Source organism: Triticum urartu, chromosome 1, assembly GCF_003073215.2.
Source record: "Triticum urartu cultivar G1812 chromosome 1, Tu2.1, whole genome shotgun sequence".
NCBI lineage: Eukaryota > Viridiplantae > Streptophyta > Magnoliopsida > Poales > Poaceae > Triticum > Triticum urartu.
In genome coordinates this window covers 153515475-153587563 of record NC_053022.1, presented here as the reverse complement: position 1 = coordinate 153587563, position 72089 = coordinate 153515475, and the positions used below count along the sequence as shown (strand labels likewise).

The window sequence follows — 72089 nt, the reverse complement described above, 5'->3', positions numbered from 1 at the left end:
TCGTCCCGTGTTGACTTTGGATCATGTGATCTCTATGTGTACTTGGATCTAGCATATGTGTGATCATTCTTGTTGGTTTGCGTGATTGTCTCGTGTTTTCCCTCGTGTTTCCTCTCATGTTTCCCCTTGTGTTCTTCGTGTTCTTCGCGGGATCCGCTCCTTTCGTGAAAGATCGGCCGTATAGGGTTCCACCCTACATCACACCTCCTATAGCCATTAAAACCAAGACATGTGGCGCCACGTGGATGGTTAACAGAACGCACACGATTTGAATTATACAAATGTTTGAGATATTAAAGTGGCAGCTATTTTTTCAAAATGCCTTTGTTGGATGTTATTCGAGTGCACCTTCTCTCAAAATGGACACAAAAAATACCACAGCATGTCGGGTGCCATTCCATGATAGCATGCCAAGTTTCATGAATTTCAGACAAGTTTTGGATTTACTAGAATTTAAAAATAAAGTATCTCAATGTTTTGCCGGCAATCAACAGTGCCCTCATGTTTGAAATTCATTCCCATTTCTTGCATGGGACCTAAGCATGCACCCAAGGACACATATTTGATTTTTCAACCAATTTATATGCACTGGAGCATGTGCATGTAGTTCAAATTTGAATTATGCACATAAAATGCCTAAAAACCCAGTTAATGTATAAAAATATCCAAAGAACCCTGAAAAATTCCAAAATATAACACAACACTCATGTTGTTCTATGTTGACACTAGAAAACTTTTGAAAGCAATAAGAGACAACGGATATCGTTTCATCCCCAAAGGTGGCATGTTCCCTACCGAAACCATCAGGCTTGTTGTGAGAAGCTCTAGTTTGTGAGAAGCTTATGCCCAAACCTGCCCCAAATGGTACAAAAAAATTACCACGACATGTTGATGCCGCTCCATGATAGCATGCCAAGTTTCATGAATTTCAGACGAGTTTTGGATTTACAAGAATTTAAAAACAAAGTATGTGAATGTTTGCAGCCGAGTGACGGTGGCAGGGTGTTTGACATTCATTCCCATTTCTTGCATGGGACCTAAGCATGCAACCAAGGACACATATTTGAATTTTCAACCAATTTATATGCATTAGCATGTGCATGTAGTTAAAATTTGAATTATGCACATAAATGCATAGAAAACTCAGTTTATGTATAAAAATGTCCAAACAAGCCTCGAAAAATTCCTAAAATTAACACAACACTCGTGTTGTTCTATGTTGACACTAGAAAAAAAATGAAATCAAGAAGAGGCAACAGATATTGTTTCGTCTAGAAAGGTGAAACGTTCCCTACTATAACCATGAGGCTTGTTGTGACAAGCTCTAGTTTGTGAGAAGCTTATATACCCCAACCTGCCCCAAAGGGGACAATATTGTTACCACTCCATGTTGGTGTTGTTCCATGCTAGCATGTCAAGTTTCATAAATTTCAGACGCGTTTTCGATTTACTAGAATTTCAAAACCATGTATCTCAATGTTAGCGGCCGAGCGACAGTGGCATGGTGCTTGACATTCATTCTCATTTCTTGCATGGGACTTAAGCATGTAACCAAGGACACACATTCCAATTTTGAACAAATATATATGCATTGGAGCATGTGCATGTAGTTCAAATTTGAATTATGCACATGAACGCATAGAAAAGTCTGTTAATGTATAAAAATGTCCAAACGATCATTGAAATTCATCCCCATTTCTTGCAGGGGACATAAGCATAAACCCATGGACACATATATGATTTTACAACCCATATTGTTGCACCAAAGCATGTGCATGTAGTTTAATTTTGAATTGTACACCTGAGATGGCTAGAAAACCAATTTAATGTATAAAATGTCCAAACGAACCCTGAATAATTCCAATTCTTTTACGACACACATATAGTTGCATGTTCACTACAGATAAAAGTTCTAGCAATTTAAACACTGTCCATTGCTGCTGTGACCCCATTATGTAATTCAAATCAAGATGAAAAATCATGTAGATTCCACACAGTTTATTATCACCAACCGTGTGAGATGCACTAAAAAATATCTTGGAGCACCGTCTAATGACACTTTGCGCACCAGTTTTTTCGCTGAAGCGATTCAAAATTTTCGGCTTCCGCAGAAATATCTACCTCCCCACCCCCTCCCCCTTACCAAAGGCCACATTTCCCCTGTTTCTGCCTTCCTTTCCAAGTTGAAACCTTCACTCCTTGCTTGCAGCGCCGCCTCCTCGCAGTCGACCCTCCTTCACGCTGCTCGGCCTCGCCTATCCAGGTAAGTAATCCACACCTGACCCTCATCCTCCTCCTCCTTCCACATCCCACATGCCCCGACCGTCGGCGCGACACCTTCCACCCAAATCACTAACCCCTCCACCAAATAAGCGCCGCCCTAAGCCATGGTGCACACAGTATAGCCAGGATCTCAAGGAGCATTTGGCAGCGGAGAAGCAAATCACAGCCGCACGTGCGGATGAGGTCGTGATGGCCGCCATTCGTGCCGACCCCCAGATCTTGGAGGAGCACCTCGCCTCGAGGCCACTATCGACACCTCATGTGCCGACGCCGCGACGCGGTTGGATGCTTTAAACGATAGTTCATGGCGTTTTCTCAAGGCCACCCCCGGTGCCCTCGACAAAGACTATGAGGTGTTTTCTCAGCATGCACGTGCTTACCTCATCTCGAGAGCCAGCAGGTTGGTGCCTGGAGCGGCTCGGGAAACTCACCACTATGACGAGGGCACCCACGATGCGGAGGCCTTGCCCTCTTCCATGTCCAAGGAGCCAATCGTCATCGATATCTCCGACAATGAGGAGTAGCTTGTGTTATTAGCTCACTATAAGGACCCATGTTCAGTTTGCTAGCTACTGCCTTCCCTTAACAAATTCTAGTGAATTGTGCTATCTACTTTTACCATGCAATCTGTTGCTCTAGTGTATATGGTCTATATGTCGTGCAATGTGGTGCTCACTTATTAACTGTTGGTTAATTAGTTGTCGTGTTTAGTTAAATGTTTGGTTCAATTCTGCAAATGTGATGTTCAATTCTTCAGGGTGCAATTTTGTATTGTCTTCCATGTGAGAAATAAATCGATTTTTTCTTTACAAAATACATGAGAAACAAAAACAATTGTTATATTTCCAAGTTGTCAAGCATGCTTGATCTGGTTAACTGACTGATCTTCTAGTATGTTATACATTGTGCAATGTGGTGCTCAATTAACGTTTGGTTCATTTGTTGTGGTGTTTAGTTAACTGTTTGGTTCAATTCTGCAATGCGATGTTCAATTGTTGTGGGTGCATTCTGTTATGGTATACCATGTGAGAAATAAATCGAATTTGCATGTACTAAATACATGAGAAACAAATACAATTGCTATATTTCCAAGTTGTTAAGCATGCTTGGTTTGGTTAACTGTCTGATCTTCTATTAGGAGTATGTTATATTGTGCAATGAGGTGCTCACTTAACGTTTGGTTCATTTGTGTGGTGTTTAGTTAACTGCTTGGTTCAATTCTGCAATGCGATGTTCAATTTTTGTGGGTGCATTCTGTTATTGTATACCATGTGAGAGATAAATCAAATTTGGCTGTACTAAATACATGAGAAACAAATACAATTGCTATATTTCGAGTTGTTAAGCATGCTTGGTTTGGTTAACTGTCTGATCTTCTATTAGGAGTATGTTATATTGTGCAATGTGGTGCTCAGTTAATGTTTGGTTCATTTGTTGTGGTGTTTAGTTAACTGCTTGGTTCAATTCTGCAATGCGATGTCCAATTGTCATGGGTAGAATTTTGTTTTGTTGTGCATGTGAGGAATAAATCGAATTTGGCTACACTTAATACATGAGAAACATATACAAGTGCTATATTTCCTAGTTCTTAATCATGCTTGGTTTGGATAAATGGTTTTTCCATGTGGCTTGAATTAATCTGATGAATCTGCAATGTGCTTATTTTTCATCAACATATTTTACTGATAGCATGCGAACCCTTACTTAACCTGATGACTAACTACCTTATATGTGTTGCAGGGAAACAATGAGAAGCACTGAGGTTTACAATTGGTGTTAGCACGTGCATGGTTCGTTGTCTAATAGCACATTATTGTGCCATTGCAGGAACCATTCTAATATTTAGGTTTTTAACAATTTGGTCTTGCACATGTAGGTCCTGCTATCAGAGGTTTTGACCCACTGTTCGACCCTTTTAGCATATGGGGAAATGACTTGTCCATGAATATCAATCAAATCAAGAAACTCAGAAAGATTGTTAGGATAAAGAAATTAGCGACAAAAAACAACAAGATCTTTGTCTGCACAGTGAAGAAGACATCAATTAACTACAAGATGGTACTAAATATTATACCTTGCCTTTTTCTATTCCTTTGCCCCATTTCCAATATGGAGAAGATATTTATGCACATCCTTGTTTTCAGGCCTTTCCAAAGCAGTTCACTGATGATTACCTCTCAAACCTCCTCTATGGTCAGGAGGCGAGGAAGCTTTTCATACAACACCCATGGTTCAATATTGAAATGTTCCTGAAGAGGACAAAGGATGGACGGTCAATCATCCATAGGCATTGGCCTAAAGTTGCAAAGACCTTCAACATGAATGAAGGCTCAATATTCGCCTTCCGCTTTAGTAGTTTTCCAGATGAGATGCATCTTTCTATGTACCTTCTATGATGCTAATTTAGAAAGGTTCTAGATGTTGCATGTCAAACTTGGTGTTGGTGCAGTTGTGTAATGGGTAGCTGAGTGTTGAAGCTATATCATGTTCTACTTTGATGTATTTCAATTATGAAATCCTGCTTCCTTAATATGGAAATGAAATATATTATGTGCTTAATATGAATGCAATTAGATTAATAAACGTATTATTAATAATAGGGAAATTAGCCTGCTAATTGGGTTTTTCTATTGCAAACGGTTATTCAGAAAACACCGTGGGCGACGACCTCAGGCAACACACACAGTTTCTAGGAATAAACCGTGTTGGATCAATGAACAACATTCTCTTGAAAACTGTTTGCGTTAGGCCACCTTGCGCAAAGGTTTACCACATAAAAACTATGTGTGATGGACAGCCTTTGCCACACAGTTTCTTCTATGTACCGTGTGTGATGCATTCCATAACACACATGATAAAATTGTTAATATCGTGTGCAATGGCAACGCTATCACAAATGATTTAACGGGGAAAATTGTGTGTGATGTACATGCGAAGGGAAACGTTTTCCTTGGAGCGACTGTGTGGGATGTTCATACGAATGAAAACGTTTAGTGTGGACTGACTATGTGAGATGTACTTATGACCGAAAACAATTTCGCATGTATAATTGTATTTTTTTAGCATTACTGTACGTATAACCATATTTGAGTGCTTGTCGGTCGCACACGACCTCATTTTGCCGAGCGTGTGTGCCAGGAGGGCATATCCCCGACAGTTTCTGGGTCATGTGGGAAGGACCCCCCCTATCGCCCACACTCACTTGGCGACGGTTGCAAATGCCGTCGCGGAAAGGGGTTAAAACCCATTTTGTATAGCACCTCGCTGTACCAGTGCAAGATCCAAGAACAACATTCTTTCTTGAGGAAATGTTGCTCGCGAAAATTTGATAAATATGAATTTGTTACCTCTTTTGGAGCTTCAGGAGGTATCATCATAATTTGGTGCAGTAGCCAATTCTCGGCTCAGGTTATTGATAAGTTACAATATGCTCTCACTATTAAAATGACCTCGGTTCACACTAACCAATCATGTAATCTTACAAATGTATATGGGCCATGTGATGGGCCAGAAAGGATAGAATTCACACAGTGGTTTGACTCCATAGACATAGAAGTGGAGGATCTCTGGCTTTTCATGGGGGATTTTAATTTCATGAGATCCCTGGATAATAGAAACCGAGGAGGAGGCAATATTGATGATATTATAAAATTCAATGAGATCATAAGTGCTTTAGCCTTGTTGGAAATCTTGATCAAGGACAGAAGATACACGTGGATCAACATGGAACAGACTCCATTACTGGAACAACTCAACTAGTTTTTCTCATCAACGGTGTGGATCTCGGTTATCCCAAATACTATGGTAAAACCTTTGTCAAGACAAATATCATATCATATACCATGTGTACTCTCAGTGGAAACATCAATCCCTAAAAGCAAATTGTTTCGCTTTGGATGTTTTTGGCCATCTCACCCAGGTTTTCTACAAGTAGTTCAAGATTCTTGGACTAAACCAATCAAAGCTACCTCAAGTGTAACAAGATTATTTGCAAAGCTTAAGAGATTAAGATACGCACTAAAGAGATGGAGTAAAAGTTTCTCTAAGTTAAGTTTGCTCATTGATAATAGTAATAAGATCTTGCTACAACTTGACATTCTGAAGGAGCTTAGGCACTTAACCACACCAGAAAATAACTTCAGGCCAATTCTCAAAAAGCATTTGCTTCGACTGCTCAAATACCAAAGTGATTATTGGAAAAAGAGGTGCACTTTCATATGGGCAGTACAAGGGGAAGAGAACACAAAGTACTTTCAGGCACGAGCGATGGAAAGGTACAGAAGAAACTCCATATCACCTATCATTTTACCTGACGATAGCTCAATTGAAAATCATGATGAAAAAGCTATTCCATTCCTGGACTGTTTCAAACAGAGGATGGGAATGTCTAAAGAAACACAGTTTGACTTTGACATCTCAAAATTAATACAACAATATCCAGATCTAGCTGAGGTATCACAACCTTTTTTGAAAGATGAAATTGACCATGTAATCAAGATCATCTCGATTGGTCGAGCTCCAGACCAGATGGATTTAATGTCCAACTTTTAAAAGTTTGTTGGGATATAATCAAGGAAGATTTCTACAAACTTTGTGAGGATTTTTTGGAAGGTAATATAAACCTCAGTTGCTTGAATACTTCCCTGATTAAGCTCATCCTTAAAAAGCTACAACCAAAGACTGTGAATGATTATCGACCAATTTCACTTTAAAACTGTGTACTCAAGGTTTTAACAAAAATCCTTGCGGAAAGGTTACAAAAATGGATTTTGAAATAGTGCACCGAAACCAATATGGGTTTATTAAAACATGCACAATCTAGGACTTGTTAGGATTGGCATTTGAATACATACACCAATGCAAGTAGTCCAGAAGAGAAATAGTCATTTTGAAGTTGGATTTTGAGAAGGCGTTTGGCACCATGGAACATGATTTCATCTTGAAAGTTATGGAATGGATTAAAATGGAACATGGCTTTGATGAACGTTGGTGCCAATGGATTAAAATGATCCTTCATTCTAGAACATCATTAGTCATCCTTAATGGGGTCCCGGGGGTGGAGTTCAAATGCAAACGAGGAGTGCGCCAAGGTGACCCGATGTTGCCACTACTTTTTGTTATTGCAGCTGACCTGTTGCAGTCTCTAGTTAATAAAGCTTGGTCAGAAGGACATTTAAAACTTCCAATTAAACAGCCAGCATCGGAACAATACCCAGTCATCCAATACACTGACGATACAATAATTGTTCTGCCGGCAGAAAGTGAACAACTTCAAACAATAAAGGCCATTCTTGATTCCTATGCAAAGGCAACTGGATTGGAAATCAACTATGGCAAATCCCAATTAATGCCCATCAATGTAAGTGAAGACAAAGCGCAACAGCTTGCGTTGGAAATTGGCTGCCAGGTGGGCAATATGCCCTTCACATACTTAGGACTGACACTTGGCAACACTAGACATACGGTCAGAGATTTGATGTCGTTGGTTGACAGAATTGGACAAAGATTGGTTGGCACTGCAATCTGGTTATCCCATGGAGAACTGATGCAGCTAATTAACTCGACCCTATCATCATTGCTTTCTTTTGCTATGTGTGTACTCAAACTTCCATTGAAACTAATTGACATATTTGATTAGGTAAGAAGACACTGCCTCTGGAGGAAAATAATGGGCAGATATGCAAAAACTCACTCCCTAGCAGCTTGCGATTTGGTTTGTCGACTGAAGCAAAAAGGTGGTCTGGGTGTCATTGACCTCAAAGCACAAAACAAGGCATTGCTTCTGAAATACATACACAAATTCATACATAAGGTAGTACTCCTTGGGTAATGCTAATTTGGAATGCATATTATGATCAAGACCCACCCTATGCCAAGCAAAGTTGTGGTTCATTTTGGTGGACAGATGTTTTCTCTTTAATCGACATCTACACAGGTATTACTATGTGTGTGCCAAGAGCAGGGGATATGTTGTAGGGTGGAACCCTAAGTGGAGATCCTTCACGAATTGGAGGGGAAATCCCCAAGAACAAGATGAACACAAATGGGAATCACAAGAGAAACACTCAAGAACGAGCCCAAATCACACAGCCACTAGACTCACATCCACACAAGATCCACAAAGGTACAGGAACAACAAAAGGAAATATACAAGGTAGAGTTCATCTCAAATCCAAAGGAGGTGAGGTCTTGATGATCTAATAGATCCTTCCCACAAGGAGATCTTGAATCCCTAGGGATCTTCTCCAAAGGAAGCCTTGAACTCCGTTGGAGTGTCTCTCTCTAAAGAGGAGGAATCCCACTAGGGGAGGTACATGAGCTAAGCTCTAATGTCTAGATCTATTCTTAGCTTAGTCTAAATGGAGGAGGAGTATATATATAGGTCCAAGACATGAAGGGGTAAGTAGGGACTAAATGGGGATACATGGGTCAAAGCCCGTAGCTACACATAGGGGGGGCGTGTGCACGGGGTAAGTGGAGCCTGTGTGCACGGGGCCTCCAGAGACCTGATGCATTAGCCCATGCGCACGGGGTCCCATAGGCACGGTACAGCTCGGTGATGTCCCTCGAACTCTTGATCCAGTTGAGGCTGAGGGAGAGTTACGTAAGCACGACGGCGTGGCGACGGTGATGATGAAGTTTACCGGCACAGGGATTCGCCTAAGAACTACGACAATATGACCGAGGTGTGTAACTGTGGAGGGGGCACCACACACGGCTAAGAGAAACTTTGGTGTGTCTTTTGGGTGCCCCCCTCCCACGTATATAAAGGAGGGGGGAAGAGGAGGCCGGCCAAGGTGTGGCACGCCAAGGGGGGAGTCCTACTTGGACTCCCGGTCTAAGTAGGATTCGCCCCTCCCCCCCCCCCTTTCCTATTCCAAGAAGGAGAAGGGGGAAAGAGAGGGAGGAGAAGAAGGAAAGGGGGCCGCCCCCAACCCTAGTCCAATTCGGATTGGGCTTGGGGGCGCGCCTCCACCTGGCTGCCGCCTCCTCTCTTCCACTAGGGCCCATGAAGGCCCTTTAATCCCCCGGGGGGTCCAATAACCCCCCGGTACTCCAGAAAATGCCTGAACCTATCCGAAACCATTTTGGTGTCCAAACATAACCTTCCAATATATCAATCTTTATGTCTCGACCATTTCGAGACTCCTCGTCATGTCCGTGATCTCACCCAGGACTCCGAACAAACTTCGGTACATCAAATCACATAACTCATAATACAAATCATCATCAAACGTTAAGCGTGGGGTCCCTACGAGTTCGAGAACTATGTAGACATGACTGAGACACATCTCTGGTCAATAACCAATAGCGGAACCTGGATGCTCATATTGGTCCCCACATATTCTACGAAAATATTTATCAGTCAAACCGCACAACAACATACGTTGTTCCCTTTGTCATCGGTATGTTACTTGCCCGAGATTCGATCATCGGTATCATCATACCTAGTTCAATCTCGTTAACAGCAAGTCTCTTTACTCGTTCCTTAATGCATCATCCCATGGCTAACTCATTATACACATTGCTTGCAAGGCTCATAGTGATGTGCATTACCGAGAGGGCCCAGAGATACCTCTCCGATACACGGAGTGACAAATCCTAATCTCGATCTATGCCAACTCAACAAACACCATCGGAGACACCTGTAGAGCATCTTTATAATCACCTAGTTACGTTGTGACGTTTGATAGCACACAAGGTGTTCCTCCGGTATTTGGGAGTTGCATAATCTCATAGTTTGAGGAACATGTATAAGTCATGAACAAAGCAATAGCAGAAAAACTAAACGATCATTATGCTAAGCTAACGAATGGGTCTTGTCCATATCCCGTTCATCAAATGACAACACATGTCTATGGCTAGGAAACTTAACCATCTTTGATTAACGAGCTAGTCAAGTAAAGAGGCATACTAGGGACACTCTGTTTGTCTATGTATCCACACATGTACTAAGTTTCCAGTTAATACAATTCTAGCATGAATAATAAACATTTATCATGATATAAGGAAATATAAATAACAACTTTATTATTGCCTCTAGGGCATATTTCCTTCACTATCTCTAACATGTGTGCAATCAAATAGTCCAAGATGACTAATAAGTCTCATGGTGGAAGCAACACAAGTAGTGTGATCCACAATATCCATGCTCATGGTTTTGTGTTTCTCGAAAGAGAAGGATATCACCACGAAAGCATGTGTGTGTGCGTCCTTCACAATGTCGAAGTACAAGGAAGTGCAATGTAGACTCGTCGTGGTAGAAGGTGGTTCACTTTCAAGAGCTCGAATTGTCAACTCACATGAAGTGGAAGTCGACAAGAAGTCCAAGTATCCTACACATGCACACAACAAAACAAAGAGCATATGCGCATGGTAGATAAACACATCATCCATCATGATGGTTCTCTTCTCTTGCACATAACCATTAGAAGCAAAAGTGCATGAATAATATGATGCAATGGCTATACTCATGGCAATAGGCATATGGTGCAAAGAAGTAAGACAAGCATGCTTTACAAGAAATATGTCAAAATCTCCAAATATATGTGAGAATGCTATGGGGGCAATCTCATTACGAAGACTAGAATAATTGTTGCACTCAATACATGGGAAATTATCTAGCATGAGAGAGGCAACACATGGAGATATATGACAAGAAGCAATAGCAATCATGTGCAAAGAATGGCAATAGTGGCTATCAACCGCATGACATGAGAAAGTGTGAATCATGGGTGATGCACTACATGAAGCAAGCATATTAATCATGCCGTGCAAACTAGTGGGGCGAAGATGCAACACACTAGAGGATATCATGGCAATCATGTCAAGTGAGCAAATAATAGGCATAGGCAATGCACATGACATACGGCAAGCACTAACACAAAGTGAGATCAAAGTATCATCATAGGTATTTGATACGTCCATTTTGCATCATGCTTTTATATCGATATTTATTGCATTATGGGCTGTTATTTCACTTTATGTCACAATACTTATGGCTATTCTCTCTTATTTTACAAGGTTTACATAAGGAGGGAGAATGCCGGTAGCTGGAATTCTGGGCTAGAAAAGGAGCAAATATTAGAGACCTATTCTGCGCAACTCCAAAAGTCCTGAAACTCCACGGAACATCTTAAAATAAATAAAGAAAAATCCTCGCCAAAGATGAAGGCCAGGGGGACCACACCCTGCTCACGAGGGTGGGGGCGCGTCCCCCTCCTAGGGCGCGCCCCCCTACCTCGTGTGCCCCCTGGTGGGTCTCCGACGTCCATCTTCTCCTATATGAAGTCTTTCGATGAGAAAAATATAAGAAGCAACCTTTCGGGATGAAACTCTGCCGCCACGAGGCGGAACCTTGGCGGAACCAATCTAGAGCTCCTGCAGAGCTGTTCTGCCGGGGATACTTCCCTCCGGGAGGGGGAAATCATCACCATCGTCATCACCAATGCTCCTCTCATCGGGAGAGGGCAATCTCCATCAACATCTTCACCAGCACCATCTCATCTCCAAACCCTAGTTCATCTCTTGTATCCAATTCTTGTCTCAAAGCCCGGGATTGGTGCCAGTAGGTTGCTAGTAGTGTTGATTACTCCTTGTAGTTGATGCTAGTTGGTTTATTTGGTGGAAGATCATATGCTCAGATCCTATATGCACATTATTACCCCTCTGATTATGAACATGAATATGCTTTGTGAGTAATTACGTTTGTTCCTGAGGACAAGGGAGAAGTCTTGCTATTAGTAGTCATGTGAATTTGGTATTCGTTTGATATTTTGATAAGATGTATGTTGTCTAGCCTCTAGTGGTGTTATGTGAACATCGACTACATAACACTTCACCATTATTTGGTCCTAGAGAAAGGCATTGGGAAGTAATAAGTAGATGATGGGTTGCTAGAGTGACAGAAGCTTAAACCCTAGTTTATGCGTTGCTTCGTAAGGGGCTGATTTGGATCCATATGTTTCATGCTATGGTTAGGTTTACCTTAATACTTTTGTTGTAGTTGCGGATGCTTGCAATAGAGGTTAATCATAAGTGGGATGCTTGTTCAAGTAAGAACAGCACCCAAGCACCGGTCCACCCACATATCAAATTATCAAAGTACCAAACGCGAATCATATGAACGTGATGAAAACTAGCTTGACGATATTCCCATGTGTCCTCGGGAGCACTTTCCCTATTATAGAGTTTGTTCCAGCTTGTCCTTTGCTACAAAAGGATTGGGCCATCTTTCTGCACTTTATTTACTTTTGTTACTTGTTGCTCGTTACCATTTATATTGTCACAAAACTATCTGTTACCACTTATTTCAGTACTTGCAGAGAATACCTTGCTAAAAACCGCTTATCATTTCCTTCTGCTCCTCGTTGGGTTCGAGACTCTTACTTATCGAAAGGACTACGATAGATCCCCTATACTGGTGGGTCATCAAGACTCTTTCTAGCACCGTTGCCGGGGAGTGTAGCGCCTTTGGTAGGTGGAATTTGGTAAGGAAAATTTTATATAGTGTGCTGAAATTTACTGTCACTTGTTACTATGGAAAGTAATTCTCTGAGGGGCTTGTTCGGGGTATCTTCACCCCGTCCAGTAGAGCAAAGAGTTGCTCCTCAACCTACTGAACCTATTGAAAATGAAACTCCTTTTGAATTCCCTTCGGGTATGATGGAAAAACTGCTAGCTAACCCTTTTACAGGAGATGGAACAAAGCATCCTGATGAGCACTTAATATATGTGGATGAAGTTTGTGGATTATTTAAGCTTGCAGGTATACCCGATGATGTTGCTAAGAAGAAGGTCTTCCCTTTATCTTTGAAGGGAGACGCATTGATATGGTATAGGCTATGTGATGATATGAGATCATGGAACTATAAAGATTGAAGTTGGAATTTCATCAAAAGTATTACCCTATGCATCTTGTTCATCGTGATCGCATTTATATATATAATTTCTGGCCTCGCGAAGGAGAAAGCATCGCTCAAGCTTGGGGGAGGCTTAAATCAATGTTATATTCATGCCCCAATCATGAGCTCTCGAGAGAAATAATTATGCAAAGTTTTTATGCTCGGCTTTCTAAAAACAATCGCACCATGCTCGATACTTCTTGTGCTGGCTCTTTTATGATGAAGACTATTGAATTTAAATGGAATTTATTGGATAGAATTAAACGCAACTCTAAAGATTGGGACCTCGACGAAGGTAAGGAGTCAGGTATGACACCTAAGTTTGATTGTGTTAAATCTTTTATGGACACCGATATTTTCCGTAAGTTTAGCACTAAATATGGACTTGACTCTGAGATAGTAGCTTCTTTCTGTGAATCTTTTGCTGCTTATGTTGATCTCCCTAAGGAGAAGTGGTTTAAATATCATCCTCCCATAGAAGTAAAATTAGCTGCACCTATTAAAGTTGAAGAAAAGACTGTCACTTATAATGATCCTATTGTTCCTACTTCTTATGTTGATAAACCACCTTTCCCTGTTAGAGTAAAGGATCATGCTAAAGCTTCAACTGTTGTTCGTAAAAGCAATATTAGAACTTATACACCTCCTGAGAAAGTTAAAGTAGAACCTAATATTGCTATTGTTAAAGATCTCTTGTCTGATAATATTGATGGGCACGTTATTCAGTTCGATGGTGAAACTGCTAGAATTGTTAAGCCATGTGATAAAGATAAACATAGACATGTGGTAGGCGTGCCTGTTATTTCTGTTAAAATAGAAGATCATTGTTATCATGGCTTATGTGATATGGGTGCTAGTGCTAGTGTTATACCTTATGACTTGTATAAAGAAATCAAGCATGAAATTGCACCTGCTGAGTTAGAAGATATTGATGTCACAATTAAACTTGCCAATAGAGATACTATTTCAGCGATGGGAATTGTTAGATATGTTGAAGTCTTGTGTGGGAAAACTAAATATCCTGCTGATTTTCTTGTTCTTACTTCTCCGCAAGATAACTTTTGTCCCATTATATTTGGTAGACCCTTCTTGAACACTGTTAATGCTCAGATAGATTGCGAAAAGAATGTTGTTACTATTGGCTTGGATGATATGGTTCATGAGTTTAATTTCTCTAAATTTAGTAAACAACATCGTGAGGAAGAATGACCTAGTAAGGATGAAATTATTGGTCTTGCTTCTATTGCCGTACCTCCTAGTGATCCTTTAGAACACTATTTGCTAGACCATGAAAATGATATGTTCATGAATGAAAGAAGGGAAATAGATGAAGTATTCTTTAAACAGGAACCTATTCTGCAACACAATGTGCCTGTTGAAATTTTAGGGGATCCTCCTCCACCCAAGGGTGATCCCGTGTTTGAGCTTAAACCGTTGCCTGATAATCTTAAATATGCTTATCTTGATGAAAAGAAGATATATCCTGTTATTATTAGTGCTAACCTTTCAGAGCATGAAGAAGAAAGATTGTAGAAAACTCTGAAGAAGCACCGTGCTGCTATTGGATATACTCTTGATGATCTTAAGGGCATTAGTCCCACTCTATGTCAACATAAAATAAATTTGGAGGCGGACGCCAAACCAGTTCGTGATCCTCAACAACGTCTGAATCCTAAAATGAAAGAAGTGGTAAGAAAAGAAATACTCAAGCTTCTGGAGGTAGGTATAATCTATCTCGTTGCTGATAGTCAGTGGGTAAGTCATGTCCATTGTGTCCCTAAGAAGGGAGGTATCACTGTTGTTCCTAATGATAGAGATGAATTGATTCCACAAAGAATTATCACAGGTTATAGGATGGTAATTGATTTCCGCAAATTAAATAAGGCTACTAAGAAGGATCATTACCCCTTACCTTTTATTGATCAAATGCTAGAAAGATTATGCAAACATACACATTATTGCTTTCTAGATGGTTATTCTAGTTTCTCTCAAATACTTGTGTCGGCTAGAGATCAATCAAAGACTACTTTTACATGCCCTTTTGGTACTTTTGCTTATAGACGTATGCCTTTTGGTTTATGTAATGCACCTGCTACCTTTCAAAGATGCATGATGGCTATATTCTCTGACTTTTCTGAAAAGATTTGTGAGGTTTTCATGGACGACTTTTCCGTCTATGGTTCCTCTTTTGATGATTGCTTGAGCAATCTTGATCGAGTTTTGCAGAGATGTGAAGAAACTAATCTTGTCTTGAATTGGGAAAAGTGCCACTTTATGGTTAATGAAGGTATTGTCTTGGGGCACAAAGTTTCTGAAAGAGGTATTGAAGTTGATAAAGTCAAGGTTGATGCTATTGAAAAGATGCCATGTCCCAAGGACATCAAAGGTATAAGAAGTTTCCTTGGTCACGCTGGATTTTATAGGAGGTTCATTAAGGACTTCTCAAAAATTTCTCGGCCTCTAACTAATTTATTACAAAAAGATATACCATTTGTCTTTGATGATGATTGTGTAGAAGCATTTGAAATACTTAAGAAAGCATTAGTCTCTGCACCTGTTGTTCAGCCACCTGATTGGAACCTACCCTTTGAAATTATGTGTGATGCTAGTGATTATGTTGTAGGTGTTGTCCTAGGGCAAAGAGTTGATAAGAAATTAAATGTTATTCACTATGCTAGTAAGACTCTAGACAATGCTCAAAGCAATTATGCTACTACTGAAAAAGAACTCTTAGCAGTTGTATTCGCTTGTGATAAGTTCAGACCTTATATTGTTGATTCTAAAGTAACTATTCACACTGATCATGCTGTTATTAAATATCTTATGGAAAAGAAAGATGCTAAACCTAGACTCATCAGATGGGTTCTCCTACTACAAGAATTTGATTTGCATATTGTTGATAGAAAGGGAGCTGAGAACCCCGTTGCAGACAACTTGTCTAGGTTAGAGAATGTTCTTGATGACCCACTACCTATTAATGATAGCTTTCCTGATGAACAATTAAATGTTATAAGTACTTCTCGTAGTACTCCATGGTATGCTGATTATGCTAATTATATTGTTGCTAAGTTTATACCACCTAGCTTCACATACCAGCAAAAGAAAAAGTTTTTCTATGATTTAAGACATTACTTTTCGGATGACCCGCATCTTTATAAAGAAGGAGTAGATGGTGTTATTAGACGTTGTGTACCTGAGCATGAATAGGAACAGACCCTACGCAAGTGTCACTCCGAGGCTTATGGAGGACACCACGCTGGAGATAGAACTGCACATAAGGTATTGCAATCTGGTTTTTATTGGCCTACTCTCTTCAAGGATGCCCGTAAGTTTGTCTTGTCTTGTGATGAATGTCAAAGAATTGGTAATATTAGTAGACGTCAAGAAATGCCTATGAATTATTCACTTGTTATTGAACCATTTGATGTTTGGGGCTTTGATTATATGGGACCTTTTCCTGCCTCTAATGGATATACTCATATTTTAGTTGCTGTTGATTACGTTACTAAGTGGGTAGAAGCTATTCCAACTAGTAGTGTTGATCATAACACTTCTATTAAAATGCTTAAGGAAGTTATTTTCCCGATGTTTGGAGTCCCTAGATATTTAATGACTGATGGTGGTTCACACTTTATTCATGGTGCTTTCCGTAAAATGCTTGCTAAATATGATGTTAATCATAGAATTGCATCTACTTATCACCCTCAGTCTAGTGGTCAAGTAGAGTTGAGCAATAGAGAGCTCAAATTAATTTTGCAAAAGACTGTTAATAGGTCTAGAAAGAATTGGTCCAAGAAACTTGATGATGCATTATGGGCCTATAGAACTGTATATAAAAATCCTATGGGTATGTCTCCGTATAAAATGGTTTATGGAAAAGCATGTCACTTACCTCTCGAACTAGAACATAAGGCGTATTGGGCTATTAAAGAGCTCAAGTATGATTTTAAACTTGCCGGTGAGAAGAGGTTATTTGATATTAGCTCACTTGATGAATGGAGAACCCAAGCTTATGAAAATGCCAAGTTGTTTAAAGAAAAAGTTAAAAGATGGCATGACAAAAGGATACAAAAGCATGAGTTTAATGTAGGTGATTATGTATTGCTATACAACTCTCGTTTAAGATTTTTGCAGGAAAACTTCTCTCTAAATGGGAAGGCCCCTACGTTATCGAGGAGGTCTATCGTTCTGGTGCCATAAAAATCAACAACTTTGAAGGCACAAATCCGAAGGTGGTAAACGGTCAAAGAATCAAACATTATATCTCAGGTAATCCCATAAATGTTGAAACCAATATTATTGAAACCGTAACCCCGGAGGAATACATAAGGGACACTTTCCGGAACGTTTCAGACTCCGGAAAGGAATAGGTATGTGGTACGGTAAGTAAACCGACTCCAAAACAATTTTTAAGGCAATATTTCTCCGTTTTGGAATGTTTAGAAAAATAGAAAAATAAGTAGCAGTCCGGGAAGGACACGAGGGCCCCATGAGGGTGGTGGGCGCGCCCTACCCCTCTGGGCGCGCCCCCTACCTCGTGTGCCCTCCGGACTCTGTTTTCTTGCACGATACGTATTTTGGTCGGTAAAAATTCATTATATAACCTCCCGAAGGTTTTGACTCCTATATCACGCAAATATCCTCTGTTTTCGTTTCAAGCTGTTGCTGCTGCAGATTAGAGCAAGATGTCTTCTCAAGAGTCAATCGGGGAGAGCCGGGTATCTAATCCGGCACCGGAACCAAGGGCAAACAGCGACGCTGACCACTTTGGGCCAGCAACGAAGGAGGAGATGGAGGCCGACTTGATGAGGGTAGATGCCATGGAGGATCAAGAAGTCACCTCTCGCTTCCGAGCTGGATTCACGATGGGGGAACTACAGAGCTCAGCCATTCCAAACCCGGTTATCCCTTCCAATGATAGATTTCTTTCTTATGAAAATATGAAGAGGAGTGTCACTTGTTCTCCCGCAGCTATGCAACACCCTTGGGTGCAAGGAGCTTTAGCTGTCATAGTAAAGCTTCGTAAGGAAATAATGGACCTCAAGCAGCAAGTCAATAAGCTCGAGGAGGAGAACCGCATCCTGAGGGGAATAATCGCCAAGAATATTACACCAACAACAAAGAAGGAGACATAATCACTTGGGTATGGGCACTCCCCTTGGCAACTGCCAAGCTTGGGGGAGGTGCCCCGGTATCGTATCACAATCACAACCCCTACCTTTACCGTTTTTCTTAGTTCGATCCTATTAGTAGTATCTTGATCTAGTAGAATAAAGTTTATGGCATGATCTAGTTTTGAGTTTTGCTTTTTGATCTCTCTATGTAATCGAGTCCGTGAGTTATGTATAATAAAGATTAGTGTTGAGTCAAGGGCTTGATTATTTTGCCATGATCTTGGGTGAATAAAAGAAAAGAGAAAAAGAATAAAAAGAAACAAAGAGTTCATATTGATCTTATTGAGAGTAATGACTTCACATAGAAAGAGTATGATGATTAAAAGTTGTTGGGAGTTGGTAGACATAGCCATGATCATCGTTGCAATTAATAGGAAGTAATAAGGAAAGAGAGGTTTCACATATAGATATATTATCATTGACATCTTTTATGATTGGGAGCACTCATTAAAATATGACATGCTAAAGAGTTGATGTTGGACAAGGAAGATAACGTAATGAGTTATGTCTTTCTTATATCTGAGATAAAGTATGTTGTCATGGATCCTCTAACTTGTTGAGCTTGCCTTTCCCCCTCATGCTAGCCAAATTCTTAGCACCAAGTAGAAATACTACTTGTGCTTTCAAATACCCTTAAACCAGTTTTGCCATAGGAGTCCACCATATCTACATATGGATTGAGTAAGATCCTTCAAGTAAGTTGTCATCGGTGCAAAGCAATAAAAATTGCTCTAAATATGTATGATTGATTGGTGTGGGAGAAATAAGCTTTATACGATCTTGTGATGTGGAAGTAATAAAAGCGACGGACTGCATAATAAAGGTTCATATCACAAGGGGCAATATAAAGTGACGTTCTTTCGCATTGAGATTTTGTGCACCCAACCATAAAAGCGCATGGCAACCTCTGCTTCCCTCTCCGAAGGGCCTATCTTTTATTATTATATTCTACCTTATGCAACAGTCATGGTGATCTTCACCTTTTCTTTTTCATTTTATCCTTTGGCAAGCTCGGCATGTTGGAAAGAACATGATATATATATATATATATATCTAATTGGATGTAGGGGAGCATGAACCATTATTGTTGACATTACCCTTGAGGTAAAAGGTTGTGGGGCAAAACTATAAGCCCCTATCTTTCTCTGTGTCCGATTAAAACTCCGTAACCACAAGTATTGCGTGAGTGTTAGCAATTATGAAGGACTAAATGATAGTTGAGTATGTGGACTTGCTTTTAAGCTCTGACATAGACTCTTTTCGATGTTATGATAAATTGCAATTGCTTCAATGACTGAGATTATAGATTGTTGGAGCCCAATAAGGTTTATGATTTATACTCTTGCATTGTGAATAGATCATCACTTGAACATAAGTAATCGTATGACAAAATCTATATATGTTGCTGTTATGAGAACAATCATGATGCCTTCATGTCCGTATTTTATTTTTATCGACGCCTCTACCTCTAAATATGAGGACATATTTATTGTTATCGGCTTTTCGCTTGAGGACAAGCGAGGTCTAAGCTTGGGGGAGTTGATACGTCCATTTTGCATCATGCTTTTATATCGATATTTATTGCATTATGGGTTGTTATTTCACTTTATGTCACAATACTTATGGCTATTCTCTCTTATTTTACAAGGTTTACATAAGGAGGGAGAATGCCGGCAGCTGGAATTCTAGGCTGGAAAAGGAGCAAATATTAGAGACCTATTCTGCGCAACTCCAAAAGTCCTGAAACTCCACGGAACATCTTAAAATAAATAATGAAAAATCCTCGCCAAAGATGAAGGCCAGGGGCCCACACCCTGCTCACGAGGGTGGGGGGCGCGCCCCCCCTCCTAGGGCGCGCCCCCCTACCTCGTGGCCCCCCTGGTGGGTCTCCGACGTCCATATTCTCCTATATGAAGTCTTTCGATGAGAAAAAAATAAGAAGCAACCTTTCGGGACGAAACTCCGCCGCCACGAGGCGGAACCTTGGCGGAACCAATCTAGAGCTCCGGCAGAGCTGTTCTGCCGGGGATACTTCCCTTCGGGAGGGGGAAATCATCACCATTGTCATCACCAACGCTCCTCTCATCGGGAGAGGGCAATCTCCATCAACATCTTCACCATCACCATCTCATCTCCAAACCCTAGTTCATCTCTTGTATCCAATTCTTGTCTCAAAGCCCGGGATTGGTGCCAGTAGGTTGCCAGTAGTGTTGATTACTCCTTGTAGTTGATGCTAGTTGGTTTATTTGGTGGAAGATCATATGTTCAGATCCTATATGCATATTATTACCCCTCTGATTATGAACATGAATATGCTTTGTGAGTAATTACGTTTTTTCCTGAGGACAAGGGAGAAGTCTTGCTATTAGTAGTCATGTGAATTTGGTATTCGTTTGATATTTTGATAAGATGTATGTTGTCTAGCCTCTAGTGGTGTTATGTGAACATCGACTACATAACACTTCACCATTATTTGGTCCTAGAGAAAGGCATTGGGAAGTAATAAGTAGATGATGGGTTGCTAGAGTGACAGAAGCTTAAACCCTAGTTTATGCGTTGCTTCGTAAGGGGCTGATTTGGATCCATATGTTTCATGCTATGGTTAGGTTTACCTTAATACTTTTGTTGTAGTTGCGGATGCTTGCAATAGAGGTTAATCATAAGTGGGATGCTTGTTCAAGTAAGAACAACACCCAAGCACCGGTCCACCCACATATCAAATTATCAAAGTACCGAACGTGAATCATATGAACGTGATGAAAACTAGCTTGACGATATTCCCATGTGTCCTCGGGAGCGCTTTTCCTATTATAAGAGTTTGTTTCGGCTTGTCCTTTGCTACAAAAGGATTGGGCCATCTTGCTGCACTTTATTTACTTTTGTTACTTGTTGCTCGTTACCATTTATCTTGTCACAAAACTATCTATTACCACTTATTTCAGTACTTGCAGAGAATACCTTGCTGAAAACCGCTTATCATTTCCTTCTGCTCCTCGTTGGGTTCGACACTCTTACTTATCGAAAGGACTACGATAGATCCCCTATACTTGTGGGTCATCAGTATTGGGCACAAAGCAAACATGGCAATAAGAAGTAATATCTCTACCAAGCTTGCAAATACACATACACGTACTAGAATCAATCACCGTGTGTAATGCAAAGCATGGGTCACAAGTGCATGGAAAAGGCATAGGAATGAGCATAGCATGCAAAGTGAATACGGTAATATGGGCAAATGATACATAATGGACAATAAGCCATAACCATGTGAGGGCCATGTAGAAGAGATATGCGAAGTCTTTGCGCGAAGGGAGTGGTGATAAGGACAATCCGCGGGATCCCAAATCATCATTGCTCTCTAGAGCTCATTTCGTCAACTCATGGGATTGCGAGGTTGACAAGTATGCATGGGTACCTACACAAAAAAGGCACAAACCAAAGAAAGTGTGTGCATGGTAAATGTACACATCATCTATCATGATGTGTATGTGCATGTGAGAGTTAGCACAAGATAAACTTCGCTCAAAGAAATTTGAGGCATGGTAGAGAAATATGTCATCCATCATGCAATGATAGTTATTGTGTTCAACATGATCGGGACATAAATTATAGCAAGTCTGTGGCACAACAATAGCATTTTTATTCATGAGATGCATATGGTGCACACAATCATGGGAATCATGCAATTCATAATATGGGTCAAAATATCCTAACATGTATGGGGAAACTATGGGGGTCTCCTCATGAGCAATAGTGGAAACATCATATGGAGAAAATTGACAGCATGGCAAACAATGCCTGTCCGAAGCTAGGTGGTCATGGCATGGCATATGAGATAAATGATGCAGAGGGAGCATATCAATATCATCAGAAGAAAAACAAATGCCAATAACCATGGGCTTATCATCTATGCCATATGTGCAAATTGGTTTATTTTAATGGCATATGCATAGTCACTACGATGAGATTGCAAATATGACATATGGGTGATCTCATGCATAGCATATCACAAGTCAAGCGGATTATCAAACATGATGTGACCAAGAGAATTATCACAAGAAATCCTATGTAACGTGGTATCACAATTAATAGACTCCACATGGCAATCATCAAACTCATCATAAATGGGTAAATCATCGCATGGGGAAATCATACTAGCATGAAGCATGGTAATATGTGGATCAACATCATGTAAGCAATCAATGTTAAGAATGTCCACTAGGGGGACTAGAGCATCACCTTCGCTTATGTTACCTTTCTCATTCCACTCATGTAGTGTAGGTGAGGTGGTAAGGACCAAATCGTGGTCAACGTCGTCGTGATGGAACCATGTGGGGGGTGTATCATAGTACACCAGGGCCATCGTCTTGTCCAAAGGAAGGACGAAGTCGTCGTGGATCGGTGCATCATCATATATGGGACCTAGCACCAAATGAGAAGACACAATAGAGGTAGAGGTTAAGTTGTTAGAAATCGAAATGGTCTCACATGCCCTATCAACTACCTCACTCCCTCTATGTGGTGGTGGCTCACTCACTCCCTCAAGGTAGGTGCACTCAAACGCACATATGGTGGAGTCGCTCAAATCACTCAAGTGGTGGTGGTGGTGGCTCTCCTCACATGGGAATTGGGCCAGCTCATCATATATGGGGCTAGTGGTGAAGTCACTCTCACTCTCAATATGGTGGCAAAAGTCACTCAAGTCATCATACGTCACCGTGGTCGAAGGGAAAATCCCATGCTCAACCATCTCGTAGTCGTCACCGTGGAGGAAGGCCGAAGATGGCACATCATCACTCTCGTCGTGGATGAAGGCCGAAGATGGCACATCATCACTCTCATCGTGGATGAAGGCCGAAGATGGCACACCATCACTCTCGCCGTGGATGAAGGCCGAAGATGGCACATCATCGCCTCCAAAGATGGAAGCATCATCCTTGCTCATCACCGTGTCGCTCGCCTCCAAATCATGGTCCTTGAGTTGCTCCGTAGTCGTACTTGCCGCCGCACCGTCTTGAAAAAGAGTCGTAGTAGACTCGGCATCATCAATGCCGCAAAGAGGGATGGCGGTGAAATTGAACTTGGGAACGTCATCTTGGAGCTCATCGGGCTTGGACATCTTGGTGGTACTAGCCTCATGCTCGCCGTCTTGGAGTGTGGTCGTCGCGAAGTGTGCTTGGGGTTGAGTAGACTTGGCCTTCTTGAGTTCTTGCTCCGCCTTGAGAGCACCAAAGTAGTTGTCGTCGAGGGACTTGTAGTTCTCAAGGAAGATAGTCTTGGAGATGTCGTTGTTCAATCCCATCATGAAGTAGAACTTCATCCAAATGGGGTCGTCCACACCGGCTCGTCGCAAGGCTTTCTTCATGTTCTTGAAGTACTCATCGAGGGACTTGGATCCTTGTATGGTGTTCTCCAATTGGCGTTGAAGATGTTCCGTGTAGGTGGAAGGCACAAATTCTCGCCTCGTCGCTTTCTTCATCGTGGGCCACGTCATGGTGAGGCTTGTCGAAGGTCTATGAAGCCACCATGTCAAAGCGTAGTCGTGGAAGGTACTTGTGGTGCACTTCACTTGATCTTCGGAGGGGACTTGGTGTAGCTTGAGGTAGTCGTCCATCTTGCGCTCCCACTCAAGGTACTCTTCGAGGTCATGAGTCCCAAAGAAAGTAATCTCAATGTCATCGTCGAAGTCGAAGTAGCTTGTGGAGGTAGTGGACTTGAGCTCGTGGAGTAGGCGAAGATGCTGTACATCCGAAGGCGAAGATGCCTTGAAGTCACTTGGCGAAGATGCCAATGTTGTTGAATAAGTCGTAGTCTTGGGGCAGATGGTGTTGTACAGTATGGCCCGTGCGCACGGGCTTTAGAAGGCCGTGTGCACGGGGTTGGCAAAGAAGCCAACTCTCGTCCAGTATGTCACTCTTCATGTCGATGTCGATGCTTGTGTGTACTTGCCGGAGATGGTAGCTCGACAGTCGTTGCACTTGAGCGTCTTCTCGAAGATGAGGAAGACCGCTTGCGGTTCTTGGTGAGGGCCTTGAGCTCCTCCATGTGCTTGTCCATCTTGGCGTCGATGAAGTTCTTCATGGCGTCGAACTCGTCACCGTGGTTGTAGACCGGAGATGATGTGCTTTTCCTATCCATCACAAGATCGAGCAAAGGTGAGTAGGGAATGAGATAAACAATACCAAGCTACCTTTTCCCAAAGTTGAGGATGTATCATGTGTCACTCAATGTGAAATGAAAGAATAGTGAAATTGGTACCGGACTTATTCACTCACACCTACAAAGTAAAGCTTATCGAGTGGCTTGGTTAGGACAAGTGGCACAAATTCATGCAATTTGAAGTCCAAGATATTGTAAATGTTGAGATAAATCCAAAAGGACTCAAAATACAAAACAAGTGATCACAAATATAGAGGAGGGCAATAAAGAAACACACACGGTGGGATAATGGGGCTTGTGCAACTATAGGGATGAGCAATACAAAATTGCCTAACGAAGACTAAGCTCGTGTTGCACAAACACTAGGAGAGCACTAGCTTGATTGCACACTTGGGCACGATTCACCACTTGGCACCAACCTATATGTATGCAACAAGAACGTGTCCTATTCCATGTATCCTCATGCACAAGTATCTCTTTTCATGCTCAACACTCTTTTTCTTATAAGCTTATGATCTTTCTTTTCTTGCTTCAAAGCTTGTTTTGTCTCTTTTTTTGCTCTTCTCTTCCTTCCCACTATGCTTATTGAGCCTCAACCATAAACATGAGACAAGTATAACAAGATATGCACGGGAGCAAGCAATTGCACTATATGATATATCCAAAGATGCAACGATATGATATCGTATCACTATGGTGCACAAGTTTTCGCGAAGCCTGGCAATACACGGATAGCTAGTCTCAATAGGTATGAAGGTATTCGCAAAGATGGTGGGGCTATCAAGATGTAATGGAAAGGAAGGAAAAGTTTATGACGGAATGGGTACCTTCGTCACACTTAACCTTTCACGAAGTCGGGGGTAACCGGCCTTGCTTCCGGTTGAAGATGGTCTCAAAGGATGGATGGTCGTCGTTGATGCGGAATGTCGTGGTGGATGAAGTCGATGGAACGATACAAGTGTCCGATGGTGGATGAAGATGTAACCATCCCTAACTAGCTGAAACACCTTAAGAGACTCAAATCACAACTCAACCAACCACAAATACCAAAGGAGCCAAAATGGGTTAGTTTGTTGAAGTTTTATGCGGTGATACGGAAGTTATGGCGGAGGGCCTATGCAAAAGATGCAAAAATGGATAAAATTTGATGGATTCAAATGGTGGCAAAACCAAGATGAGCAGCTTGGGCATGTCGCTAGCTTTTCAACGAGCCAAAAACACCCAAATCGGGGTTCGGGAGTGGAAGTTATGACCGAAAACATGAAGTGGACGCGGCTGATTCTAGGAGGGCCGTGCACACGGGGTCTAGGGGACGTGACACGTGGTCTTGTGCGCACGGTACAAGGCCGTGGACACAGGGTCTTCAGGGACTTCGCGGGGGGCCGTGCGCACGGGGTCTGGGGCCCGTGGGCACGAGGGTGGCGGAAATTTTGCGATTTCTAGGTCAAATTTGAGGGGAGGGGAGAAAAATTGGGGTATGGGGACGCAGTTGGAGGTGGATCTACTTGCTATACACCAGATCCATGGATTGAAATCAACAAAAACTCACAGGAAACATCAAATCACAAAAAAAATGGTATGGCTCTTTTTGTGGGGATTTTCGAAATTGGGCAAGAACAAGCAAAATTAGGCTAGAAAACTAGGAGGAGGGCTCCAATTTCGTGAGAAACCATGGCTCATGATACCAAGATGTTGTAGGATGGAACCCTATATGGAGATCTTTCACGAATTGGAGAGGAAATACCAAAGAACAAGATGAACACAAAGGGGAATCACAAGAGAAACACTCAAGAACAAGCCCAAATCACACATCCACTAGACTCACATCCACACAAGATCCACAAAGGTACAAGAACAACAAAAGGAAAGATACAAGGTAGAGTTCATGTTAAATCCAAAGGAGGTGAGGTCTTGATGATCTAGATAGATTCTTCCCACAAGGAGGTCTGTAATCCCTAGGGATCTTCTCCAAAGGAGGCCTTAAACTCAAATGGAGTGTCTCTCTCTCAAGAGGAGGAATCCCACTAGGGGAGGTACATGAGCTAAGCTCTAATGTCTAGATATATTCTTATCTTAGTCTAAATGGAGGAGGAGGAGGAGTATATATAGGTCCAAGACATGAAGGGATAAGTAGGAACATAATGGGCATACATGGGCCAAAGCCCGCAGCTACACAGGGCCTCGTGTGCACGGGGTAAGTGGAGCCCGTGCGCACGGGTCTCCAGAGACCTAACGCATTAGCCCGTGCGCACAGAGTCCCATGGGCACGGTACACGCCCGTGCGCACGGGGTCTTCAGGACCGCGCAGGCTGGGAGGCCTGTGGGCACGGGGTTGGGGAGGCCCGTGCGCATGGGGTCGCCTGGGAACCTCTGCCTTCTTCTTCGACGGTTCCTTCTCCGCTTCCAGGCTTCCAACTTGGATGGTGTAGTTGTTCTCCTGTGCTTGGACTCCTCCTCGATGAATGTGTAGCTCCACTCACACCTATGTATGCACACGAGAGAGGGGTCAAGTAGTATACCATCCTCGAAGGGTACAAGTGGACACGTGTAAAGAAGATGATTCACCTTTGTATGCATGAAGTAGATGTCACATGTGTCACTTGCCAAACGGACTCTTGACATGGTGATGTCCATAGAATGCTCCGCATCAGGATACTATCCGATTCTGGAAGGATTCATAGCATGGGGACAGAGTACTCATGGAATCTCACAACCGGCTTTTCTCCTATGTACAAAATGAAGACCTGTCATTGGCTCAATTCCATTCGGACCCCAACCCAGCACCCTTTTCCAGCTGCCACTATCACTCGAGGCGAGAGAGGAAATGGAGGATATACTATCAGTAACCAATATCATGACGCTGGATCACATGGAGATAGATGAATGGATCTTGAGTTGGGGAGATGTGCAATACAAACCACGTAAGTTCTACAAATTCCTATTCAGAAATGTAAGTGTGACACGGTATATCACAGAATTATGGAAGTCAAAATGCATCATGAGACATAAGTTTTTTGCGTGGCTCATGCTTCTGGATCGTGTGAACACTCTGAGACATGCTACTTAGAAGACATTTTAACATAGGAGATGATCATGCATGTCTATTATGCAATTCCACTGAGCTGGAGACTAACAAACATCTCTTATATGAGTGCTCGTTTGCACGAAGATGCTAGGAAATTGTGGCTATCAATTGGAACACAACTCTTGATCTTCAAACAATGTTTGACTTGGGCAAAGCGGCGTGCAGAAATCTCTCTTCAAAGAGGTCATTATTATATCGGCGTGGAACATATAAAGAGAGGTTAGGGAACCCTCTAGGCCATCTAATCTCAGATAAACAAACTCTCGGTAGCAATCTCATACACCATCATAATCCTCTGCACGAGGTATCCCTCCATCATGAATAACAAGAAGTGGGATGTAGGGCATTACTCTTCGGAGGCCCGAACCTGGGTAACCTATGTGTGCAGACTCCATCCAGGTACTTCCAACCTCGTCATGAACCCTACGGAGGGATCTGACGGTATTTTACGCCGTCACTAAGTCACGACTTTATCCTCATGGTTTATATATACCTTTGTCAGTACCTAGTGTTTCGTGGGAGGACATATCCATAAACTTATTTTAGGATTACCTCGAACAAAGGAGAGGACATATTTTCTAAAATGGCACACTTTATACCATGTCATAAAAAGCGATGATGGTGCCAATGTTGCTAATTTGTTCTTTCATGAAATTATTCACTTGTCTGGTATGCCAAATACTATTGTTTCATATCGTGGTACTAAATTTCTTAGTCATTTTTAATATGCTTATGGGCTAAATTGGGAACTAAACTAGTTTTTAGTACCACCTGTCACCCTCAAACTGATGGACAAATTAAAATAGTCAATAGAACATTATCTATTATGCTTATGACAGTTTTAAAGAATAACCTGAAAATATGGGAAGAATGCTTGCCTCATATTGAATTTTCTTATAATCGTTCGATACATTCTACTATTAAGATATGCCTAACTAAGAAAACATTGAGCGCATGAATGCTACATACAAACTTGCTGGGATAAGGCTAGAAAACATATTGTGTTTGAACCAAGAGATCTTGCTTGGTTACATTTACTGAAAGATAGGACAAAAGATCTTGCTTGGTTACATTTACTGAAAGATAGGTTTGAAAGATAGGTTTCTTGATTTACGCAAATCTAAGCTTATGCCACGTGCTGATGGTCGTCGTTTTCAGGTGTTAGAGAAAATAAATGATAATGCATAAAAACATAAGCTGCCTGCAGATTTTAAGATTAGTCCCACATTTAACACTGTAGATTTGAAGCTTTATTGGGTAGATTTAAAGTCTTATTAGGGTGAGGGAGATGAGTTTTCATCGAGGACGACTTCAATTCAAAAGGGAGGATGAGGACATCCCTATCACAGTTAGGCTAGTTGTAATGGGGAGTATCATATAGTAATATCATGTATATGATACTAATATACTACCTCCCTAATGCATAGTATCATATATTAGTATCATGTAGTACTCTATTTATTGCCATGCATGACATAAAGTAGCATAACATTTATTATGATACGGTATCATGATATGATACTCCACCATCTCTTTTTCATTTAATACTATGACACCTCATCAAAATTGCTTAGTTGGCATGCATAATACTATCTATGATACTACCATTACGACCAACCTTACACACATAGCCCCTGCTACTACACATACTGAACCAATTACTAGAGCTCACACACGCACAAGTTGCACAATTGTCAGGTTAGCACGTTAAATAAAAATAATCATGGTTTGATGTCCTAAAATTAGAAAAGAAAAAGGCATACTATTATGTCATGGAAAGACCTAACGGTGGTTGAAAGGTACATACACAGCTTAAGGTTCCTCTCCTTAGCAGCAGACTTATTTTACTAATCTATTCAGTCGTCGGGTCCAAACATCGCCTTGTACACGCGAAACAATTAATCAAGACTCTGGATCTGATGATAATAGCTAGACACCCTTATATAGCAGGTACATACTCCTACCATCACATCTAGTTACTTTACAACTAAGCATCTATTGTACAGCTATGCACAACTGAGGTAAGCCATAACAAACATGTAAACAAAGGGGTTCCATGATACAGGTTTGTAGTATCATCATATTATAGCTCCCGCGGTACTAAGAATCCCTTCCTCGTCAAGGGTCCCAGATGGAGGAGGGGGCACATACGGCTCAAAGAGCTTCACACTTGGGTTTGGATCATACTGCAATATATTGGCGGCTCGCTCAAATTCCTCTCGGAGGATCTTGATACTGAACTTGTCGACGACACGGCCAAGATCATGGGAGGTCTCGAAAGGGTCCTCAATACAAATGAGATGCCTGTCATTTCCGACACGTCTTGTCCAGTCCTTCATGTGCTTACTGAAAGTGCCACATGTATGAAGATAAACAATTTCTCAAACTACTTCATGTTCCACTATGGAATAAGGAAAAACACAAGCTTCTTCGCTTCATTGATTGCATGTTCAACTCTTTCATGATTCACTAGTTGGTTTGACAAGAGAAGGTAATCCCTCTTTTGCAAGATGCAGGGCGCATTTTGATTGGTTAAAACAATGCTTTGACCAACAATTACTGTAGTACGTAATTTATTTCACATAGAATTGAAGCCATTAAATTTGCATTCAGAAGTACTTACGATGATTTTGTATCACATAACAACATATTAAATGTTTTTGGTCAAAGCCTTGTCCTAATCAACAATAATACGTCCTACCTGTACATTTTGCAACGAAGGGAATACCATACCAAATGTGAACAAAAATAAATGCTGCTGAACACAGTTCGGCATCATGAGATCCAGAAAGGGACCAGGGAGGGAACAAAAGCTCAGCACCGATAAATGTGGGAATGAAAGGGTGGTTGAGCAAGTATGCAACATTACCTAATGATCTTTCCCGTACGAATTGATATAACATCTTGTGTGTAATCATGCTGGTACGCCCAATAATGGAAGAAGGCCCAAAGCAGACTTGACAGAGTCTCATTGTTGTGAGCCCCATAGTAACTTAGCTTGTCCACTTGATCAAAATAAGCATAATGATTATCATCCACAGTGACATAACAAGTTGCCTCCATTTCCTGGTAGCATTGATAATGTAGTTGAGAAAAAAAAACATGTCACCATTGCAGAACAAACGGATAATGGTGCTACAACATAGTGCAAACAAAAAATACTACTCCATTCCATAATTCTTGTTGTGGTTTTAGTTTGAACTAAAACCACGACAAGAATTATGGAACAGAGGTAGTAGTTAACAAGGCTCAGTATCATAGTTCATGTGCTCAGGAAAGAACCCTTGAGCTATTTTGGTCGACAGATAAAGGAGTAATGATGGGAAGGGAAATGCAAATTTCTTTCCATCCTTTTTAAACTGGAGAGTTTCTTCTTGACCATTAACCATATGGAGATAATATCAATATTTTAAAATACTGCAGCTTAAGTTCACCTTCGAAATTTGGATAAATGAGACAATATCAACAACGCCAAACAACAAGAAAAATATCAACTTTCAGCAAGCAATTAAGCCAAAAGAACAATAATCCAGCAAGACAATTTCTTAGATCAAACAAAGTTAGCTTTTGAATGAATCAGTTATTAGCCCTTCACAAAGAGAATAGCATTAGCATGGAATGGCAGAACATATAACCTGTTGCATTAGGAATTAATATTGTAAAGAGAGCATCAGCAACCTAGGTAGCATCCACTTAACATAGCCGGAATTCATCCAGATCTTGGTACACGTCTTCCATTGATGTAATCTAACCCATGGCGCCCAATCTGAAAACGCTGGGGCCCAAACGAGTGTGAAATTCGTCACCTGGCTGGCATGCTAAGACTCATGCTGGACAGCCGACTGACTTGCTCGCTGTGGACCAAGCCATACAACCCACTGTATTTAGGGATTTTCGTCCGTCCTAACAGTAGTACAAGAGCTAGGACGTAGATTTGTAGTCGCTGGAATGTCATGTCAGGTTGCAAGGGGATGTAGAACACAGAAGAAAAAAAGTTCATGATAGACCCAAGTTCAAGCCTCCCAAGGTGGGTAAAAGTTTCATTTCCTGCCTTGTTCTTTTTTGTATATGTGGAGAAGTACAAAAGATCAATTAGAATATCAGGGGGTGGGGGGCGGTACTTAACGGGTTAGAAGAACTTGATGAGATCTAACAGACTTAGACGGGAAGCGTAGAAATCTCTATGTGGGCTAAAGATGGTGTGTTGCGTATTGCCAGTCAGACTGTCAGGGCACTTTCAGATTGGATTATCCAACTGCAGAATTTCTGCACAAACAGCTAGTTTCTCCATCCCCACTATATAAGCCACCTGCCCTTTTGGAAGAGGGTTGACCACTTCATTCCAAATATTCCAGATCTGAGAAGAACACTCCCCACTCTCTCCCAGCCCTAATTCTTAGAACCCTTGAGAGGTTTGTGAGGGATTTGAGTCAGGAGCTACAAACAGTCAAGATCTGTTTTTCCTCTTTTTCTTGACCAAATGGTTTCTTGATGAGCAAGTTCCGAGCGTTTCCCGTATTCTTCGAACCCTTGAGAGATTTGAGAGGAGCTAAAAATAGCCAAGATCTGTTTTTCCACTCTTTCTTGACCAACCAATTTCTTGATTTGAGCAAGTTCCAAGCATTCCCCTTTGATCTTGTTACTCTTAAGAGGTTGGAGATTCCTAGGCGGTAGGAGCACCGGTGAGGTTGTGAATTACCCCATTGTTTGTAAAGGTTTGGAGGCCGTCTCAAGGTCTACCGCGAGTGGTTGGACATCGGCCTCGTGGTGTAGGAAGGTTTTGTGGTTTCCCACCTCTCCAACAGTGACTAGCTTCGCTCCAAGGAAGTAAATGGATACATATTCATCCCCGTGTCTTCGGTTATCTCCACCCAACACCCAACACTGATTTCATTTATCACTTCGGTCCCTTGACCTCGCAAGCATCAGAACATAGGTTGTTACTCACCGTTGCTACATTAGGCAGAACCCCCCCCCCCCCCCCCCCCCCCCCCCCCCCCCCCCCCCGCGCGCACACCTATAGTCTATCCCGATTCTCTCATCTGTAGCAACCAGGCTTGAGGCAATCCTGCAGGGTGTTCATAACTAGTGCCTTTTAACTATAACTGAGAGAGCTTTGCTCATCTTATCTCCCCTAGTGGGATCAAGGCCTCCTATCTAACTAGAAAGGTTGCTGGGCTACCCGCCATTCTGGAGGCCTTCACGCGATGGGATGAATTGAACCGTTCGGTATTTTCACTATTGAACGGTTTAAGTGCCTGACGATCCCTACGCCGTTAAAATTTCAAATCCTTCGACGATGCATGTGCAGCATCCAGGGGCTGATGACGGGTGGGCTCCTTATACGTGGTCTCCAGAAAATAAGATGGGTTTTTTCGGCTCTTGGTACGCGAAGAATGGGATGTGCAGGGTGGGTGGTAAAAACCTAGCGCAGCGCCTCTCCCCTCCCCCCTTTCCCATCCCTCCTCGCGTAGCAGCTGCCTCGTCTCCCTGCCACATCGCCACCGTCGTCATTGCCGCTCCACCTCCTTTCCTCCACGCCCTCCCCTGCGAGCCTGGTACGGAGGCCAGCCGCCGTCGCCGTCATCCACTCACCTCTCCGGTGTCTGTCCTCGTCTCCTCCCCTGCGACCGTGATAGGGCCTCGAGCCATGTGGCGTCGCCGGCGGTGGCGGCGAACGGAACAGAGCGGCGGCAGCTGGTGCTGCGCATCGTTATCTCTTCCTCAAATCAGCAGCACCAACAAGCACACCATAGACGACTACAGGATCACCCCTCGGCATCCACCGGGCCCAGATTAACGCCAGTGGTGTCGCCCTTTTGGTGTGGTGAGTTTTCTCGTGCATTCTTCTTGCCTCACTCATTTTGCAGCTGGTAGCCATCACTAAAAAAAGATGTCTATATTTAAGATCTTTGACTTGAGGTGGGGTTCTCTTATTGGTTCCAGTCAGAATGTTTTGGCTATTGTGGCATGTCAATTGTTACCTATGTTGAGAGCCTTAAGCCTTGGTTTCTTCATACTGAAATACTCCCTCCGTCCCAAAATGTTAGACGTTTTTTGGCACTATGATAGCATCAAAAAATGTCTTATATTTTGAGACGGAGGGAATAGATTACATTCCACTGTCTTGATTTTCAGAATGAGAGTAGGTAGCAAGACCAGATGCTCATGTTTCAGAATTTTCTCCATTGCACACCCCCCCATCTGAAATATTGGTCTTACCGATTTGATGTTGGCTCACATGCAGGTTCAGAGAGTAGTGCCATGTATGATAATATATATAGCATTTAAATGGCTCCAATTCAAATACTTTTGTGTTAATTCAAAAATCCAAAAATGACCTAGAAATATGTGCATCATTTTTGGCAGAGGTTTTCACCTTTATCAAAAATCATGAACTTTTCTGAAGGGCATTTTGTGTTCATTGAAATATTTTTATTTGAACCTATTAGATTTAATTTGATGCTAGGGTTTACTCAATCCCCATTTCAAGTTTAAAAGAAATTTAAACATGATACAACAAAGAATAACTAGCCTAGGTGATTACCAGACTAGGGATGTAACAGATGGCTTGCGGTGATCTTTTTATTGCCAGACAGCGCTTTCGAGTTTCATGAGGTATGGTCATTATCAAAAGGTAGTTATTGGCTCTGTTCATGAAGACTATGTTATACCACCTATTATTATTCAGATTGTTTCCTTTCTTGTCTAACAAAGATATGCCTCCTTTATATTTAGAAAACCATTTCTCAAACCACATGTTCAGTAGAATGGATATCTCAAAGGACCAAGATCTAGCTATGTTAAAAAGGTAGTCTGCCACTGCCTAGGTAACTGTGTTATTTGCTCTGAGATGGGAGGAGGTCAGCCATGAGGTGGGGAAGCATGTACGACGCCCAGATCACCAATTACTAGCCAGTCACGCCTTGTCCCATCGTCGCATAGTGTTGGTCATGAGTGTCGACGACTAGGCAAAGAGAGTTCTCTTTTTCCTGATTTTTCTTTCATGTGCAGACCATATGTCCAGGACACATATAGTCGTATTAAAATATATATATATATATATATATGATAATGCTTGTGTACTCCTAGGAGTATATACTCCCGCTCTTCATATACCACATAGTTGATACCACTATACATCATTATTATTTTTAATATACCTTATTAATTATTACTAGATACCTAAAAGTGAGTTTTGTAAAAAAAATCCATTTGGGTGCATGTATTTTATTTTGTACGCACATAAATTGTTATTTTATACGTACAAATGGTATATTACGTAAACTATGAGCCTTGATGATATTCTTTCATAAAATTTGTATTGAGCTATCTTAGAATAAGTAATACGGTATATTGAGAATGAAAAAGAGGTACAAAACATTTGATTATGAGGTATATTGAACGTGGGAGTACATACTCCCAGGAGTACAGAAAATTTTATATATATATATATAGGGAAAATCCATCCTACCACCCGGTGGTAGTTACCCCACATATCTCATATACTACCATGTGGTACTATATATACAATTTTATTATTTTAAATATGTTCATATAATATATCTAAGATATTTCAAAGCAAGTTACATGAAAAAATTGCATATGAACCCATAGTTTTTGTTATATTTGTGAAATAGTGTTACTATTCATCACCCAGGGTGCAGAATAAGTTATTCTTCACCCGAGGTAATCTTACGATCGCTTCATAAATATATATATGTTAGAATCCTAAGCCCCATCAACCTATTTCTCTTGATATTATAATAAAGACATCACATGGTTTTAATTCCAGGATTATTTCTTATGATCCTATTTCTCTTGCTATTCTAAGTACTCGCTACTTCTAATCTGAAGCCTATTTATTTTATTCATTGTTTCAACTCAGGAAATAGTTGCAGCAGCATTTGTAATTTGTTGTTGTTGTTAGTGTTTATTTCAATGGACTTGTTTTCTATTTCTCTTCACTTTCTTATGCTATTTCCTACTCTCTATGTGGAATAAGCATTTCTTTTGAACGGTGACTGTCACTTGGCTGGGCTCTGGCCCATGCTGGTGAGTATTTTTTGTGTGCCACATGCCACAAATCTGCTACACCTGTTGGATCCCACTACCAATGCTCAGACCCCAAGTGCTCTTCTATGGAAGGAGATTTGCCAACGATCGAGCTTCAGGACAAACACCACAGAGAGTGAGTTCTGTATATGGCATAATCATAGGAAACCTCTCATATGATTTTTCATTGTAATCTCCTCTGCCTGTTTTTGCCCACGTTGATTGATGCTAATTATTCTGCCTATTTTCGTGTACCCAAGTGCTTATGAGAGCTGGATAGATAATCCATGCTGATTTATTTAGCTGTGGCATGTATGGCAGTTGCACCAGGCTGACAATTAGTTCTCGACAAGGTAATTTACCTCTCCCCCTTTACATATCACGGATATATGTGGTGGCGGTTCCCTACCATTACTAGAGCGAGGACTATATAGATGTATTTTTGTGTGCTTGCCAATCTCCCGTAATGAAAGTAATAACCAGATAGTTAGAGGAAGACCTTTGAATGTAGATAACGTAGTCATTGCATTGTGTTTCTTTGTAACCTATTTGCTACGGTATGTCTGGTAGCTGGGAGGCTCTATCTCCAGAGACCTCCTGATGTAGAAGACCCAATCATTGCATTCTGTTTCTTCGTAACCTATTTGCTACGGATTCTACCTCGACATTCTTACATGTCATTACCACCTTTAACTTCCAGCTTTCCCATTTTGTCAACTGAGTCGCATCGGTCGAGTAAATAGTATCCAATGCACCATAAATGTCATACTTCAGTGTGATTGTAACCTAACACATTGATGAGTAGTTGTTAGTAAGCTACAAGCTACCTTTGGTCTCACTTCTTTTTTCACTTATAGTTGGTCTGTTTCAGGTTTCTATTATTTCCTTTGTAACTTTGCTCGAATGATTATGAATCACACCATTTGGCTTGCATCCTTGGCGACAGTGACGAGATAGTTGAGCATGGGACTTTCCCTCAAACCATGGCAGCATATATGCCCCTTGGGCTGTGCAATAGAGATAAGTTGAAACCTTTCTTTCTCACACCTATAACAAGCATGATGTCGTTGGTTGTGCTCACTTCACATACTCTTATGCCATGAAACCTTTCTTTCTCACACCTTATGATAAGCATGATGACAACACTTGTTGGGTGAACCACCACATGCATGATGGACACCGTGTTCATGCTTACCACCTTTGTGTTTCCAAGTTTATGTTCTGTTTGCTCATTTCAAAGGAATCAGAATGTGGTGCCGTCATGAGACATCTTGCCCGCGAGAAGACATACACCCTGTGGCGCCGCTTGAGAGAAAGTTGTGTGCACATTTTCATTTAAAAAGATAGACGAAGTCCTCGCCTTCATCTAGAAAAACATTAAAAAAAAATCCTCGCCTCCATCTAGAAAAAGAAGTAAAAAATAAAAGAAAAAAAAATCATCAACGCAGCCTACAAACGAGCGCCACTGTGTAGCCCTCCATTGTAAAAAATGTATGGGGTCATCACCTACATCTAAAAAGAAAAAAACATTTAAAAAATTCCTCACCTCCATCTAAAAATAATATCCCCAAAGCTTTTTCACCGCGGCCAACTAACTTACGCCACGTGGCATAACTGGTTGGCCGCCCTTCACGCGACGCTTAATGGGTTTAGTACTTGCCAACAAGTGTTTTGGGAACCTTCCTAAGGTGAACTCATTCCCTTTGTACCATCTTGATATGAGCTTCATGAATGGGCTACACTTTCATGTTGTTTGCAAGATGCATCTCATGGATTTAGGAGCGACTTTGGAGAGTGGGCCATATAGAACATCAAGATGATGGTGAGTACATGGTGGTTGACAAGTTCCACTCTTGTGACGACTTCGATCTAGGATCTTTCAAGAGGGGGAGGGGGGGGGGGGCAGGAGATGGTGCAAAGCACCCTAGGGTTATCACCTTGGCTTTGGCTCTGTACCCAAGGGACAAGCGCATCACATATACTAAGGTGAATTCCATCCTTTATGTGTGTCTACTTCGTTCTCTCATGGATGGTATACTACTTGACCCTCCGACCCTTTACACATTTATGTTTGAGCTGAGCACCACACGTATCAGGGAGGATTGCAAGCACAATACCTCTCCTACCACATAGCCAAAATCTATGAGTGTTTGAGTGTTGACGAGACTATCTTTTGAAGATAAGAGCAAGGAGTTCATCATCAAAAACATCTATTACCTTTTGGAGAGTGGTGTCTCCTATATTGGTTAGGTGTCACTTGGGAGCCTCCAAGCTTGTGGAGTTGAACCAAGGAGTTTGTAAGAGCAAGGAGATCGCCTACTTTGTGAAGATCTACCCAAGTGAGGCTAGTCCTTTGTGGGCGTAAGCCATGATTGCATAGACAAGGATGCTTCTTCGTGGACCCTTGTGGGTGGAGCCCTTCGTGGACCCGCGCAGCCATTACCCTCCGTGAGTTCAAGTCTCCAACGTGGATGTACGACAACACCACCTACCGGAACCACGAGAAAAATCACCGTGTCTTCATTGCGTTTGATTATCTCCAAACCCCTCCTTTACGTTCATGTGCGAAGTCTTTACTTTTTGCTGCCACCATATTTAACTCATCGGTTGTCCTTAAGGCCCTTGGCTCGGATTTTGACAATTATGTGCACCTACCTGCGATAGGGACCCGTGGCGGTATTCTGTTGGCCTGGACGAGTACAGAGGTGACCATCACCGATCCTCTTTTCACCACCAACGCCTTGTCTGCTAAGGTCTCTACCCCATCCGGCGCCGGCACGCCGTGGTGGATCACCGTGGTCTATGGACCGCAGCATGACGACGCCAAGGTAGCCTTCTTGCAAGAGCTACACGACATCCGCGATGAATGCCCGGGCCGTAGATGCTTTGCGGCGACTTCAACCTTATATACCGCGGTCGACACGCTTGGCCGCCTTTTGTGCCGCGCCACCGAGCTGGGCATCCTGCAGCAGCTTCACCCCCAGCGACCGACCCTCGCCGTCTCGCTATATGCGGACGATGTGATCCTATTCTGCCACCCCTCGCGGAGCGCAATCCTGGCAGTGAAGGGTATCCTACAGCTCTTTGGGCGTGCCTCGGGCCTCCAGGCGAACTACCTAAAGAGCTCGGCCACCCTTATTCGCTACGATGCCAACGAAGCTGCGCTTGTCATCAACTTACTTGGCTGGGTTAAATTGTGATCCAAATTCTACCGTATTGGACTAGACGTAGTACATACGGTGTGGGCCTTTGCGTTGACATCGACGCGTATGAGTACAACTTGTTTACTTGTCCTCCAAGGACTCTTATGTATTGCCCTCATATAAACCCCATGTAGTCGCACCTAAGACGGCATGTCGTCTCATGCTTGTAATACTCCTCATAGTAATTGCGCCTTCGTGCATCCGTGGTTTTCTCCCGCAAGGGTTTCCACGTAAAAATTTGTGTGCTCTCGTGTCTCGTTTATTCTCGTTTTATCTAACAAGTGGTATCAGAGCCAAGTTGCAGATACGAGATTTGAGACGAGAGATTAGGGTTGTTGTTGTGTGCGTCGTCGTGTCCATGCGTTCCACCGAGTCCGAGACGAGGTCTGCTGCACGGGTGATTTATTAGCAGCATTGCTACCCAAGACCGACAGCAGTATCGTACGTACGCGTACAGATCGACCGAACGCTACAGCCTTCCGCCAAGTTGTCGTCGCTGCTCCACGTACAGGCTACAAGTCCCAAGGCTCAAGGACGATTTGATTGCTCCACCTTCACGTGGTCAAGCCAGTGCCTGATTGATCTACTACTTCCGCGCTACACGTCATCACACAAAGGGATCGGCTCAAGTACTAGTACTGATTGATTTTGGATTACTGTTCACCTTGAGGCTACTAGTATTGGTTCGGATCTTCAATTGCTACGGCCACCAGTGAACTAGCAGGTGCTATTTCTTCTGGTTCTTGGTCCGCATATTAAATCTGTCAAGAATTTTTCTATCGGCTTGTACTACTTTGTGAACACAGATTTAATCTACTCATGGCATCCATGAAGTACGATGTTCCGTTGTTGGATCGTGACACAAGGTTTACCCTATGGCAAGTCAAGATGCGGGCGTTGTTGGCACATGCCGACTATGATGAAGCAGTGGATAGTATTGGGAAGAATCAGATTCAGGACAGGACTGATGCGGAGAAAAGAATAGATCGTAAGGCTTTGTAACAAATTCAACTCCATTTGCATAATAATATTTTGCAAGAAGTTTTGAGCAAGAAAACTGCCGCCGCTCTATGGTTAAAGCTAGAAGGGATTTGCATGACAAAAGACCTCACCAGCAAGATGCATCTGAAGCAAAAATTATTCCTGCACAGGTTACCCGAGGGAGGTAATGTTTTGAATCATATTTTAGAATTTAAAGAGATCATATCTGATCTAGCTGCAACGGAGGTTAAGTATGAAGAGGAAGATACTGCTTTAATGTTACTTTGTTCACTGCCAAGTTCTTATACCAATTTTAGAGACACCATATTATGCAGTCGTGATACTCTCACACTTCATGAAGTTTATGAAGCTTTGAACTCTAAGGAGAAGATGAAACTAATGGTGCCTCATGATGGTTCAAGTTCATCCCAAGCTGAGGGATTATCTGTTCGTGGCAGGACAAAGGAAAAGAACTCACATAATGGAAACAAAGGCAAAAGTAAAAACGGCTAGAGGGGCCGGTCGCAATCCAGAGACAAGAAATATTGTAGATATTGCAAGAGAGACGGGCATGACATCTCAGTGTGTTTCAAGTTGCAGAACAAGGAAAAGAGGAAAGGTAACAAACAAGGTGAAAATTCTGCTAACGTTGCTCGTGATGATAGTTCCGATGATGCTCTTGTCGTTATTGCTGGATGTGCTGAGACCAATGATGAGTGGGTACTTGACACTGCATGCGCTTTTCATATGTGTCCACATAGGGATTGGTTTAATACTTTTGATTCCACTACTTCTGGTTCCATTTTGGGTTTTGATAATTCACCATGCAAGATTGAAGGCATATGTTCCATTCGAATCAAGATGTTTGATGGCACAATCAGAACTTTGACAGATGTTCAGTATATTCCGAAGATGAGAGAAATCTTATTTCTATGAGTGCCCTTGATGCAAAGGGGTACAAATATTCAGGTGGAGATAGTGTTTTGAAGGTCACCAAAGGCTCCCTTGTTGTGATGAAAGATGACTTAAGTTCAACCAATGGTCTTTATTACCTTCGAGGTTCTACCGTTTCAGGTAACGCTACTCCAGTTGTTTCAAAGAGTTCTGATTGTGATGCTGCTAACCTTTGGCATATGCGTCTGGGACATGAGTGAACTTGGTTTAGCAGAGTTAAATAAGAAAGGTTTTCTTGATGGATATGAACTTGGTAAATTAAAATTTTGTGAGCATTGTATCTTCGGCAAACACAAGATGGTGAAGTTCAACACTTCGACTCATACAACTAAAGGTATTCTTGATTATGTTCATTTTGATTTATAGGGACCATCTCGCAGAAAGTCACTAGGTGGTGCTAGTTAAATGCTGACTATTATTGATGATTATTCAAGAAAAGTTTGGCCTTATTTCTTGAAGCATAAACATGAAGCAATCTCAGCTTTTAAGGAGTGAAAGATTATGATTGAGAGACAAACTGAAAAGAAGGTAAAAATACTTCACACTGATAATGGTATGGAATTCTGTTCTAAGCAATTTAAGAATTATTGCAAGTCTGAAGGCATTGTCAGACATTACACCGTTCCATATACTCCTCAACAAAATGGTGTTGCTAAGCGTATGAACAAGACCATTATTTCCAAAGCCCGTTGCATGTTGTCCAATGCAGGTTTGCATAGGCGTTTTTGGGTTAAGGCCGCTTCCACTGCTTGTTATCTCATTAACCGTTCACCATTTATTGCTCTTAATAAAAAAACTCCAATTGAGGTATGGTCTGGTTCACCTGCTGATTATTCACAGTTGAGAGTTGGTTGCACTGCTTATGCTCATGTTGATAATGGAAAATTGGAGCCTAGGGCTGTTAAGTGCATCTTTCTTGGTTATAATTCTGGTGTTAAAGGTTTTAAATTGTGGAATCCTGAAACCCAGAAGGTTGTTATTAGCAGAAATGTTATCTTCAATGAAACTGCTATGTTACATGATGTTCCATCTACTACTATTCTTCTTGAGAGTGAACAGCAGCCTACTGTTCAGGTGGAGCATGTTATTGATTCAGGTGATAGGTCTGGTACAGAAAATGTTGATGCACATGTTGATCCCTTCGTTGATGATGAGCATGTCACTCCCACTCCAAATCAGCCTATTGTTCCACTCAATTGGAATCTCGCACGTGACAGAGTTAGGCGGGGTACTAATAAACCTGACAGGTTACTTGAAGAGTGCAATATTGTTTCTTTTGCTTTATCTGTTGCAGAAGAAACTGAAGGTAATTCTAAACCTTCTTCATATTCCGAGGTTATTATTTCTGGTGATAGTAATAAGTGGATGACTGCTATGCATGATGAGATGAAATCACTTGAAAAGAATGGCACTTGGGATTTAGTAAGATTACCTAGAGAGAAGAAATCTATTCGTTGCAAGTGGGTTTTCAAGAGGAAAGAAGGTTTTCTCCTAATGATGAGACAAGATATAAAGCAAGGTTAGTTGCTAAAGGTTATAGTTAGATTCCAGGTATTGAGTATAATGAAGTCTTTTCTCCTGTTGTGAAGCATAGCTCTATTCACACTTTACTCAGTATTGTTGCCATGCATGATTTTGAGCTTGGATAATTGAATGTTAAAACTGCATTTTTACATGGAGAATTAGAAGAGGATATATGGAACAACCTGAAGGTTTTGTTATTCCTGGAAAAGAAAAGCTCGTCTGTAAGTTACATAAATCTCTGTATGGATTGAAGCAATCTCCTAGACAGTGGTACAAGAGATTTGACACCTTTATACTCTCTCAAGGTTTCAAAAGGTCTAATTATGATAGTTGTGTTTATTTGAAAACTGTTAGTGGTTCAGCTATTTATTTGCTCCTTTATGTTGATGATATGCTAATTGCTGCAAAGAGTATGTCAGATATTGATGAACTAAAGAAGCAATTGAGTAATAAATTTGAGATGAAGGATTTGGGTGCAGCAAAGAAAATACTTGGCATGGAAATATCCAGAGATAGACCGTCTGGAAAAGTGTATCTCAGTCAGAAGGGATATATTGATAAAGTTCTTCGTCGTTTTAATATGCACAATGCCAAGCCAGTAAGTACTCCATTAGCCGCACACTTCAAATTATCATCAGCTTATGTCCTAAGTCAGATGCAGATATTGAGTACATGTCTAGAGTTCCCTATTCGAGTGCAGTTGGTTCGCTTATGCAGGCCATGGTTTGTTCTCGTCCGGATTTATCATATGCATTGAGTGTTGTCAGTATATACATGGCTAATCCTCGACAAGAGCATTGAAAAGCAGTTCAGTGGATTTTTAGATACCTGCGAGGTACTTCTAATGCTTATTTACAGTTTGGGAAAACTGGAGATGGACTTGTTGGTTTTATTTATTCTGATTTTGCTGGTGATTTGGATAAGAGAAGATCACTCACAGGTTATGTTTTCACCATTGGTGGTTGTGCTGTGAGTTGGAGAGCAACTTCGCAGTCTATTGTGGCTTGTTCCACTACTGATGCCGAGTATATGGCAATTTCTAAGGCATGCAAAGAAGCTATCTGGTTGAGAGGTTTGTACACTGAGCTTTGTGGAGATTCATCTTGCCCTACCATATTTTCTGACAGTCAAAGTGCTATATATCTTATAAAGAATCCAATGTATCATGAGAGGACAAAGCACATTGATGTCAGATTTCACTATATTCGAGATGTTGTTGCTGAAGGCAATTTGAAGGTATGCAAGATAAGTACTCATGATAATCTTGCAGATATGATGACAAAGCCAGTTCCTACCAATAAGTTTGAGCTTTGCTCAGGCTTAGTTGGTACTTCTCACTAGTCCGATGGACTTTGACGCACAAGGTGTTTATGCTGATTTGGATGGAGTTATTTACTTTTTCGACTACTGGAGGGAATTTGGCTAAGGTGGAGATTGTTAAATTGTGATCCAAATTCTACCGAATTGAACTAGACGTAGTACATATGGTGTGGGCCTTTGCGTTGACGTCGACGCGTATGAGTACAACTCGTTTACTTGTCCTCCAAGGACTCTTATGTATTGCCCTCATATATACCCCATGTAGTCGCACCTAAGAAGGCATGTCGTCTCGTGCTTGTAATACTCCTCCTCATAGTAATTGCACCTTCGTGCGTCCGTGGTTTTCTCCCGCAAGGGTTTCCACGTAAAAATTTATGTGCTCTCGTGTCTCGTTTATTCACGTAACAGGCTGCCCCATTGTGGACTTGCCTATCACCTACCTTGGCATCACGTTGACGATCAGGCGCCCCTACGCAGCTCAGCTTCAGCCCGTGGTCAACAAAACCGCTAGCATGCTCCCTGGGTGGAAGGCACGGCTCATGAACAAGGCCAACCATCTCGCGTTCGTAAAGGTCGTGCTCAGCACAATCCCTCTCGTGCTAGTGCCTACGAAGAGGATCATCAAGGCACTTGAAAAAATCCAAAGAGGAATTCTCTAGGCTAGACGCGCAGAAGCCAATGGTGGCGACTGCCACATTAATTGGCGGCGCGTCTCACAATCGATCTCGCTTGGAGGACTCGGCGTCCACGACCTCGAGCGCACCGGCCTCGTGCTCCGCACGCGTTGGCTGTGGCTAAGCCGCACCGACAGCACCAAAGATTGGAGTGGTCTTAACCTGCAGTTTTCCGCCGACGAGCGCGCCTTCTTCTTTGCTTCCACCACCATGCAGATCGGCAACGGCCAGCAGGCCATGTTCTAAGAGGACAGCCGGATTCAAGGTCGTCCGGTCTGTGAGATCGCGCCACTGCTATACTCCTACATCCCCAAACGTCGCGGCAAGCTGCGGACGGCCTTCAGTCTAACCACTGGGCCTGGGCGCACGACATCAAGGGCACCATTGGCATCCAGGAAATCGGCAACCTGCAGCTATGGCACATGATCGAGCATATGACACTCTCCGTCGAGCCGGATTGCCTCCTCTGGAAGTGGAGCTCGAAGGGCACCTACACCGTGAAGTCTACCTACCTCGCCATGCTCCACGGCTCGACCACCTGCGACGCCTGGAAGCTTACATGGAAGTGTTGGGTACCGCCGCGTGTCCGGTTCTTCCACTGGCTCACCCATCTTGATCTATGTTGGACCACTGACCGCCTCGCCCGCCACGGCCTGCAGCACCCCGCGCGCTGCCCACTTGGCGACCAGGCGTCGGAGACCATCCAACATCTCCTCCTCGCCTGCCCCTTCTCTCGGCAAGTATGGTACGAGGCACTAAGCTGGTTGAGGATACCCTGCAACCCGCCTGACAGCGTGTCGTCGATCAACTCCTGGTAGCTCTCAGCGTGGCAACTCATGCCCAAGCCGATGCACAAAAGCTTCACCTCCTCGACCCTGCTCATACCATGGATGCTTTGGAAGCATCGTAGCGACTGTGTCTTCGACAGAGTCCACCCCTCAGTAGCTGCACTGATGACTAAGATCAAGGACAAGGGGGCCCTCTGGGCCAGAGACGGAGCGCTAGGGCTTAGAGCTCTCACCCCCCAGACCTGGGATGTTCACTTGATTTCGCACCTTCGCATTCTATATTTGCCTCCTATAGGAGGATTGTAACTCAAACCCTTTCCTTTTTCAATGAAATGAAACGCAAAGGTCTTTTGTGTTCTCTCGAAAAAAACAGTTCTTTCTAAAGTTATTTCGACTACTGGAAAGTGTCACAAATCTAGTTGTGCAATAACAATAAACACAATGGGGCCCTGGAAGTGCAAAGTACTTTTTGCAGATGTAGGTACACATATTAGTATGTAACCAAACGCAAGTATACAATAGTTGAATTAGACTCCATATACCTGTAGACACGGGAGTATTCTGCGCAGCTGTAGGAGGTGGATACACATTATTACATAGCTGAATATGAAGAAAAGAATTCAGATCATGATCATGTGAAGACAATGATAATAATTTTTTAAATCATCAGAAATGGACAACTTACGAATAACTAGATAGTGTTCCTTGGTATGTTTCATTTACACGACGAGATTTAGCCCAATGCTTCACAATGAAAGCTAATTGCCGTAACCTTTGATCTATTTGTGCATAGTCTCTCAGAAGTTTTGTGTTAACAACTGCTAAAAGATTGTTGACACATATATCACAGGAAAGGCCTGTATCCGGATCCATAAGCTTCACTATTGGGACCCTTGCTCGAGTTAATGCCTGCAAAATTTGATTGAAGTAAATCAGAAGTTTGGCAAAAAATCAAATTATATACCCATACTGAAGAGGTCCTCGAAAATGAAAATTGACTGGATATAATGAATACAAATATATGACCAATAGCTAACATACAGAGACCATCCGTGAGATTGTTGTATGCATAGTTCATAATGGAATCAAATTACATGCTTAATGATACTGCAAGTTGATCAGAACATTATCCATATTTTCATCAACTCAAAATATCTCTGATCCATCATAATACAACATGAGGATATGCTTATCTCGCCTGAATATTCTGGAGATTGCCAGCTTGAAGGATGTCCGCCAGTTTCAGTATAATATCAACCTTGCTCATTTCCTTGTCATCAATAGAGAGGCAAAGATCAATATCACTATTTGAGAAACCAAACGAATTAGCACACGATCCATAGAGGTAAAGTTTTGAATTTGGCCATTCCTTGTTTATTAGTCTGCTCAGAGTTATTACCAACTGATTCTGCTTCGCAATTTCCTCTTCTGAGGGCACCAATGAGTCAAAGATTGACAAGAAATTAGGTGTAAATTGATCTATGTCATACCGACATGCCCTGACTCTCCTCTGAAATCTTACTCGTTGACTTGATACATGATGTCCTCTAGAAGAGTCTGATCTGAAGTCCTGCAAGATATAAAAGCATAACTCAAGGGTTTATCACAAACTTTGTAGAAAATCAATTCTGAATCCTTTGGCAACTGGCAAGTTCTTGACAACATAACTGGGAAAACGGCTACAAATAACAATTTGCTCATAATTGAAGTAAAAATAACAGAAGGACGATTGCTTGTCTGCTCTTCTGCACATTGTTCGCGCCCACGTACTAACTTCAAATAATAGGTTACAAAAAGTGGCTTTTGTGTTGTGCAAACTGACGTAAGTAGCTAGGCGCTCCTTTGTTTGTGTTGTAAGCATCGTTTTAGATCTTCGATCCTAGCACTGTGCCAAAATCTTGTAACAATTTGCCTCCTGGCATTAGTGTGATACTGGTATATTGTGTATCTTTCACCCACACATATGCAAATCAGATACATCTGAACAGTGTACATGTGCCATTCATTAGGGTTTGAGCATCACAGTATGAGTATGAACTTGATCTCAGCTCTACCAAAGCTCAAAAAGATAGACTAGAGCTCCACTTAATTGAACTCGTTAATAGGTCTATCTCTATGTACATTAACTAGTCTATTTGATGAGGACATCCCTACCACTGTTACACACATAGCCCCTACTGCTACACAAGGTAGACCAATTACTAGTGCCCGCGCATGATAATTAAATTATTAGGTACTTTTGTTTCTTGGAACTACTTCTAATGTTCATGAGAATATGATGCTGCCTAAATTAGATACTTTTGTTTTGCTTAAGAATGAAGGGCCTAGCATGGACAAGAAGGATGAACATTGGAGTATGATCAAGCATGGAGATGAAGGCGTGAGCAGGGAACAAGAATGGAGCTTCTAGTGGTGGTTACAAGACTTTGAAGCTTCCATGATGATATATAAGGACTTGGACGAAATAAACAAGATGTCACTTCGTCCAAGTCATCATATGTCACCATGGAAGCATGTAATTTAAAATACCATAATGTAGGCTGTTTTTAGAGTCTGTATGGGTAGGGGAAACGACTTAGGATGGAGTTTAGTCCCACCTTCCCAAGGGAGGATGAAATTCCCCCTCTGTCCCCCTATAAATACAGCCCTTAAGGCATCGTTTAGACTGGGGTTTTGTTTAGTTAAAAGTTAGCCATAGTTACAGCGTTGCGTACTTCTCTCATGTCCAACGACCAGACCAAAACCGCTTACGGAACGCCAACTTTCATCAATAAAATTTCATCTTTATTTGCAATGTCCATATTGCACATCTTAGTTCTTGCTTGTTCTTTGATTGCTTGCAAGGATTAAAGCCAGGCTGATCGTGCTCCGATGTGGTCAATAACCTCTTGAAGTTGGTTTAGCGATTGCTAAGGAGCAACGTCGTCGCACGTTGTAGTTGGATCGTCAAAGTCGGCTCCACCAAAATCAATAGCTACCATCTCATCGAAAGATTAGAACACCCTTGCGCCTATTAGGTGGTATCACTATTAAATACATGGGCTTGGTTCAACTGAGCTTTGGAACCGATAGTGGTATACTCGTATTTGTTCATCCATGATCCTATATGATACACAGTTAAGTTCGATCACGCTCAATCTCAGTCCCAACTCGTGAAGTTTTAACCATGCGCCCTCATAGTTTGTCAACCAAGCTTCCTTTGTATCATAAAACTTGATATTTGGTTTTCTTAAACAATACAGGCATATATAAAAGCAGATGAATAAACAAATCGAATAGAAATTATTATTTATTAGTTAACTATCTTCCCCATTATAACCTGGTAGTTAGTTTTCTTAGATAACATTCAGTTATTAAGGAAAGATTAATCTTGTTAATCCTATTGAAAAAAACGGAGAGACAAACAATTGTAGTCAATTAATCTACTCCCTCCATCACATAATATAACGGTGTTTTTCAATAGGGGAAGCATATTTGGGTAGACAAGACTTGGCGTACAAGGAAGGAAATAGACTAATATGGACTCCTAGACCAATACTATACTCCTTAACACCTCCCACATGTCTTGTCTACCCAAATATGCTTCGCCTATGAAGCACGTAACACACCGTACAATGACCTAAACCCAAACCCATGTTCAGTTTGATATACTCACGCGCTTCCCCTAGCCCAGCCCCCACCAGCCCCGCCAACGGCGAATCCCCGCCGGTAGCCCTCCTCCTCAGCCCCTCCCCCACACCACCCATGGCGTCCCCTCGCGGCAGCTCCGACGACCTCGACCTCCCCCGGTTCTGACCAGGCTCGGGAGCGCTAGCTGGAGGTATCGACCCGCGCAAAGTCTTATCCCTATCCCTTCTACGGCCTGATGAATAATATCATGTGCCGATTACGACAGTATCGCGGCGTGAGTTATTTGGACCATAGCTGGTATCACGAGAACAATGCCTGACCCATTTTGTCTGTCGCTGGAAGCTTCCAGGAACCCCCCTACAGCTATCTCCCCACTGTGTGAATTATGAGCCCGGCCCCGGCGACGCGCGCCCCTGCGGCCACTCACCTCGTCTCCCGCAGCGAAGTCCACGCCAACGGCGGCATGGAAATCGACGCCAACGGATTTCGGACCCCCTGCCGCAGGAACCGCTGTCGTGGAGCGCCTTGCTCGCCGCGGGCTGCAACACCCTGCACGATACCCCCTCTGCGACCAGGCACCTGAAACCATGCACCATCTCATCATCGCCCGACAGGCCTGGCACGAGGCACTATGCTGGCTGCGGATCCCGTGTGCCCCAATCGGCACAACAATCCGCCCCAACGCCCATGCGCAAGGGCCTAGGTATCATGACCCTCCTCGTCCCCTGGATGATATGGAAGCACCGCAACGACTGCGTCTTCAACAGAGCGCGCCCATCAGTGAACGCCCTGCTAACGAAGATCAAGGAAGAGGCCTCCCTTTGGGCAAGCGCGGGCGCGCTAGGGCTCAGAGCCATTACCCCCCAGACATGGGATGTCCATTAATTCGAAAACTGTATCCGCCTCCTAGGAGGAATGTAACTACAACTCTCTCTTTACAATGAAATGAAACGCACGCTCTCATGCATTCAAAAAAAAGACCATGTTCCTGGCTTCCCTAACCCGACTTGATTTGAATATAATATCAATCTATGGAAGGACCTAAGTTTATTTTTGTGGATACAAGCCGATTTAGTGTAGTAATCAAGAAACGGTTTTAGAATGTGAAGAACAGCTTTCGAGTGTGAAGTGCACAAAACTTCACATTTACATAAGCCTTTCTGTATGGTACGCGTGCAATAGTTTCTTCACTACATGTCATTCCTTCGTTTATTTAAAAATGTAGTCAGCTAGGTGTATCAATAACCATGGTATTCACCATGAAGGCCCTTCAATCTCCACAGCTGAATGATGAAATTACAACCCAAAAAGAGTTGGACAGTGGTATTAACTTGTGACCTAACTTGTGATCTATGACAAGATGGTCCATAGTGGGTTTATATCTATTATTAAAGCTCAACCTGTACGTCGTTTCGTCCCCTCATCCCACCCCCATCACACAACATCCTGCTCCCACCGATTTTTTTTAAACCAATACTCCTCCCCACCCATTTCCTGTTTCTTTTTCTTTTACTCGATCCCAGTTTTATCTTTTTCATCACGTCGTGCCCTAAGCACCCTGCCTCTCTCACTCAAACTAATCTAACCCCCGAACTCCACTCATTCCCCATCTCTCTGCCATGGCGGCTTGTGCAGGTTAAGTTGTTCTGTTCTTCGGCTTGAGAAATGCCATAGCGTAACCAAAGTCTTTCACCTTTTGTGGCAGACTACAAAGGGTTAATTCGGCAAGTAGAATGCAGAACGTGGCATATGATCAAGTGCCTAACTTACAATGTTCGTACGCATCGCAGTTTAGACTGTTCATAACTCGAACTAGAACTGATGTTCGCACTTTGATTGTTCTGGTGGTGAATTGTGGCTGGCATCCTACTGTTCTAAAGGATATCCTACGGTGCCGGGGCAGCGGCAATACCGGCTGGACCATGCAGCCAATGGTATTATTTCATATTTCAATGGTATCGAATCAAATACATGGCTCGACTTCCCGACATTCCAATGGTATCGTTTCATATTTCGAATCAGTTCTTATTTGTGATCTGTTACTTCTAATTAGTACCATCTGTTTTTGGATTACAACAACCGATCTACTCCCTCTGTCCCATAATATAAGAACGTTTTTGGCACTACACTAGTGTCAAAAACGTTCTTATATTATGGGACGGAGGGAGTATGTCATAGCCCTTGTGATATTTTCTCAGGAAAATGGACGTACTGTTTTCAAGTCAAGTTACATGATTCAGTTTAATCATCTTTGAATATTTGATGATTTTCTGAACCTCTTTGAAGTTAGCATGGCTTCTGTGTTCACACCTTCTGAACTGTTGTATTGTTTGCATATAGCCAAACACTGACAAGCATTTGTATTTGTACCAGATAATTTGCACTGAATTTGTTCCACCCTAATGACAAACGGAGTTACATGTGCCCAAAAGAAAGCATACAATGTTGAATATTTACTTGTGTGGTTTGGAGCATGAGAAGATAAAACCAAACATACTTGTTATGTCGTTGTGTCCTTATTTTCTTGACTCCATAATATGAGTTACTGGATTATGATGTCCACATATACTCTGCATCTTAATGATCTAACCACCCATTACTTATTGTAGACCAGGTAAGAAATTACTTATAAGTCGTGGGCTTGGTCTGTTTCATGAATTCAACTTTACAAATTTCTGGAGATTATTTCAGTCCCTGTTTATCAAAAAGTCCTACACTTTGTTATTTGAAATCTATCATAAGGTGATGATAATCATTTTGATTGAAGACATTTATGCATTTCATAATTTTGATTCAAACATCTACTGAGCATGTAAACATTTTGAGTTTTCTGATTCTATAGTAAGAGATAGTCGACGAGACCGATGAATATGCTGACGTTCATAAAAAATATGCCCCACCTTTGTAGTAACTACATGCTACGAGATGCATTCTTCAACTTCAGGTGTGTATATTATATTTATGTAACAATTTTGAGTTTTCTGAGTCTATAGGAAGAGATAGTGGATGAGACGATGAATATGTTGATGTTCATAAAAAGTATGCCTCATCTTTATAGTAACTACTTGCTACGAGCTGCATTCTTCAACTTGAGCTGAGTATATTATATGCACAAAAATGGACCATGTTCCTTGGAGAATCCAGGTAGCTGTTGCTGCTACGTCATCAGTAATAGCAAGGCCATTGCCACCTACGAATATATATGAAACAAAATGGTGGTACAGTCCTTAGTTTGCTGCATTCCTCCTGTGAAATTCTTTTCTATACACCAAAGTTTGTGTAACTTTTGAAGACATATTTTTCATGTGTACTTTCCCTAAACATAAAAGGCTAGCATGTGTATTTGTAAGGGACACAAAATCTGATACCTTAAGTCATGTGATCAAAGTACCTTATGCCCAAATCATTATACATTTGAAAACTATCTGCTGTTTCAAAATTGATAACGGTGTCAATCTTGGATAGGGGAGGCCGGGGTAGTGGTTGAAGGAGGTAGAGGAAAAGCGATTTAACAGTGAAAACAAGTCAGACAATGATGCCTTGTGCGCATGAGAACGATGTATGTTTGAAATCATTGCTACGGAATCAATTGGAATTTATGCCCCCGTTGCAATCCATGGGCAGTTAACTAGTACTAGGTACTAAACATCCAATTGCATCCAATTTAAACAGCAGGTATACCAAGATGGCGCATCAATTGAATGAAGGTGTAAGGGCCAGTTCTTTTGCTGACTTCGAGAATAAGATGCCCCCTACACAGCTTATTCTAGAAGCCCAACTAAATTTATTTATTTAGAAATCTAGTAGTTAAGACTTGATTAGTAGGCTTTTAAAAAGAAATTTTTGGTTGGGTAGGGGGCTGCTTATTCTTCTGGAAACCCAAAAAAAACAGCAAAAGAACTGACCCTAAAATGCATTCACCATGCTTCATCCTGCTTGTGCCTCTCCATCTTTTTGCCCTCCTTTTACATCCGTGTGCAAAATAACAACAAGCACTTGCAGAATTTCAAAGCATGCCTACTTTTATATAAGATGAGGAACACTAGATGAGAAGAAAGAAAAACACATGCCAGATCTGTTTGGCTACTTCTAGATGCTTCCACTCTAGTGTAGTATTTCTTTTGTTTTCTTTACCCTACCCGCTGTTTCTAGAGTTCTCTAGTTATAAGTAGTTGTGAGTAGAGAGATGAATCCTAAATAATGTTTTCTAGAGTGTTCCAGCTATAAGTAGAAGTATGTGAAGGCTTCCCAAAGCCCTATAAATAGAGGTCTTCACCTCTACTTTGTAAACCAGACGATGTACCCACTACCTATAATAGAACTTGTTGTTCTTATCTAAGATCTTGGAGTAGATCTTGGATTCTAGGAGTTCTGGATTGAACTCTTGCTGCCATATCGGCCTACATTCGCCTCTAGAGCGATATCTAGCGCAGCACGTTGAAGTTGTTCCTTCAACACTTGTGCTGTACACATTGTAGCAGCAAAGTGGAGTTGCTCCTCCACAACCTTTGTGCTGCTTCAGGTGGTATCAGAGCCTCGTTGACCCATACTAGTTCTTGCTGTCCTCTTCGAGAGCAAGCTGCAGCAAGCAATGGAGCAATTGGAGAAAAGGATGGATGCTGCAGAACAACAAATCAAAGAGCTGCGTGAAGATCTTAATCGGAGATTTGATCAGCTAGTTGAGATGATAAGAAAGGGCGTTCCTCCTGCTACCAATAAAGGAGATTCATCTAAAGAAGAAGAAGATGTTCATCAAAGGAGAGGTAATCTTGGAGCAAGACCGCCACAACAACGTGCTGTTCAACGTGCTTCAAGAAGGCCAATTTATGTTGAAACTTCTGAAGGTGAAGAATATGATGAAGCCCTTGAAGAAGTTGATCTCTATGCATATCGGAGAGTACCCAACCCTACATATGCAAGGGATGCATACAAGGTGAAAGCTGAGATCCCAACTTTTAATGGAAATGTTGATATTGAAGGGTGCCTAGATTGGTTATATGAAGTGGAGACTTTCTTTGAGGTCATCGAGGTTCCGGAAGATCGTAGAGTTCCTTTGGTCCCATACAAGCTGAAAGGAGGAGCCAGTGCATGGTGGCATCGCGTTCAAGAAGAGCGCAGGCTGAGAGGAGAACCTCGTGTGAGAACTTGGCGGCAAATGAAAAGTCTCTTGAAAGGGAGATTTTTGCCTGCTGATTATGAGCAGATCCTATTTATCCAATTTCAAAATTGTGCTCAAGGAAATAGGACTGTTTCAAATTACACGGAGGAGTTTCTAAGGCTACAAGTGAGGTGCAACCTTGCTGAAACTGAAGATCAACAAGTTGCAAGGTACATCAATGGTCTCAATGATGCTATTCAAGATCGATTGATGATGCAACAAATCTGGCCCGTTGATCAAGCACAAGCTCTAAAGGCCGAGAGGTTTGTGAGGACAAGAAAGGCAACTAAAGCTCCATATCCTCCATATCCTCATACTGAAGGCTCGTCTAGGAGTCAGCCTAATAGAGTGGAAGAAAAGACGGCTCCACCAAAGGCAAAACGACCCATCCAGAAGCAAACTAGAGGCAAGGGCAAGTCCAATGAAGGCCCAAAATGCTATAAATGTGGTGAAGAGGGACACATATCCAGCGGCTGCCCACTAAGGAAATTTGTGTTATAACACAACTATCCATGATGGTGAAGGCGATGAGGAGGAATACGAATCTGAAGATGTAGAGGGACAAGAGGTTTGTCAAGAAGAAGGTGAAGAGGTGGTGTGTGTGATTCAGCGTCTCCTATGTTCCACACCACAACCTGACGACACACAAAGGAAGAAAATATTTGAGAGCAAATGCACAGTGAATGGCAAGGTATGCAAGTTAGTGATTGATAGTTGCAGCTGCGAGAATCTTATCTCCCAGAAGTTGGTGAGCCATTTAAAGCTTGATACTCATGATCATCCAAACCCCTACACTATTGGGTGGATCAAGAAAGGAGTGAATATGAGGATCACCAAACAATGCAACCTGCCACTTTCTTTGGGCAAGCATTATCGCTCAAATGTGTTGTGTGACGTAGTTGATATGGACGCTAGCCATGTTCTTCTTGGGAGACCTTGGCAATTTGATGTGGATACTACACACAAGGGCAAGGAACTCTTACTCTTTCATTTGGAACAAGAGAAAGATCATTATCTTACCAAACAAAACCGAAGGTAATACCTCTAAGGAGGAGGGGAAACCTATGTTAACTATCTCCCATACCTCTCATGAGTTCATGGAAGACTTGAAGGAGGCAGATTTGTGTGCTGCACTTGTTGTAAAGGGAGAAGAGCACCTGACTGTTGAAATTCCAGCAAAGGTATGTGGTTTATTGGCAGAATTTCAGAACATACTTGGAGAGCCACAAGGCTTGCCACCCATGAGAGGAATTCAACATAGAATTGAATTAATTCCGGGAGCAAGTCTTCCTAATCTTCCACACTATCGAATGAGCCCAAAAGAGCATGATATATTGAAGGAGAAAGTGGAGGAATTGCTGCAAAAGGGGCACATTCGAGAAAGCATTAGCCCATGTGTTGTACCAGCCCTGCTCGCGCCAAAGAAAGATGGATCTTGGCGCATGTGTACAGACAGTAGAGCCATTAACAAGATCACCATAAGGTATAGATTCCCGATTCCCCGTCTGGATGATATGTTGGATCAACTTAGTGGAGCAAGAGTGTTCACAAAGCTAGATTTAAGAAGCGGATATCATCAAATCCGTATCAGACCCGGGGATGAATGGAAAACCGCCTTCAAGACAAAGGAAGGGTTGTTTGAATGGCTAGTCATGCCATTTGGACTCTCAAATGCACCAAGTACCTTTATGTGCTTAATGAATCAAGTCCTTCGACCCTTCTTGTCCCACTTTGTTATGGTCTATTTCGATGACATCTTGATCTATAGCAAGGATCAGGACGAACACTTTGATCACATTCGGAAGGTGCTAGAAGTACCAAGGGAAAATGAGCTCTGCGTCAACTTGAAGAAATGTGTTTTCCTGCAAACACAACTCCTTTTCCTAGGATTCGTCATAACATGTGATGGTATTCGTGTTGATGATTCTAAGGTTGAAGCAATCCGAGAATGGCCAACTCCGAAGACCATTTCTGAGGTAAGAAGTTTCCATGGCCTTGCAACTTTCTATAGGCGATTTGTGAAGAATTTCGGCACTATCATGGCACCTATTACCGAGTGTTTGAAGAAAGGAAAGTTCCAATGGACAGAAGCAGCTGAAACTAGTTTCAATAAGATTAAACAAAAGCTATCACAAGCTCCTGTCTTGGTGCTACCTGATTTCAACAAGACTTTTCAGTTGGAGTGTGATGCAAGTGGAGTAGGCATTGGAGCTGTCCTATCTCAAGAAAGGAAGCCCATTGCTTTCTTTAGTGAGAAGTGAAGCTAGACGGAAATGGAGTACCTATCAGCAAGAATTATATGTCGTTTTCAGAGCGTTGAGAACTTGGGAAGTCTATTTGCTGCCTAAAGAGTTCATTGTTTATAGCGACCATCAATCCTTGAAGCATTTTAGAAATCAAAAGCATGTTGACCGCATGCTAGCAAGATGGGCAGCATACCTGGAGAGGTTTAACTATCTCATCGTGCATAAATCTAGAATAACTAACAGAGTGGCTGATGCTTTGAGTCATCGTGCATGCCTCTTGACTTCTTTTGAAGCTGAACTTCCGGGCATGGATCAAATAAAGGAGTTGTATGAGGGTGATGAAGACTTTGGCCATGTTTGGGTAAAGCACACAAGGGGCCAACCATTAGGTGATGACTATTTGGTGCAGGATGGCTATCTCTTCCAAAATGATCGTTTGTGCATCCCAAGGAGTTCTCTGCGTGACAAACTAATTAGAGAACTCCATTCAAGTGATCTTAGTGGCCATGTTGGACGGGACAAGACTATCGCTAACCTAGAAGCTCGCTACTTTTGGCCACAACTAAAGAGAGATGCTGGAAAGTTTGTTCAACAGTGCCCAATATGTCAAGCCTGCAAAGGCCAAGTCCAGAACACAGGGTTATACATGCCTTTGCCTGTTCCTGTTGCTCCATGGGAGGACATCTCTATGGACTTCGTCTTGGGCTTGCCAAGAACAAGACGAGGAAGTGATGTTGTATTTGTGGTCGTGGATAGATTCTCTAAGATAGCTCATTTCATCCCATGCCGCAAGACAACAGATGCTCATCATGTGGCAAACTTATTCTTTCGAGAAGTGATCAGACTTCATGGAGTTCCAAGGTCCATCATCTCAGACCGTGATAGCAAGTTTCTTGCTGCATTTTGGCTCACTTTGTGGAAGCAATTCAACACTGAATTGAAATTTTCTAGCACTACTCATCCACAAACAGATGGACAAACGGAAGTGGTGAACAAGTTTTTGGGTAATCTGATCTGTTGCATTTGTGGAGAAAGAAAGGGGCAATGGGATTTGGCTTTATCTCTTGCAAAGTTCTCCTACAATAACTCCAAGCATAGATCCACAGGAAGGAGCCCTTTTTCCATTGTTTACACTAAAGTTCCAACACATGTGGTGGACCTGGTGAAGCTACCATCAAGGGGAAACTCAAAATCAGCATTGTCCTTTGCTGATAATTACACCGAGTTATCTGATAAATGATAATGCTTATGTGATAGATCTTCCAAGTGACATGGGTATCTCCAACACTTTCAATGTTGCGGACTTGACTCTCTACCATCCAGAAGAAGCACTCTATGAAGATAACTCGAGGGCGAGTTCCAAACAACCAGGGGAGAATGATTAGGAACACTAGATGAGAAAAAAGAAAAACACATGCCAAATCTGTTTGGCTACTTCTAGATGCTTCCACTCTAGTATAGTATTTTTGTTTTCTTTACCCTACCCGCTGTTTCTAGAGTTCTCTAGTTATAGTAGTTGTGAGTAGAGAGATGAATCCTAAATAATGTTTTCTAGAGTGTTCCAGCTATAAGTAGAAGTATGTGAAGGCTTCCCAAAGCCCTATAAATAGAGGTCCTCACCTCTACTTTGTAAACGAGACGATGTACCCACTACCTATAATAGAACTTTATCTAAGATCTTGGAGTAGATCTTGTGCTCTAGGAGTTCTAGATTGAACTCTTGCTGCCATATCGGCCTACATTCGCCTCTAGAGCGATATCTAGCGCAGCACGTTGAAGTTGTTCCTTCAGCACTTGTGTTGTACACATTGTAGCAGCAAAGTGGAGTTGCTCCTCCACAACCTTTGTGCTGCTTCAATATAGAGCAATGACCAGTACTTGATCGGTAATCTCACCTTTTAGAGTTTGTTGTTTACAGTTCGTTGGTTATGGGATAGGCCCCTCTAAACCGGAAGCGAGGGAGTACTTGCTCTAATTAACAGCTACATCTGTTGGCTATGGGAGAATCGACTTAATCAGGCATTAAATGCAACACAATGAAATAGCTGCACTTAGTATTAACAAAAGCTACTCCCTCCGTTCCAAAATTATTGCTGTGGTTTTAGTTCAATTTGAACTAATACACCACGACAATAATTTTGGAAGGGAGGGAGTACACCTTACGCTGCCTGGAAATATTCAATTTACCTTACTCCTTGAGCCACTGTTCCGCATCACCATGCCCTTGGCCTCATCATTTCCCTCAATCACCATGGTATCCATGAACTGCTCAATTATAGCATCTTCCTCCTTGCTGTCAGCATCCTCTTCCTCTTTCTTTGCAGCAAATCTAACCTCACTGTTCTGGCACGATACCTTGAAATTCCTTGCATCCACTACAACCCGCCCGTGCACTCCATGTTCAAAACCTACTTCCCCAACTCCAACCTCCAAGCCAGTTGCTTCTGCCAGAAATTTCTTACCTCTATCCCCCCTGACATCCATGTCAACTGAACTGCTAGAAGGTGCTGTCACCTGGTGTTTTTCCTTCATTGGCATCTTACCTAACATCTCAAGCACCCCAGCAGAAAGATTCCGCGAGGCATGGCCCTGCCACCTCTGATCACCTTGTGAAATGTCTGCCAAGCAGGTCTCTTGCTGCCGCTGACCTTTGTGTGGTATTCTGGCACCTGTGGATGGATGGATATGATGTTCTCCAATGAGTGTCCTGCCACCTGCAAATTGAAGTATATGCTGATCCCCATGCGGTATCCTTCCAGTAATTCCATGGGCATTTGCACTTGCATTTGCATCAGGTGGCGTCCTTGATAATATGTGATCATGTTGTTGCTGCTGCTGCTCCCTGTACATCATTACAGCAGCTGGACCACGGCTACCTATGATCAATGATGTGCTGCGCTCTTCATGGGGCAGTCTGCCGAGTACTCCCTGGCCACCTGTGAAAGTTGGCATCTCCTGATTTTCACTATTATGTGTTCTACCGAAGCCCTTTGGGTGGTGATAGTTTGGCTCACTTTGCCGCTCCCTGTTCTGCTGCATTGCACCAAAAACATCATGCACCTCACGACCGGTAGCGGAATGCCACGCCGTGGCAAACTTAGGAGGCGACGGTTTGCCAAATCCAGGAGGCGGCGCCCCTGACCTTGGCTTCTCCGGCCTGTTCCTCGAGACAACATCCACGGATCGGAATCCGCCTCCTACCCGTTCCGCGTAAGGATCCAATGGCTGCGCGATGCGAGGATCGGAGGACCGGAGCTGCGGTTGAGGGGAGGAGGAGGAGGGCCACGCAAAGCCCCCCACGTGCACATACGGTGGAGAGGAAAACATGGGGCCGACGGCGGCGACGGCGGGGTCGACGAAGAAGTTGTTCGGCTCGGCGAGGGGCTGCACGGGGTTTTGCTGCTGTTGCGGGCGTGGAGAAGGGTTTTGGAGGAGACGGAGGAGGAGGCCACCGTCGAGGGATGCCGACGCCGAGGGCTCAAGCTTAGCGTCGGACGGGGAGGTTGACGGACGGGGCGCGCGGCCGCCACCGCCCGAAGAGGCGTCGGCCATTGGGAAAGGTGGGGAGGGGTTGGTGCGCCCCGGTGTCTTTCCTGGGTTGTTGTTAGGGCATCTTCAAGTTGGTAGGGGTCATAGTGCGGAGTAACTTATGTGTTGTGTGATGCACCATTTCATTTATTAGGTTATAAATTTATTTATTTTTAATATTAGAAGAACACTCGTGCATTGCAACGAGGTCACATTAACTTTAAAAATTTAATATCAATTATGTTAATATTACATTTAATATTATCATACATATTAAGTGACATTGATGATCTTTTTTACCATCAAATTCTCACACACACACCCTCTCCCTCCCTCTTCCTCACTCTCTCTCCCTTTCCCCCTTACTCGGAAGGTGGGACGAAAATAAATCTGAAACGGAGACTACCAACTGAGACATTAGGAGTAGAGATTATTTAGTTGATAAGAATAAATAGAAAACGGTGTTAAAAAGAAGAAACATATTAGAATACATTGAAGAATCAAAATGACGATGTAAAAGGGATTCGCCCTGCCTCCCGGGCCTTGCCACCAAACCGCTCAGCGGTCCAGTCCCCGCACGGTCGTCTTCTCCTGTTCCCCGAGCCGCGTCGCTACAGAGCCGGTCTTCCGCCCGCCCACCTCGCTGGCATCGAAGGGGAATGGATAAGGATGACGCCCTTCCTTCCATGCCCCCATGGCCTCACTCCTCCTCAACGCCCCCTCCCAAATCCACTTCTCCTCCTCGCTCGCTCGATCCCGTCGATCTGGACGAAGTCAGACGCCACGGCCACCATGACCGACCCCGTCCACATGGCCATTGCCCTCCCTGCGGGCTAGGAGCTTGTCGAGGAGCTCCGAACGCCTTCGCTACTTCGTCTGCGCCAACGAGATCAAGTCCAGCACCCCTGCATCGACGTCGCTGCCGTCTTCCTGAACCTTGGGCCACCATGACATTGTCGTTCGATCTGCGCCGCCCCGAGCTCCCATGTCTTTCCCTAGGGCGCCATTGACACCGCCATGATCTCCTCTTGCCTTTCCCCAGTTTCCCCTCTCGTTTGCTCTCGTTGGGTATTTCACCGTGGCCGAGAAACGCCGTCCGCCATGGCCATTGCAGGGGTAGCCACCGAGCTCCTCGGATTGACCCCGTGGCACATGCCCGCTCCTATGCACGCTCATGCCCGAGCCTGTCGCTCGTCTTCCGTGCCCGCGGGGCCACTCCCTCTCCACGCCCACGCCCATGCTACACCACGTTGGTCGCGCCCGCCGCTGCCGTCGTGCTCACCGCAGCCACCGCACCATTGTGCCGCACGCGACACACACCCTAGCCGCGCGCCACACTCTTATTGGCTGCGCTCGCCCCGTCTGCTGCCACCTATCCCTTCGCTCGCCCCGCTGTCGCGCCCCTGCCTCGCGCCGCCTCCAGTCGTGGACATCTTCTGCCGGCCGCCCCCTCAGCCACGCCGACCGCATCTCTGCCCTCCACCGTTGGCCGCTCGCCTCGCCTGCTGCGTGTTGCTTCCTGCTACTATGCGCTGCTCTTCCGCCGGTACGCTGCTGCGCCATGCCCTTGACACCGTCGTGGACAAATGTGGCGGAGGGATTGTTAATGGAGTACGAGAAGGAGGTGGCGGAGAAGGTGTGGAGAGGCAGGAGGTCTGGGGCGGTGTCACCTGGCTGTGGTGGAGGTGTTTATGCGAGAAGAAGCCAGAGTGGAAGGAGAGGTCACAATTGAAAAGAATCACACAAAAAAATCATAACCCGGAGGTCTCAGTTCAAGAAAATGCTAATATCGATGGAGGGGTGATTTCCTTCAATAGGTGGAAAACATACGAAATATTGGTTGTTATCAAGGAAAGGTAAAAATTTAGTAAGGGTAGGATTTTTGAACTGATTTCTATGCAAATGGGGTTTTATTGTTTGGTAACGTGGTATCAGTACCTGCCCGTTTGTAACGTGTCTGATTAGGAAAGTTTGCAAATGTTAAGAAACTATTTATTGGAGGAAAGTTGTGACGTGTCTGTTATTTGTTTCCTAAAACAAATTTCACTAATAAGAGAAATCGATTGATTTAGATAAGTTAGGAAAGTTAGATTAAAATGTATTATTTGTTTTCTGAAAATTTGTTATTTGTTTCCTAAGACAAATTGAACCAATAAAAGGAATCGATTGATTTGCATAATTTAAGAAAGTTAGATTAAAATGTATTATTTGTTTTCTGAAAATCTATTATTTGTTTCCTAAGACAAATTGAACCAATAAAAGGAATCGATTGATTTACATAATTTAAGGAAGTTAGATCCGTGATTTGTTATACGTTAGGAAAGTTCTGATTATAATAAAGAGTGGAGAGAAAAATAAACCGATGGACCAGGGTGGGAGGGGTGGTGGGAGGAGAGACGGAAAAAACCAGCGAAAATAAACCGTGGACTAGGGTGAGAGGGGGTGGTGGGAGGAGAGACAAAAAAAACCGCGAAAATAAACCGCGGAGACGATTCACCAACTCGTCTATTAGGAGTAGAGATGTGTGATGTTATAGTAACTAGCTATGTTACCACATGACTCTTTTTCTTCATTAATTACATGCCACATCATCCATTTTGCCTAGATAAGTGTGATGTTACCATCTATGTTACTCCCACTGTGGATAGTCTCATACTAGTCTCATGCATATGACACTAGTCTAACTTACTACTTTCATAGTGCAAAGTAACATAGTAGTAGTGTCATAGATTGCTTCATTTATTAGTTCATAGACTCATTTTGCCTCGGGAAGCGCTATATTATAGTAACATATTATGTTATCACAAGCACCTCTTTCCTCATTAAATACTTACCACATAAGCAAAATTGTCTTGGGATGTGTTAAGTTACTACCTATGTTACCACCACTATGGCTAGGTTTAGACTAGCCACAATGAAGAGTAACATACACTGGTAACATACACATATCCCTAGACTATGTTACTACCTTCATAGTGGGTAGTAACATAAGTGTGATAACATGCAAAACTTTATTTATTAGGTTTATAGACTCATATTGCATTGGGACATGCGATGTTACAGTAACTAGTTAAGTTACTCAAACTACCTCTCTTCTCATTAACTCATTGCCACATAAGCAAATTTGCTGAGTTGGACTCGATGTTACTACTGAAGTTACTCCCATTGTGGCTAGTTTTAAAACGTTGTCGAGACACTTTACGCCCTCCATCACCGTTCACTAAATGTTCATGAATCGGTCTATATATCCGAATTTCGTCAAACTAGAAATAAAGTTGTTGGAGGTTTCGATCACATGACATACGTGGTAAGCAATACAAACAATTTAAAAGGTTAATGGAGGTTTCAGGGAGCTTGCACTCCAACACCAGCCATCACCGTTCATTAAATGTTTGTGGATCGATCCACACATTCGAATTGCGTCAAATTGGAACCAAAGCTGATGGAGGTTTGGAGGAGTTTAGACAGTCGCCATGTTGGACTCCGACACACCCTGCCATAAAAAACCCTCTCTTTGAAGCTCTTTTCCCCTACTTTTATCCCTCCCCCTTGCTCTGTATCCACCAAGACCATCGTCGCCTCTACACCACTTCGCCCGTCACATAGTTCTTGCCGGACCACCAGTGCTCCACCCAGACGCATTGTACTTCCCCGCCGTTGCACCCCCCATGATCCATTCACAACCACCCAGACGCATCGTACTTCCCCGCCGTTGCACCCCCATGGTCCATTCACAAACCAGGTATCGTCCATCCCCTTCCGACATCATCCATGGTGGACACCACACCCGGCAAGTGTTCGGACAAATGTCAGTAAGGTTTATTTTATTTTTTGACTTTCTCCTTACTTAACATGAACTAAGCATGATGGTGGTGTACTCCGCGAGGGAGGATGATGTAGGGTATGGACCCTATGTGGCCCAATCTTCATGAACTGAAGGTGGATTTGAGAAAGAACACGGGGAAAACATGGAGAAATCAAAGGGAAATACTCTATTGGACAAGATCCACACCAAGTACTCCTCAAATCACAAGCAATACATGAAATGCATCAAGATCCAAGAACAACAAGGGAAATAAAGATACAAGGGTGGGAACCACATCACATTCCAAGTTGTCTTCGTATGCGCCAATCTTGAAGGAGACTTGAACGGTGTGCTCCACTTGTATGGCGCCGGAGTCGGTAAGCCATTGGACCTTGTACGAATGAGGGTGCTTCATCTTGAACAATTGTAGTTTGGAACATAGATCTTCACTTGCCAAATTGTGGCAACTTCCTCCGTCGATGATGACTAAGGGAGTCATGGACTAAGGGGTCCTCGGGGCGACGGCCCATTATACCTGGGCCGGACTGGTGGAGCCGTATGGTGACCGGAAACCTGTGAAGCTGTGGTGTGTCCTTCAAGTCAAGGGTAGATGAGATCTCTTTCCCTTTGGTTGCAATCTATCCTCGGTAACCCTAACCCTATCAGTGTCTATATAAACCGAGGGTTGTACTCATTAGGGCCAGATCTATATTCATCACCCCATAGCCTTAGGGTTTAGCTCATGCTGATCTCAAGGTAGATCCACTCTCTAAACTCCATCATATATTCAATACAATCAAGCAGGACGTAGGGTTTTACCTCTTCGAGAGGGCCCAAACCTGGGTAAACACCGTGTCCATCATCCCTTGTTACCCACTGATCTTAGATCCACAGCTCGGGACCCCCTACCCCGAGGTCTGCCGTTTTTGACACCGACATTGGTGCTTTCATTGAGAGTTCCATTGTTAGATCGCTAATGGGATCGATGGCTCGCCTAGTCCTCGGAAAGGACATCAGTTCCATGGATCTCTTCGTCCTTAGACAACTCTTCGCCTTTGGCAGCATCGTGCTGCATGCTGATTCGACCGATCGTCTCGACCAGCGACGGATTCAATTCCGCCATCTGGAATACGTCGCTGACGCGCGGGGGGGTTGGTTTTTACCGGATCCACCACCCCCATAGGCCTTCCGCGCCTGCCCTGACACACCTCTGATCCGATCTGTGGATTGTCCCCGATCCACCTAACGGCTTTAGGCTAGGAAGGACTCCCTGAGAGAGGGAACCTCACCCCACCATCAACCGAACTCACATCGGCGGAAGATTTATCCTCGGCCCTTGAGGCAGAACTAGAGGTCAGAAGCCAAGATTCGACCTTGGCCGAGCTCCTCCACCACAACACCCTGCTGGCCTCGAGCCCGCACCTTGAGTCGGCGAATAGCGGCCAGGGGTTACCCGCGGCCCAAAACGACCCAACCTCAAACATTGGCGTGGAAGGTGCACGAGAGAGTCAAAGCACACCCTTAGTTTCCGAGGACAATCCGGTGCCCCTCGAGGTCTCGGCCCTGGACCCTGAAGATAGGTCCGCCTAGGGCCGAGGATCGGTTGAGTCACCCACCACCCATTTGGTAGCAACTATCGATGATTTAACCGATATGTTAGACTATAATTTGGAGAATGCCGAACACATGGGCGGGGAGGACGTAGCCATGGCTAACGCCGAGGCCGGTTTGTAACGACCAAACCTCGAAGGATTTGAGTCTCTGTGCTTACCGTGCTATTCCCTGGATCAAACTCGCTAGCACACACAGTATAGATGAATACCAGAATAGCAAGTGCATCATTTATTACATCGTATGATCCAGAATATATAAAATAAAACAATATGCATAGCACTTGGCTAGCTTTATTCAATCAAACAGCGGAAAATAGCAGAAAATAACGATGAGTCCCATCATAGCCCACTGGCGATGCTGAGTGCAGACTCGCGACCCTAACGGTACCCTACTCTTCGTCTGAATATCCTGCAACATGAGACGTTGCAGCCATATAGGTCAATACTTGGAATGTATTAGCAAGTTACACATGAGTAATAATAAAGCAGACCTACATGTATATGCATAGTACAACAAAGGAAGGCTTGAGGATTTATTTTTGCAGAAAGTTGATTTTATCCTAATAACTACCTAATAGTCAAATTTTAATTTAGTTCTTTTATTACTACAATTATATACACAAGGTTGAGTTGGCAAAATCAACTCCAACCTACCCTTTATTAAGTTTTCCCACAAATATTATTAAGTGTCACATCTGTCAAGATCATCCAACAACTATAATGGCATAGTGGCTCAAAGTTGCCCATAACCGGGGGCACGGCTAATCATGATTAGTTTTTAATACTCTGCAGAGTTTAGTATGCTTTACCCACTGGACCCAACCCGAAGATTGAGACGAAGTCTTTCAGAAGCAATCCCCTAGTCCCAACAGGAGGCCCATCCCAACTATTATATCTACATCTGCTGGCACATCCGAGTAAGGGTTCCACAACTGGTCAACTAAGCTAGAGCCCATTTAGCTAGTGGTCGCACATGGAAGCTACTAGTCACTAAGTCTGTCTGATCTTTTTGAGCCTGGGCGGCCGTCCACTTACATTCAGAGGGTATAAACCATGATGTTCTTGAAACCACCCTAGCAACACCAATTCCGCCCAGAGGTGAATTAAATCCCGAGTTACTACTCAAATTATTATATATATATATAATCCTCACATAAGCTTAATGAATACAGGAACCAATCCCCGTCTACAACGCATAGCAACTACAACTACCACGATCTGCAGTGACGGGAGATAGCTCAACAATATAGCAAAATAATATAGTAATCCTATACATGCATATATTCATAGTGTGATATAACTACATGCATAGAAAACAATAGGTAAAGGATGATCAACATGTAACTTGCCTTGGTTCTGGTTCAGAAAGTCACACTCCTGACAATAGTTCGCGTCGCACTCCGAACAATCTACACGTTTCACACAATTCAACAAATCAATCACTGGAACACGAAAAGAACCAAAACAAAACCAACAGCAAGAAAACCATTTTTAAAACTCAACAACAGTAGCATAACAGCACCTAAATTGCACTACGATCACAATGCAAAAAGAATTACTCGAATTCGATAAGCGAGTTGAAAGATACGGCCTCCGGAAGGTTTAATTCAAATTAAAACGAATTCAAATTTGAACAATGCAAACATGTGCAAAGTTGGTATTGTGGTAATGTGCTGATTTTTGTGAGTGCACAGGAAAAAGAATTACCTAAATTGGATTTATAGAATAAAAGATATAGCTAGTTGAAGTTTTGAGTGAAAACCGAAAAAACAGCAACATAAATCTCCTGAGCATTGTAGAGAACCCCTGTGGAAGCTCCTGTAGCGACGCCACGTGGCGACACGTGATTCGCTACAGGCGTGTGCTCACCAGAAGACAAAAGAAGCGGCGGCGGCGGTCGGGCGTTGGCGGTGGCGGCTCTCCCGGTGGGTCTCCGACGAAGACGAAGGTACGGGCGGGATGCGGCGGTGAATGGAGGAGGTGGTGGTGGTGTTCGACGACGGCGAGGACCTCCTCTGCGGCTGCGGTGGCGGGGTGAACCGAAAGAGCTCCGGCGGCGGTAGACGTTGGTGGCGGCGACGTCCTAGTGCTTTGTAGGGTTTCCCGGGGTGTCAAAAGAGTTCGGCGTCGAGTGGGGAATTGAAGGGTGCAAGCGGCTGAGCTCTGCGAGTTCTTACGGTGACGGCAACGACGGGCGAACAACGGCGGTCGGCGGAGCTCCAAGACGAGATCGGTTTTGCCCTAACTGATGCGTGCGGCAACGAGGAAGAACAAGGCAGGGGTTTGGGGGTTCCACGAGGGTGTGGGCTCGCCCTAGACATCTCGGGCGTGTGCGGGGTGGCCCGGTGCTCGAGTTCGACTCGGGCTCGTGCTCGGGTGCGCGTGTGCGGTTGCGCGTGCGGCCGACTCGGGGAAGAAGAGTGGGGCGGCACGGGTCCCGCTGGTCAGCGACAGGAGGCGAGGGGCGATGCGGGTCGGGTGTAGCGGTGTAGTTGGGTGCGGGTCAGGTGCGGGGTTAGGTGGGCCGTGGTGCTGGGCCGCGTGGCTAGCTGGGCCGCAGTGCTCTGCGTTGCGCGCTGAGTTTTTCCTTTTTTCTTTACAAAACAACAGAAGTAAAAAGAACTAAAAATAAAACAACAGGATAAAAACTAAATAAAAAATACGTAACACAGTAAAATATATACACCTAATATAAACTACAAGAACAACTAGTTTCCACTTTAATGAAGTTTTGAAAATAATTTTTATGCAATAGACCACACAAACAGTAAAATAACACACAAATAAAATATTTTGAGATTAATAAAAATACCAGAACACATCAGATGAACTGGAAATAATATTCTACATATTATGAACATTTTAAAATAGGGGATAAGTCATATTATCTCCGCTCCAATAAATTGCCTTTAGTTGCATAATGATTTGAATATTGCAGAAAGACAAATAATGCAATAAAAATATGATATGCATATGAATGATCTAATAACATCCTAATTTAGGAAAATTGGGATGTTACACGGTTGATGTAGGGTGGAACCCTAGATGGCCGATCTTTCACGAAAGGAGCGGATCCCGCGAAGAACACGGGGGGAAACACGAGAGAATCACTCAAACCAACAAGAACGATCACACATATGCTAGATCCATGAACACAAAGGAAGATACATGATCCACGATCAACAAGGGAGGATACAAAGGGTAACCCGTTCTTCTCCGTGAGGAGGTCTTGATGGGGCCGCCCAAAAGGGGGTCTTGAATCCAAGGTGGATCTTCTCCATAGAGGGGTCACGGTCTGTCTCAAGGAGTAGATCCGATATGGATGAGCAAGGCTCTATCTCTCAAATGAGCTATCACAACGCTAACCCTAAAACACAGGTAGGAGAAGAGTATATATAGTCTAGGTGGGCGAAGGGGTACACGGGCCTCGGGCCCTTACACTGTGCGCAGACAGGGGAGGTCGGACGTCCGGGCATCGGGCCGGATGTCTGGGCTTTCACGCAGGGCCGAATGTCCGGGCTGGAGCGGCCGGATGTCCGAGCTGGAGAGGCTGGCCTTGTTGCTCTCGGGTTCGGTGGTGTCCGGATATCCGAGTTAGAGGCCGGATTTCCGGGAGCTCGGGAAGGGCCGGATGTCCGGGAAGGCGGGGCCGGATGTCCGGGGCCTGCAGATGTTTGGCGGCTGTGCAGCTATGGTGGACGACGCTCCAGGGGCCGGATGTCCGGGGTCATGGCCGGATGTCTGGGGCCTGGGAGGTGTTCTTGACTCCTTCCGTTGGTTCTCTTCATCCATGAACTTGGGGACTTGTACGTCTTCACGTGCATCTTCGGGAGGGTCCTCTTGATACCTAATCATGCACAATATTTCAGACTTAGGTAGTAGCCATGTCTCGACTGGGTCATATGTGATATCGCTAAGGAAAGAAGTCACCTCATTCTTGAGAGCTCTAGCTCGTGCTCGTGTCATGGGTCCTCTTGGCACTTGATGAGACGATGGTAGGTCCACGGGGATGACCATATGATGCTCCGCATCATCTTCCCTCCCTCGGGAAAGATCCGACCTCGGATCGAAATCCTCATCACCATGGTAGGGCGAGAGATCTTTGACGTTGAAGATGTCGCTCACGGAGTACTTGTCACATGGAATGTTGATCTTGTAGGCGTTGTTGTTGTAGCGTTCAAGCACCTTGAAGGGTCCATCCGCTCGTGGATGAAGTTTGGACTTGCGTTCGTGGGGGAAGCGGTCCTTGCGAAGGTGTATCCACACAAGATCTCTAATGTTGAACACCATGGGGTGTTTGTTGATGTTGAGCTTGGTCGCAAGTCGTTGTACTTGGCGCTCGATGGTGAGCCTTGTATCCTCATGCACCTTCTTGAGATGGTTCACACGTGCACTTGCGTCCATATTGATGCGCTCTTGTAGTGGTAGAGAAAGAATGTCCAAAGGGGACAATGGGTTGAATCCGTAGACGACCTCGAAGGGGGACTTGCCGGTAGTTGAGTGTCTTGCTGTAGCGATCCGACCTCAGGCGGTCAAATATCTGTGTATAAGTGTCATCCCTAGATCGGTAATGCTAACACACACAGTACTTGAAGGATTTATAACAGAGTGGCAATCACACACTTATTACATCGAATGTCTCAAAAGAGAACTTACTACAATAAATATGGCTTAAGGCCATCTAAATAAGATAACAACGGAAGACTTGGAAGATAAAGTGAGTCCATCAACTCCAACGGCATAGCTGAGTGCATGATAAACGACCTAGCGCACCTTACTCTTCGTTTGAAAAGTCTGCAACATGATAGGTTGCAGCCCTAAATAGGTCAACACATGGAATATGCTGGCAAAATAACATAGTTGAGCAATGAACAGAATAAATGCTATCACTACATGCATATATGGCTGGTGGAGGCTCTATGGTTATAATGTTTTTGCGAAAAGCCAATTTTTCCTACAACAAAGGAATATATTTTATTTAACTATCATGGTAGTTGAAAACATTGAGAATGGTAAATCCCCATCTCAATCCCAATTAAAAGTAATTAACATCCCAACAAATTAATTTAGAGTGATGAGATCAACATGATAATTCAAGAACCAGATACTCAAGATGTCCATAATCGGGGACACGGCCAACCATGATTAGTTTGTACACTCTGCAGAGGTTTGCGCACTTTTCCCCGCAAGACTCGATCTCCTCCGTTGGTTTTCTCGCACTACATGGTGTTCGAGAAACGGATGACCGAGACACAGTCTTTCAGAAGCATTAACTCTTTACTCTGGGTAGACAGTTACACCTACTTCCCCTGCATCTGCTAGCCTACCACTGAAAGAGGTCATGTAACATACTCAACTATTCTAGAGCCCATAATAGCTTGTGGCTGCACACGGAAGTTTCTAGCATGAATAATCTTATGATCCCTTTGAGCCTGGGTGGCGAACCAAAAAGGACAGCACTGGTATATCCCCAGGTGCCCGCAACCAATCCACCCAGATGTGTGATTAAATCATATGTTATTTGAATTTGGGCATTTAAATGCTAGTAAATATTTTAAATGCCCAAGTAATCCTAAATTGAAATGTTCCATGTTGGGTATATTCTATACAGTGGGCATGTTCAGTTTGGTGATTTTTGAAAGGGTCTAGGTATTTTTAGAAAAGCCACAAAGATTACAAAAAAATAGAAAAGAAAAATAGAGAGAGAGAAACCCACCTAGGCCTCACCTGTGCTGGCCCAGCCCACCTGGCTTGTGCCAGTCATCACCCACCTCTGCCAGTAGGCAGAGGCGTGTCGCCGGCGCGCGCACCCGCGGCCACCTCCTGCTTCCACCTCCTGCTGCCTCCCTGCCGTCTCCCCATCGCCCTGGCGTTGCCACGCACCCCCCCGAGACCCCTCTCTTCTCCCCCTCACTCGCTGCTCTCTCTCCCCTCCCCTGTCTTGCTCTCTTCCCCACCACCGAGCGTGCCCGTCGCCGCCGCTCGCTGCCACGGCGTCCACCGACCACCCCTCGACCCCTCTCCATCTCCGAGAGCTCCGCCATCGTCTACTACATCTCCTCGACGACGGAAGCAAGCCCGGATGCCCGGAAGCGTCGCCATCAAGCTCGTCCCCGCCGCCTCTGCCCGGAGATCCCCGCCGCCGTTCCATCATCACCAAGCCGTCCCCGAGCCCACTTAGCGTCTCATCCGACTCCTCGTGAGCTCCTCTTCCTCTTCCCTCACTCCGTGCACTCGATTTCGTCCTCTAGCTAGCTGCCCCGCCGGACCCGAGAGCTCATCGCCGCCGCAGTTCGTCACCGCCGTGGCCAGGGCCACCCCAGCTTGCGCCCGAGCGCGTCACCGTGTTCGCTGCACCCCCAGGAGCCCGCAGCACCCTTCGGTTTCCCCTCTAGTGCACCGTAGCGACGAATCCATCATCACCCGAGCTCCGGCCGCCGCCGCGAGCTCCGTTCCAGCGAGCTCCGGTGCCCCCACGGCCACCCACCTACCTCCCTGGATGCGGGCGAGCCCGGGCTACGCCCCGATGCCCTTAGCCATCGCCCCCGTCGCCTTTAGCGCAAGTCCGGTGCGTTGCCGCCGCGGGTTTGGTCGCCGCCGGCCAACTCCGGCGATAGCCAACGTGGCGGGGTCATTAGTGCTAATCCCCGCCAGCTGGACCGCACCTAGTCACTGACAGCGGGCCCCGCAGTGGGTCAAAGCCCAGTTAGTGCCGGGTTTGACCCGGGGTTGACCTCTGTTTGACCCTTGAGTCACTGACATGCGGGCCTCGCCCAGCTAACCAGTTAGTTAGAGCTAAACTTAATTAAGTTAGTTTAGTTAGTCACTGACCAGTGGGCCCAGTGTTGTTTAGTTAGTTTAGTTAACCCAAATAGTTAACTGTGAGACTGACTAGTGGGGCCCAGCCGTCAGGTTTGACCTGGCCAGCCACAGTTGACCTGATGACGTCACCCTTACGTCATGCTGACGCAGTAAAACCTTTTCTAGATTTTAAATAAATCTAAA

The 72089-nt window shown here is 43.5% G+C and overlaps 1 protein-coding gene across 2 annotated transcripts; it reads right to left on the bottom strand.

Annotated features, from left to right (window-relative positions):
- Positions 1-29375: 29375 nt before the first annotated feature.
- LOC125552249 lies at positions 29376-59754 on the bottom strand. Of its 2 annotated transcripts, XM_048715748.1 has the most exons (7): positions 58326-59754; positions 46504-46674; positions 46303-46374; positions 45790-46013; positions 45647-45704; positions 30475-30671; positions 29376-29951 (listed from the first exon to the last, which is right to left on the bottom strand). In XM_048715748.1, exons 1-7 carry the CDS (start codon positions 59688-59690, stop codon positions 29684-29686), a joined length of 2355 nt encoding a protein of 784 aa, XP_048571705.1. In that variant the 5' UTR covers positions 59691-59754; the 3' UTR covers positions 29376-29683. The 2 variants fall into 2 exon arrangements, with proteins under 2 accessions (XP_048571705.1, XP_048571702.1); XM_048715745.1 differs by having other exon boundaries at positions 46303-46674; positions 58326-59753.
- Between the last annotated feature and the right edge of the window lie 12335 nt (positions 59755-72089).

Coding starts and splice junctions, on each gene's coding strand:
- LOC125552249 (XM_048715745.1), bottom strand. CDS start 59,690: ATGGCCGACGCCTCTTCGGGCGGTGGCGGCCGCGCGCCCCGTCCGTCA. Junction 30,672..45,646: donor GAATACTCCCGTGTCTACAG/GTATATGGAGTC, acceptor CAATGCTACCAG/GAAATGGAGGCAACTTGTTA. Junction 29,952..30,474: donor CGTACGGGAAAGATCATTAG/GTAATGTTGCAT, acceptor TGGCACTTTCAG/TAAGCACATGAAGGACTGGA.